The 66,050-nt window shown below is 41.6% G+C and overlaps 2 protein-coding genes and 2 long non-coding RNA genes across 8 annotated transcripts in view; 3 read left to right on the top strand and 1 right to left on the bottom strand.

The window, feature by feature from the left end:
- The window catches only part of INTS12 (integrator complex subunit 12), a 20,798-nt gene extending 8,796 nt beyond the window's left edge, over positions 1–12,002 (top strand). For 3 of the 4 annotated variants that reach the window (XM_014940784.1, XM_014940799.1, XM_014940791.1), the window contains exons 3-7: positions 2,904–3,056; positions 3,703–3,890; positions 6,757–6,916; positions 8,274–8,426; positions 11,106–12,002. In XM_014940784.1, coding sequence (XP_014796270.1) covers positions 2,904–3,056; positions 3,703–3,890; positions 6,757–6,916; positions 8,274–8,426; positions 11,106–11,687 — 1,236 coding nt within the window. In that variant the 3' untranslated portion in view covers positions 11,688–12,002. Of the gene's footprint in view, positions 1–509; positions 680–2,903; positions 3,057–3,702; positions 3,891–6,756; positions 6,917–8,273; positions 8,427–11,105 lie in introns of those variants that run through there. The other variant, XM_014940776.1, reaches the window with a different exon arrangement.
- A 7,328-nt stretch (positions 12,003–19,330) lies between these two features.
- Positions 19,331–58,349, bottom strand: ARHGEF38 (Rho guanine nucleotide exchange factor 38). The gene is made up of 14 exons (XM_014940323.1): positions 57,988–58,349; positions 46,170–46,357; positions 43,545–43,668; positions 39,081–39,228; positions 36,090–36,107; positions 31,704–31,903; positions 31,061–31,194; positions 29,248–29,352; positions 27,931–28,053; positions 25,163–25,483; positions 23,328–23,468; positions 21,967–22,165; positions 21,530–21,789; positions 19,331–20,784 (listed from the first exon to the last, which is right to left on the bottom strand). Exons 1-14 carry the CDS (start codon positions 58,181–58,183, stop codon positions 20,599–20,601), a joined length of 2,343 nt encoding a protein of 780 aa, XP_014795809.1. The 5' UTR covers positions 58,184–58,349; the 3' UTR covers positions 19,331–20,598.
- Positions 35,518–52,771, top strand: LOC106886994. 2 transcript variants are annotated; one of them, XR_001411775.1, is made up of 7 exons: positions 35,518–35,651; positions 48,668–48,850; positions 49,241–49,373; positions 50,258–50,397; positions 51,033–51,168; positions 51,332–51,470; positions 52,680–52,771. It is a non-coding gene; the product is annotated as an uncharacterized LOC106886994 (long non-coding RNA). The 2 variants fall into 2 exon arrangements; XR_001411774.1 differs by having other exon boundaries at positions 51,033–51,246.
- LOC106887003 lies at positions 55,034–57,976 on the top strand. Its single transcript, XR_001411777.1, has 3 exons — positions 55,034–55,062; positions 56,098–56,256; positions 57,906–57,976. It is a non-coding gene; the product is annotated as an uncharacterized LOC106887003 (long non-coding RNA).
- Positions 58,350–66,050: the final 7,701 nt, after the last annotated feature.

The raw sequence follows: 66,050 nt of genomic DNA, 5'->3' as shown, positions 1-66,050 counted from the left end.
TATATCTCTTATTGCATATTACAATGATATTATTTTCAAAGTTTCAAAAGTTAATTTTTCTACGAGTAGGAGGTTTTTCTTTCTTATTCTTAAATGGGCAATGAAATAGAAATCACTGTCTATGCAAATAATGTTAAGGAGAAGAGTAGTAATTGCTTTTCCTGAAGTTTATACTTACTTTGCATGTTTTTCAGTATTCTGTGTATATGGAGTAACAAGAATATGGAATATTTTTTCCATTTATGCAAGTATGATGAGTTTAGTTTCTGAACATCAAATGTTCAAAATAACAAATTTGACATCATTTCAGCAGAAAAGCCAAAGTCTGAAGTTCACAATCGGTCATCTTCTAATGACAATAATTAATTCACATCATTCTTGCTGTGTTTTAATATAATTTCATTTAAAAAAAAAAAAAAATTCTTCTGTGGGTTAGTGAGCCACATGTTGTTTGAGAGATGCTCCATATGTATGAAGTTGTGATTGTTCTTTTTTTTTTTTTTCTTCCTCCGAAGACACCATTATGGCTGCTACAGTGAACTTGGAGCTTGATCCCATTTTTTTGAAGGCCCTGGGCTTCTTGCATTCAAAGAGTAAGGACTCTGCTGAGAAGCTGAAAGCACTTCTTGATGAGTCTTTGGCCAGAGGGACTGACTCAAGCTATCGTCCATCTCAAAAGGTATTGGTATTAGAAAACATGGGTCATTTTTGTATGCCTTTCTAAAGCTTGTGCTATTCCTAATTCATCTTTTATAGCTGAAAAGCTAAAAGAATCAGAAATTGAGGAAAAAGAATAAGTAATTTGTGAGTGTTCATATTTATGCAAGATAATCCTTTTGATTAATTAAAGTTAATGAAAAAAAATTGCATCTTTTATAGCTGAAAAGCTAAAAGATAATCAGAAATTGAGGAAAAAGAATAAGTAATTTTGGAGTGTTCGTATTCATTGTTCTTCTTTTATGCAGCGTAATATGTTTGATTAATTAAAGCTAATGAAAAAAAAAATCACTTTATCTTGTTGATGTACCAAGACCTGTAAAAGAAATGTTCAGTACTATATTGCAAGTGTCATGACTTTGTAATAGTTCTTTTTGTATTGGTTTTGGCATTTTTGTTAGTAAGCATTCATACGTGATATTTAAGATAAATCCAAAATTATAGATTTACCCAGTTACAATCAGAGCTGAAAGGTTTTTAAAATGCATGTTATTTTTGTCACAGATAAATATGAAACGAAACTAGCTATTTACTCACAAATCTGGATCTCTTTTCTTGAAATTCTGTTGATGAAGTCATATGAGAATGAAAATTACCATAATGGTTCAAAGCAGAAATGATTTGTGGGCTGAAACTATCACCATCCAATGGACAAACATTATTTTTCATCTACTGAAGATCGCTAAACACCTGCTAGAGAGGATATATGAATCTGAGATTAGTGTATGGAAATAACCAAGTGGGGACATCTTCATATTGCCATATGGATAATGAGGTAGTTCTCCCCTAGGATGCTTAGAAGTCAGCCTGGTGTGTTCTGATGATGGTCCATATGCTGATATAGTACTAATGTTTCATTTTTACATGGACGTGGTTCTGAATAACTAAAAGGCACCATTTGCTGCTGCCTTATACATGATGCTTGTAGTGTGCTTTCTATTCAAATTATTAACTCCAAAACCTGCAGTTCCCTCTAACACAGGTCTCAAACCCCTCAGGAGCCCTCTGTGTCAGAGCTCAAAGAAGCATTGGTTTGTAGTTTGAAGAGGAAGCAGAGAGCTTAAATACAATGATAGTACAAAGGGGCCTGGGAGGCCAATTCTAGTAACAGCTCTGCTGGTAGTCACCTGCCCTCAGGTGAGACTGAGGCTCAGGCCAGAGGAAAAAAATCTTTTGTTCCCCTCTTTTTAGTGTGTCTCCAAGTATCAGCTGGACTGCAAAGCTCAAAATGGAAAAAGTACAATTCCTTTACTTGCATTCTAAATCTTTTGTTCCCCTCTTTTTAGTGTGTCTCCAAGTATCAGCTGGACTGCAAAGCTCAAAATGGAAAAGTACAAGAATTCCTTTACTTGCATTCGCAGGCTGCAGGATTAATTTGTGGTTGATCATGAAATCCAAGAACAGAGTAAGGAGCACAGGATTACTGTAGTCAGGCAGATGAGGAAATCCATTTCTGACTCTGGATGAACAGGAATTTGACAGACTTGGGGAGGGATGAAGCTCAGGGCTCAGTATCTGTCCCAGTAAACAGCAGAGAATTACTCTTTTCTTACCAAGCTTGGTGGGGTGGAAGAGGGTGGGGGCAGTACCTTGATCATGCACATTGCTGTGATTAATCACTCATTTTCAGACTTGCTTGCTTATTATCCATTGCTGACACCAGGGCATCATTAATAAGAACTATTGATTTCTGTTGACATCTAAATTTATTAATCTGGTAGGTCAATATGGACTGAGATTAGGCGGAGGCCAATGTTTTCCTCAATGAGGGAATGAAGTATTGATGTCTGGTGACATCAGATGTCGACTTATGTTTTCAGCTTCTATTGAATTTTGTCCTCAGAACTATCTGAAAATTTGTGTTTGTTATCTCTTTGAATCTCTTTGAAAGCAGAAAAGTTTTCCTTTTTAATTAGCGTTCCAAAGAGGATGTGTCTTTGGAAAAAGAGCACCCTTTCCTCTGGAAGGTCAGTGATAAGTGGAGGTTTTAATAATTGGCTTCAGCTTAAACACACTAGTTTGTCAATGAAAATACTTAAGAAATATTTTTTAAAAGTGCCTATATAGGTGATCAATGCTGTATGACATGTTGGTTTCCTAACCTGTTACCTAACTAATTGCAAACTAGGAAGTAACTGAAGTGTAGGGTTACAGGGTTTGCCTTCAATTTTTGTTTCTCCTTTTAGGAAGTAGAACAACCAAAAGTATCTGTTACCAAACCTATTTCCAGTAAGCAAGAGCCTAAAGCTTCTTCTAGTTTGCCTTCTGGCAACAATAATGGCAAGCCTACTGCATCAGAAAAGGTGAAAAAAGAAACAGAAAAGAGATCTGCTGATAAAGTAAGTTATATTTGTTCTCTGATGAAATAACTTGGCTAATAGACTTGACTCCTTTTATTGTGTGTAAGTTAACTCATCTAGATCTGCTGATAAAGTAAGTTATATTTGTTCTTTGATGAAATAACTTGGCTAATAGACTTGAAGATGTTTTAGACAAAGCTCTCCTTTTATCATGTGTAAGTTAACTCATCTAATTGGGCATAGCCTGTGAGCTGCATTATCCAATCATGTTGCCATTTAGGCAATAAACAAAAGGTTTGTTATAACTGATCTGTGCATGTTTTCTTTGCTCATTGCAGAGGGATTGAACTAGATGACCTTTAAAGGTGCCTTGCAACCCAAACCGTTCTATGATTCTATGTTTTAAGTATGTTTATAATAAGAGGTTACTAAAATGTAGCAAGTTGAAATATGGGGTTCCCAAACCTTTTTCCAAGGTTTTGAGGTGAAGTACCACAAGTGGAATTGAGCTTCTAATTCATAAATATTTTTGAAGAAAATATGTGTCTAAGGAAAATAAGTTGTGTGTATGCTATGTAAAGTAGATCATCTTATACGGCTAACCTAATTGTCCTGGTCATTTTCTCATTTGAATAAGATGCATTAGCTTTTGCCTTTTCCCATTCTGTGTGTGTGTGTGTAACAGATAAAAGGGGATACTGTTGAAGGAGCTGATGCACCAAAGAAGCCCAGGCTAGAGAAGCAAGAAGCACGTTCCTCTCCTATTACAGTTCAGACAAGCAAGGATTTGTCCATGCCTGATTTATCTAGCTTTGAGGAAACCAGTGCTGATGACTTTGCTATGGAAATGGGATTAGCCTGTGTTGTTTGCAGGTGAGTCAACATTGCTTCATTGCAATTGTGTAGTTACTTTTCGTTCTTTCTGTGTACTATTGAGTTACTGCTTCCTGTAGTTTTTATTCTGGAAATCACTTTAGCACATATCCAAAATAAAGAATAAATTTAATGATATTTCATGAATAAGAATAAGTTCTTGAAAATTGAACCTTTAATGAGACAACCAACATTTCTTCAGGAAGGGTCAGGTGAAAAATGAGACTAGATAGTGTGCAAAACCTTTCTCCAAAAGCCTGGAGAAGAGAAGGCTCCGGGGAGACCTTCTAGCGGCTTTCCAGTACTTAGAGGGTGCCTACAAGAAAGCTGGAGAGGGATTTTTTACAAGGGCATGCAGTGATAGGACTAGGGGTAACACTTTTAAACTGGAAGAGGGTAGATTCCAGGATAGATTAGATATGAGGAAGAAAATTTTCACTCTGTTGGTGAGACACTGGAACAGGTTGCCCAGGGAAGTTGGAGACACCTCATCCCTGGAATTGTTGAAGGCCAGGTTGAATGAGGCTTTGAGCATCCTGATCTAATGGCAGGTGCCCCTGTCCATGGCAGAGGGAGTTTGGAACTAGGTGATCTTTAAGGTCCATTCCAACCTAAACCATTCTATGATTCTGTAACTGAAATAGCTGTCATTAAGCTGATGTCAGAGTGAGAGCGAAGCACAGTGAGGAAATAGACAACCCATGAGAGAGGGGATGGCAACAGTCACCCAATGCTCAGGATTTGTTTTCATTTTACATGAAACCTGCTGGAACTGATGCTGTGTAGTTCTCCAGCTCAAGCTGGACAAGGTGTTTTTCAGAGTACTCAGGCTTCTGACTTTCTGAATCCAACACAATATTCCACCATTTACTGCGCAGCTTTCAATATGTGGGCCCTTTTGGGGGTTGGCCATCTTGAGCTGAAATAACAACATATGAAATATAAAAGCACTGCCTACTTTTTAAAATAATCCAAGTATGAATAGCTTTTAGAAAGTGACATCTCTTGATAACTTAATTAGTCAATCAATTATGAATGAAAACATCATGTCCAATTGCAGAGTAGGTGGGGCTCATAGCCAAAGGGTTTATGTTGATATTGCTTAAGAAAACAAGTTAACAAGAATCCAGCATGGGTTCAAAATGCAAAAGAGTGCATTTGAATATTAACTATTGCTTTTTTATAGATGTAAAAACTAGAGACATTAAGTTCCTTCAAGGTTTGCCAAGAGTCAAATGTATTTTCATAGTGATTAGGAGTATTGAACATTGATGCCTGTGGTGTTTTTCTTCTTGTTCTTTTGTATCAAGTTAGGCATAGGGAGAGGGGGGGTATTAAAGTAACTTCACCCTCTCCAATACCTGCAGATCTTAGAAAAAACAAAACTCACCAGTTATATGGCTTCTCGGTTATATGAAGAAGAAATTCTACATGCAGTATGCAGGTGATAGTAAGCTCTGTCTCTCAAAAGAAACCCAAAAATATGTCTTTTAAAAAACCCTGTTTTTGAAAGGACAGCCTTCTTTTTTATGAGTACTTTTTTGTTTGTTTGTTTTCTGAAGGTAAAAAATCATTGTTTGTTTCTTGCTTATTGTATCATTTTAAAGTAACTCTGGTTTAACTTGTTTCGGGGCATGAAGAGTTCATGTTTTTTTAATCAGTCTGGGAATGTTCTTTGTAATTTTAAAATAGGGTAACTCTCCTCCCTTGAGACATGAGGTTAAAACATCACTGCTTTGTACTGACCCAGTTTATTTAGGACTAACAATCAAAACGGGTTTTGAAATATCCTGCACCTAAAATAACGGGCCCTGGAATTTCAGAAAGATTTCCCACTCTGTTCTTAAATAGCCCATTTAAAAGAGAAATATTTCTTAGGATATGTTCTAGTATCCATATGGACAATACCTTCAGACTTCATTTTCCTGTTATATAAAGAAATAAGGTATTACCTTTCCCCACCTATCTACAAATAGAGTTTCCATGGTTACCTGGGTACCTGCTCCTTGGGGATATGAGCAAAAGCAGCTTAGCAATTAAATAGCCTGATTTGTCATCTGAAAGAAGAAATCATTAGGAAAATGGTATTTGGCTAATTCACAGACATACTCCCAGTCATGTGTATATCACTAATTTGTCATTTATATAGCGTGATTATTTCACCAGAGGCCCACGTAAAATTAAGTCCTCATCACCAGCTTACATGTTTGCTTCCAGGCAGGACTGCACAGTTAATCCTTTCTATTCCATCTTTCCATGATTCTGGTATTATCTCAAATTCCAAGTGTCTGTTTGTTTAGTAGGGACCAAAAGGATGGCTAATAAAACATCGTTAAATAGTATACAGCTTGGATGATTTAAATCCTGTAGCAGAAAGCACTCTTATAGGCTTGTCACTGAGAAACTATCTGTTCTGGAACTGTATTGCTCTACAGTTTACAGCAAAATTAGCCAAATGTGGACTAGGCCTTCATATGCTAATATAATGAGGAAGTCATAATTGGTATACAGTGAGGCATCCATAAATGTTGAGGTGAAGCAAAGCAGGTGATGCATTTCTAATATAAAAATCAAACAAGGAAATCAAAAGTGTCATATACACATATTTAATAGTTCTAGAATTTCTAGATAAACTTTAGCCTTTCTTGAAAGAAATTACCTTTAAAAAATGCAAAATTTCTGTAATATTTTGTAGGAAGAACTCCTACAGGAAGAAAAGGAATACATTTCATTTGCCCCAGGTAGAAAATACACGTGAAAGCAAAAATATTTTTAGTTTTTATCTTAAGCCTTGCAAAATTTCCAAGAATTGATAATCCTTTAAGTGCTTTCTCTCATAATCTGTTCTCAACTATTTGCTCTGCAGGCAAATGACAGTTACTTCTGGGAATCAGCTAGTGGAGTGTCAGGAGTGCCATAATCTGTACCACCAGGATTGCCATAAACCTCAGGTGACAGACAAGGAAGTGAATGATCCTCGACTTGTGTGGTATTGTGCCCGCTGTACCAGGCAGATGAAGAGAATGGTAGGAGTCAGTTTTTTGTCTTGTATGAGCACTATTTAAATGCACCAGGCTATTTCTAATGCATGAGAGTATTTTATGGGTTATAGAAGTCTTTGGAAGCATGTTGGAGAACCACTTTTCTCAGCACTGCTTCCCTTGCTGCAGCTGTGTTTTTTTTAATGTAGCATCTCAAGGAGTACCTAACGTAATGTAATGTGCTTCTTAAACAAAGCTTTTTAAAAAGCAGAAGTTTAGTCAATAAGAATGAAAAAGGATTATTTCCTATGTGGTAAGCAGCAGTTGAAAACTTCTGTTATTTCAGGTGATACTCAGTTTTTAGTACAAGCCTACCAAATTGCCCTACAGTTTTAGTTTTCTTCTCAGCTTATGACATGAATGGATGTTTTTCTGTAAGACAAGACTGCAAATTTTGGTCCAGATCTTAAGTGTTGAATGTTCTCAGGCTCAACAATAAGCTGAGGTTAGCACATTCCAGGAAACAAAATCCCTGTATTTTGATTGATCTGCATGTTAATTTCTTGACTTAGCTGACTAATTATTCCTGATCTCACAGGAATTCCACTTATCTCATTATGAGAAGCAAACATCAGAGTAAGAAAGCATCTTTGGGTGCATGAAACATTAACCATTAGTTCACATGACTTTATTTCTGATGTTTTAAAATCAAACCCTTTTATACAGCAGAAGATGTGTTCTGTTTTGGAACTGTTCTGTGATAACTTAATAAATTTTTATCTGTTGAAACAGCTCCACCAAGACATAAGAGAAGGTGGCAATGTAAGATCCAGGTCTAGGAGTTGTCATCTCTGACTGAAATACATTATTATTATTATGATGATTTAGCAGGCTTTTGAACTCAGAGGGGTGTTTGCCTGAAGTCTGTTTTTGCACAGGATAGCAATTGCACTCGTTCAATATTTGCCTTCAATATGCCTTTTCCTTTTTTTGTTTCAGCATAAATTCTAGCATTTTACCTGCCACTTTTTAGCAGACTCTTGCAGCCTGCATCCCAGTACTGCTGGATTGTGTCCCTGTCTTCCTCAAGTTCACCTGTCTTTGCCTTTTTTTCTGTGAAGGTCCAGGGCTTTCCTGTTCCCTAAGTGTCAACACTTTCACTCTTTCCAAGCTGAGACAAAGTCCTACTGAGTGTGCTTTTTGGCTGGACTCTGTCTCCCGTACCATGCTCAGCACTACCTCCACATCTCCTATTAAATTATTTCTCAGGCACCATTCAGTTTCAAATTGTAAAGGCTGGATTGCAGTCTGATAATATTCATGCATTTTGTTAACAGTCAAAACAATCAATGTTATGGGGCCCATAACTAATTTGGGTTTTTTTTTCCTACCACTTATACAGGCTCAGAAGACACAAAAGCCACCTCAAAAACCAGCTCCTGCAGTGGTTTCAGTTGCACCAGCTGTGAAGGACCCATTGGTCAAGAAGCCAGAAATTAAGTTAAAACCTGAGACCCCACCAACTTTTCTAGCGTTCAAGAGAACAGAAGTCAAGGTAATGTAGTTGAGATTTTCCAGACAAAGAGTTTACATTTTACTGCACAGATCATCATTTTTTTCAATCAGACCAATCTTTTCTCACAAGAATCGTGCATGCAAATAGTCTGCTATACTGTGTGTACTGAGTAATGGCATAATGGTTTTGCACTGAAAGAGTGGGGAGAAAGCCTTCAATTCAACTAAGTCCCTAAAGCATCCAGCTCTTGACTTTTTTTTTTTTATATTACAAGGGAGGAAACAGAATTTGCTTTATGGATTTTTTTTTTAAATGATATTTTATACAAGTAGAAATTGTTGTAAATGTGTGCTAGCAGCATTTTTTTTTTTTTATATTAAAGGGAGAAAACAGAATTTTCTTTATGGATTTTTTTTATATTATATTTTATACAAGTAGAAATTGTTGTAAGCAGCCCAGTAGTTGTAGCAGCCCAGAAAGCAAACTGTATCCTGGGCTGCATCAAAAGAAGTGTCCAGCAGGCTGAGGGAGGTGATTCTGCCCTTCTACTCCGCTCTCATGAGACTCCAGCTGTATGCCCCTCTACTCCACTCTCATGAGACTCCAGCTGTAGTACTGTGTCAGCTCTGGGGCCCCCAGGTGTACTGAGTAATGGCATAATGGTTTTGCATTAACACTGAAAGAGTGGGGAGAAAACCTTCAATTCAACTAAGTCCCTAAAGCATCCAGCTCTTGACTTTTTTTTTTTTATATTACAAGGGAGGAAACAGAATTTGCTTTATGGATTTTTTTTTTAAATGATATTTTATACAAGTAGAAATTGTTGTAAATGTGTGCTAGCAGCCCAGAAAGCAAACTGTGTCCTGGGCTGCATCAAAAGAAATGTCTGTCAGGCTGAGGGAGGTGATTCTGCCCCTCTACTCCACTCTCATGAGACTCCAGCTGTAGTACTGTGTCAGCTCTGGGGCCCCCAGCATAAGAAATACATGAACCTGCTTGAGCGTGTCCAGAGGAGGGTCACAAAGATGATCCAAGGGCTGGAGCAACTCTCCTATGAAGACAGGCTGAGAGAGTTGGGGTTTTTAGAGAAGAGAAGGCTCCAGGGAGACCTTATAGCATCCTTTCAGTACCTAAAGCATCTACTGGAGAGATGAGGAGGGACTCTCTATCGGAGACTGTAGTGATAAGGCATGGGGTAATGGTCTTACATTGAAAGAGGGTAGATTTAGATTAGATATTTGGAAGAAATTCTTTACTGTGAGAGTGGTGAGACACTGGAACAGGTTGCCCAGGGAAGTCGGAGATGCCTCATCCCTGTAATTGTTGAAGGCCAGGTTGAATGAGGCTTTGAGCATCCTGATCTAATGGCAGGTGTCCCTGTCCGTGGCAGGGAGGTTTGGAACTAGGTGAACCCAAATCATTCTATGATTCCATGGAGTGTATAAAAGATACAATTTGCTCTTTGTGGTAAAGTAACATGCATATTTTGATAGTTAGAAGGCTTCTCTTGATTATCATAGGGAAACTCTAGCTGACTTTGTGAGACCTAATTTAGGAAGTGGCTGCTTTTTGTATATTTTGCTTCGTGTTTCTGTTTCTCCAAGTTATTTAATAAATATTGTCACAAGTCGGTCAAAGGTGCTAAACCAGAAGCAGCATTAGTAGTTTAACAAAGCATGACCCTTTCCTAGGAAAACACACCTTTAACTCAGAATCAAAGCTGTTATCCATGTGTTCAAAGTTATGTTTGCCATTTCTCTGCCTGGATGCAAACCATTGGGAATAATATGATGGTTATTGCTCAAGCATTTATACCCGTGAATAACTGTATTCACCTCAGCAGTTATTTTATGTGCCTCAACAGGTTCTAAGAGTGAGGTCTGATTTCATCAGTCATCCTTACTGTTTAGAAACCGTCTAGATGTATTATAGAAGGACTATTACTTGAACAGGAGGGTTTAATTTGCATTTGACTCTGCTGTTTGGTATAACTCTGGTTTAATAATTCAATGTGTGTATTGTCCTCATCTGAAAACTGGGGGATTATAGGGTTTGAGGTATGGGAACTGCAGTTAATGTGTATAGCGCTTTGCAGACAAGAAAAACTGTTTGCAGGAAGTTTGGTTTTTGCAGTACCTGCATGGGAAGACTGCAAGAAAAAAGTTAAATGACTTTTTTTTTTTAAATTTTATGTATGGTACAGGCTGCTAAGAACCAAGAGGAGAGAAGGAAGGGAAAAGTTTAGACACTGCTAGTTTGACCAGAGGACAGTAATAAATGCAATACTTAATTGCTCACTGTCTGATTTTTGCCTGAGCAACTGTCATCTTGTTAAAAAGTGACAGTGGGTAACAACAGTAAGCAATAAAAGCTGGTGGCTTGCTTTCCTTTTTTATACTTCACAAATTTGGGCTTTTTGTAGCACTTCAGTTAAACCATCTTTTGGGGGATCACAATGCCATATGGTAGCCTGCTAGCTGTATAGAAGAAAGGGAAGAAAAGGTAATATTGGTTTTATGTGGCTGGGAAATTAAAAGTTGGCTGCACCTGGCATCCTTTCCTTTTCTTGTTAATACTTTTCATCACTGGTCACTACAGTTAAATACTGTCCACCGGGTGTTCCTTGGAAAAGAACTGAAACAGAGGCTCGACCTGTTCCTGCTGTGATGTGTTACACAAATAGATGCTACTATAATAAGAATGCTTTATTTATTTTAGACTTCAGCAGCAACTTCGGGGAACTCAGCCAGTACAAGTGTTTCCTCTTCAGCAACCAGTGGCCTTACAGGATGGGCTGCTTTTGCAGCCAAAACCTCCTCTGCCAACCCATCAACTGCCAAACTGGGATCAACAGCACAGAGTACCAGCGGGAAACCTGCAGCTTCTTCAAATAACCAAAAACCTGTGGGTTTGTCAGGGTTGGCAACTTCCAAAACAGGACTAGGGTCGAAAATAGCTTCTGCCAACAACAGCACAAGCCCTGTTCAGCTGAAACCTCCTCCACCTCTGACACTGGGGAAAACCACTCTGAGCCGTTCGGTGAGCAGTGATAATGTCAGCAAAGTAGGTCTTCCTAGTCCCAGCAGCGCTGCACCCAGCACCAGCAGTCAGGTAAGCAGCGGGAACGGCAACAGTGGGACTGCAGGTAACAGTGGGGGCAGCACAAGCAAAACCACAACAGATACTGGTAACCAGTCAACCTCCCTAAAAGGCCCGACCTCTCAGGAATCCCAGCTCAATGCTATGAAAAGGTTACAAATGGTCAAGAAGAAGGCTGCTCAAAAGAAACTCAAGAAGTAGTGTGGCTGCTTGCTGATTTTTTTGTTGGTTGTGTTCTGTGAAACAGCTGCATTGGTGTTTTTCTTAAAGAAAATCCCCTGGTTACTGGACTGAAACAGTTAAATCAGGGAAGCCCAAAACCTACGTTATACGGGAGGTCAAACTATGTGCTCCTGTTTTTTAGCTCAAAGCACTGAAACTTGAAATTGTAAAAGTTGGGTATTTTGGAGTATTGAAAAAAAAATCAAACGGATTTATGTGGACACTGAATAAATTGAACTTATTGAAGCTGTCATTCTTAAATGTTATTAATAAAAGTATTATTAATCTGGGAAATCATCGCTGCTTTTCTTTTACCCCATTTTCCAATACTTAAAATGGTTCAGCTGTTCAGAGTTGTCTATATTGTGCAGACTTAATGAAGTTTATCCCAAATTATACAGTTCCTTAGGGAAAGAAAATGTGTTTTCTTTTAAACAATTTCAAAAATTAACTGTTAAGCAACATATTCTATTTAAAGTGAGAATTTTGAGTGGCCTATTTTTGGTTTATACAGTGAGAAACGTCATGGATCGTTTTGTTGTTGTAACTCTCTGAAGGAGGATAAAAGAGTTTTGGCAGAACATAAATGTTCCCTAAATGGTATAAAGAGCAGAAGAGAGCCAAAACAGTGTGTTCAAGCTTTCTTAATGTGTAGAGAACCTTAATATCGTCCTGTATTCAATATTGTCGTGTTGAATATGAATGGAAAATAAGTGGTAGGCAGTGTTTATTTTCATTAAAACACAGTCTAGTTGAACACCATAATTCTGACGATGTGCGAGAAGGAAAAATAGAAGAAAATGAAGGGAATTGTCTTAAGTGTCAATAAGTTAGCGTCCTTTCTGGCATACCTGAAGCACAGAAGACTTTTGATTACTTAAGTATTCCTATAAAATTCACAAGTCTTGCATGTGTCAAAGTAGTATTGCCTGCCAACCTATCTTGGAAAATGAAGCCTCTAGTCTCTTAACTGTTCTGCCATAGCCTGTATGATTATTATCTAAAATTACTGCTTTCTTATACATGGAAGTACCAAAGGCAGAAATCTCTTTAGTAGTTTGTGACAGTGTTGGTCACTGTTCAACACTTCAGATAGATAAAAACCCTTTTCTAGCCCTGTCAGCTAGTTTTGAAAGGGAGAGAGTAGTTTGTTGCTTTTTTTAAAATATGTCTATTACAGGGTTTTGAAATCAGTTGGAAAACCTTTTCTGGCAATTTCTGCAGGAGATAGAAACAGAAGTAGATACATACAAGTGCATGTCTTCCTTTGTGGTACTCTATCATCTATTGATTCTGCATATTCTGAAAGTTCAGTTTCTTTCCCCTTCCCCTGAGTGATTTGTATTTTAGAGGGAGCACTGCTTATGGATGCTTTCACTTATCTGCTGGAAGACCCTGTTTTTGAATTTACCAGCAAGTGTTGCAGGACTTCTTCTAACTGGATATTGGCATTGGATCTTTTAAAAGCTTGCATGTAGGTGGGTTTAAGCCTGGGGAGAAAGGTTGGATTTCCAGATGAGAACGGCCAGGACATGTTAGAGATTTATGAGTGTTAAGCTTTAGGAGGTTCATTCCAATCTCCTGGTTGCAAAAACATATTCACAAAGAAATGCTAGCACACAGATGTTACCCAGCTGTTTTACGGTTCTTGTTTTATTCCTTGGGTTGCAATTATAGGAAAAACTACCCCACCAGTTGTGATGTTGCAGTGTCAGATTCATGTTAATTGAAGACCTGTGGCAAGCTCCCTACTTGGCTTTCAGGTTGTGTAGCCTGCCAACAGTGTCTGAAGGTGCAAGGGCCAGGGTCTGGAACTTGGTAGGCCAGGTATTAGGAGCCATGTAACCCAGAATCGGGATCCCAATACGCCATTGTCCCTCCCATAGCATTGATGGGACAAAGGTTTATTTGATTTGGGCAGACGCAGATTCTCTTCAACTCAGGCTTCCTATTTGGGCAGATTCTTGTCAACTCAGGCTTCCTTTCTTCCCCTCTACTAGTTCCTTTGTGAATTTGCAAGTGTCTGAAATAGTGATATAAGGTATGGTAGCTGTTAAAATAGGTCAAAAAAATTTGTAATAGCATAGATTTTTCAAATTTAAAAGATTGCTCAGAGATCTGAATATATTCTTTTCACTATTTATGAAAATGAGGGTTCATATTTTGCTTAAATAAAGAATAATGGGGGGGAACAAGGGGTTTTTTAACCCTGCATAGGAAAAGTCTTCTTGTTATACTGAGTGATGTATTCCACAATTTTGATGGGAACTGTCATGTCTGTGGTTACATATCTGTGTTTCATTGTTACTTGGTGTCTCAGTTCCAGGAGCAAATGAAGCAAGGATTATTGCAATAGAGAAGCTGTGCCAGGGCAGAGTTGCATCCAGACATCACTAGTGTCCAAGGTGACTTGTATCCTACCAGCATCTAGGGTCCTCTGCCTAACTGCTAATAATACTACAAATTTGAAGGGGGGGACGGAGGAGAAGGAAGAGGAATCTGTGGGGGTGTATTTTTCAAGCTGAATAAGTTAAATTCCCACTTCTGGGACTTTGGGTGATGGAATCAACTTTGTCTCTCTTCATTTAGCCAAACATTAGCTTCCTCCATCCCCCAGCTCCAGCACAGTCTTGTCCTTAGTCCAGGTGCTATTGCAAAGGAGGTGTGTAGGCACTGTGACTGCCTCTCGGGGGCTTTCTGTGCAGGCTTTCGTGGCTTTTTCCTAACTAGACCTAGCTCAGCTGTTTCATGTGTCCTCATGGATTCTGTTACTCTCCTTCAAACCTGTCCCAGCCACGTGTGGGTTACACTTAATGCTTTACCACCGCAACTAAGACAGGTAGTTGAGAAAATACTGGGTCTTCCAGCTCTCCACTCGCACCCCTGAGCTGTTCTTCACAGCTTGTGCCCCCTCTCTGTCCCAGCTGCTCCAGGCTTCGTTCGGCTCTCAGGAACCAGCTCAGGCTCAGCACTGGAAAAGGATCTCGGGTCTCGCTGTCTGTGACCAGCACTCAGCAATCCTCTCTCCATTCCTGCTGTGATGAGGGGAGCATCTCAGACTTTCATAGGTAGGTGAAAGCTACAGCTTTTCTTAGCCATCCTGTATTTTAATGATGTGTAAAGCTGATACATGCGACTATTTCCCATACCTGTTTTCTCCGCGATTAAGATTGAGTCTAGGGTTCCTTAAACATCCACAGGAATGGTTTCATTTGCTCAGGATTGCCTTAGCTACCTAGAGAATTTACACACTTTTTCAACTATTATTTCCTGTGGAGGTAAAAAGAAAGGCTCTGCCTTTGTAGTGCCTGCGGCTTCCAGGGCGATTTAAAAATAACAAGAGGAGGAAGAATCCAGAACTTTTATTGCTTTTCGAGCAGCCCATCTTTCCTTTCTAGCATGTTTTTAATGGTGGTATAGTAGGAAAAGACACTGAAGCAGTTTCCATTAGCAAACAGAAGGCAAATTTTCTTCCTAAATGTTAATCAGAAGAATGTTGCCTATGCCATGAAGTGGAAAGACAGATTCTTTTAACGGCTGGTGTGCTTCTATGCAAAGTGTTTAGCAGCAAAACCTGCTTCCACAGGAAGGCTCAAGGTGCTAGCTGCCTCTGTCTTGCCTCTGAATATACATATAATTTTGCTTGCAAGAGTTCACAACCTTATATCTGAACTATGCAGGTTACTTTTGGTACCACATACAGGGTGAACATAGGCAGAAAAAAACTGTTTTTTGTTTTTAAATTGTGGTGGCTAGTGCCATTAAAAATACCTCTTGAGACCTGATTCAAGTGTATCCTGCTATTTTCCCATCTGTAACTCCGGCATGGGTTGACTGTGGGCTATCTCCTATTAATTTAGAATAAAATAAGTGATGCTATACCTTTTATACATACCTGTCTTTTCCCTCTAATAAGACCAAGTCTAACTGGACTTGCTGATATCGCTGTATTAGCAAGATCTGCAATAGAGCTGCAATTTGTATCAGCAGAATACTTTCTTCCGCTGTGACTTCCCCAGCTTTCTAAATGAAATATAAAGTCTCTTTCTGCTGGTATAAAAATGTCAGTTAGGATTGTGATTCTTTGAAGTATTATATCAAGAAGGATTTGTAGCATAGACCTGGTCTTTTAAATCAAGTGTTTAGCTTGAATATGTAAGATAGGCACTGCCAAAAAATAGAGTAGATTGAAGGGAACAGTTGCTTTCTGCTTTGAAGTTATAGTTAGGATGGAATTAACAACTGTATTTTCAGGAAAGGAGTCTGTTCTACAGGATTGTTTGACTGAATTTGCACGTCAGGTTGAGGAATTTAGTGTAGGGCAGAAAGAAGGAAGGCCCTTCTGAATTCTGAAAAGCATACCTCATATTTAGAAAAAAAAATCACCGTAAAATAGTCCTGTGGTTCTTCTATCCCCAAACCAAATTGCTCTGTGATTTACTAGAAAAATAGTTATTTATTTTTATTCTGATATCCTTTGTAATGTGAAACAATAAGTTACTTTACTTCCATGAGTGCTCCTTCTGGCTGGACTAGGGGATGCTGGTGATATCTGAGTCTAAGAGGAACGATCTAACAGAAAGTTCTGTAATTTATTTTAGTAACACAAGCTTTTATCTATTACTACTCGTGACAGACCTCTGGCTGGATATAGCAGTAAATAATGGTCACAACCTCAGGAGCAGCTAGAAAAGAACAGAACTAACTGACGTTTGGAAACTTGAAGTGTGTTTTGAAACTTGCTTGGTATTTTGATAGTGTTTGACAAGTCCTAATATATTGATAGATAAGCTAGGATGTATGCTAGAAATGCAGCATTTTATATTATAAATGCAGCATATTATAAAATGCAGCATTTTCTCTCAGGCAATTCTGTTTGCTCTACCCTGCTAATTTTGCGGTGATGCTTTAGTAGTTCACAACAGAAGGCAGATCTTGGATAGTATATAAGGCTCTTTGCTTATGGAAACATCTTGTTTAAAAAAAAAAAAAAGAAACATATCTTTACAAAAATAGATTTTTATTATTACAATAATTTAAAAGAAGATTTTTTTCACCATTTCTGAACAAACAATATCGTAAGAGGAATTATCAGTGATAGATCTACAGGCACAAGGATCATCATGGCTGTGTTTCCTATTGCATGTGTTAGGTCCGCTTCACATATCTGTATTTTTACAAGCTATCTTAAAATGACAGCAAAAATATACTTTAGTGTTTAAAGGATGTAATTATTCAGTGAAGCTTCCTAAGGTGAAAGATCAGAAGGAATAATTCTTCAATCTGTGTTTGTTTGCATTGGAAAGGTGAATTCTTACTTAAGGTTCACAAGCACCATCCAAGCAGAGGGAAGATGGTGAAGCACAGGGGTGCCAGAGGTCAGAGCCACAGACTCTCTGCTGTTCTGGTTTTTTCTGGGTTCCAGGTTATCAGTGGCAACACTTAAAAATATTCCCTGAATGGAGAAACACTTCAGTTTGAATGGACTCAATCTTGAAAGTACTTTTGCATGCTTATTGTCACAATGGTTCAAGTAAGTAAAACTCACATTAGAATAAATGCAAGATCAGTCCATTAAACTGCAGCCTGTCCCTGCTTCAATCAAAATAAATTCGTTTTGTCATTAATCAGGTTAAGAGAACTCTTAGAATACTGTAACCTTTCTATGTTAAAAAAACAGATGCAGAAACACTGCATATTCTTAGGAATTTCTGGAGCCCTAACACAGCTCATTTCTAGTGTTTAAAGCACTACCTTAACAAAAATGTGTTTGATCAAGTCTAATATTAATTGTTGTAAATATCCTTAAGGTAGGAAGGCTTTAGATTCAAAGGGCATCTCTTAATTTTTTGCAGTTGTAGTTTGCATTTATATGTTTTCAAAATAAAAGTTTGCAATATATCTGGAATATCAAATAACAGCTTAAACTTTGATGAAATGAAGTAAATTAGTAAAATACTAATAAAGTACTTTTTCTGAATCCCAGTTTAAGAGGCCATAAAAGTAATATAAATTATCCTACAATATAAAATTAGTACAGGTCCTAACCATATACTGGCATTTCATATGGCCTACTAGGAATTCCAAAGTCCCACAGAAGTTCAATGAAATCTAGGTGGCCAGCTCCAGTATATTTCATCCTTCATTTCTTGTTACTTCAGGATACCTAGTGAATATTTCAGAGAGCAGCATTTGAGAACTCTTTGAGACACCTTCACAGAGCTTGATTTTTCACAAGAAATGTACCTAACACTCAAAATCAAAGCTCTCCCTATGACTCACGCTGAGTTCTCAGAGCTAAGACTTCAGAAATCTTTTTTTTTCCTGACTCTTGGCCTTAATTAATTTCACTGTTGGAAATACAAAACTTCATCATTGTGCTTACATGACTGCTTTAAGCCTATTAAGCACAATTCAGTCATTTCTAAAACTGTTTCAACTATTGCAAAGTATAGATCATCTCCAAATAAAATATCCTAAATTGTAAGACATACTGAAAAGCTTCTTGTGTGCATCTTCCCCATAATCTTAAAATACAAAATCCAAAGCAGTGCAAGCTTAGTAGGGGAGAGTCTTTCAGTCCATTCTTCCAAGCAGATTTAACTAAAGGCAAAGTTTTCCATAAAAACAGCTACATCTATTAATAAAATGAATGAGCCCCTTTTTTGCTTGCTATGGAAAAAGCAAGGTTTAAGTGCATCAGGTCACGTACAATTAGGCAAAATGATGCGATACCGATTCTTACTGCTCACTGGATTGCAGTAGTTCAGAGTTTCATGTACCAGTTTCTGGATGTACATCTCAGAGAACTTGAAAAGTTTCTCTATCTTATAATTTAATCCAGCACAAATTTCAGGTTCTCATCTCTATAATCCACTGCATTCATCTTCTGAGCAAGATTAAGAACTTTCTTTACCTTTGTAGGAAAATAATATGAAAATTTGGGACACTAAAGAAAGGGAAACTAGGTTCATTAGTGTAGCAAAAGCTATTGTTTATATCAACTGGCCTAACTTTTCTCATCCTTTCTTTGCTGACAGGCTATTTCCTGTTACATCTCAATAACGATTTTGAGTCGTTTCATCTTCATACCCCACACTTCAATTGTAGGAAGTAGAAACTTACACAAAAGCTTTAGGACAGCTTCTGCATACTCTTGATCAGCAATACCACTCCCTCTCCTAAATTTTAAGTGTTGTCTTTTTAATGGTCAGTCAGTAATAAGCAATTATGCAACAATACAGAAAACACCTGTCAGGAGTTTGCCTTCAATTACACTACCTGCTGCAGGCAGAGTCACTTTTTTTGTTTCCTTTTTGCAGTATTTAGCACAAGAAGGTCCTCGCTTGTCACTAGAGGACCTAGGCATTGCTGTATTGAAATAAAATACTTAAAGGGTGGGTGTCGAGAGGATGGGGCCAGTCTTTTTTCAGTGATGCCCAGTGACAGGACAAGAGGTCACAGGCACACACTTAACGTAAGAAGTTCCATCTAAACATGAGGAGGAACTTCTTTACTTTAAAGGTGGCAGAGCCCTGGAACGGGCTGCCCAGAGAGGTGGTGGAGTCTCCTTCTCTGGAGACATTCAAAACCCACCTGGACACGTTCCTGTGCAACCTGCTCTGGATTGGACCTGCTCTGGCGGGGGGGTTGGACTAGATGATCTCCAGAGGTCCCTTCCAACCCCATATCATTCTGTGGATTAATGGTAATAGCAACAAGATAATGCTCTATCACTATTCAGTCTAGTTCCAGTGTAGGGCACCAGCCTGACCTAAGGATTGCTGTAGTCAGTGAACCTAAAGAAGTACTACTTGACATTAGATCCTTTCTTGGGATTTTTTGTTTTCTATGCTTATTGAGGATGCAATGTTGAACTATATTAACTTGTTATAATAGCTTTGACCATTTTGAAGATAATTTAGCAAAATACCAGCCTTTGAGTCTGAATTCTGCAAACAGTTAATCAGCTCCTCGATACATTCTTCACAGTTCAATCTAAGATCAGACACTTTGAGAATTATGAAGTCTAATAACACAGGTTTCATTTCACTACACAGATCTTGCACAACAAAGTAGTTAGTGTGGAGACACACGTGGAACGTCAAACCTGGAGCACTTTCATATTGCAACAGTTTCCTACCAAATGAAGTAGTTGTGTAATTCTTTTGAAAATTATAACTACTTTATTTCACAGCACCTGTTTCTTGTGCCCTCTCTTTTCCTTCCCCCATTTCCATATTTAACTAAACATTCCTTCTTTCCTGGGACCAGCTGCTGGTACCACCCCATTTGGTATGTTTTAATTTGAAACGTTTCTTACAAAAATGAAAGCCTTTTTCTTTTCCCGCTCCAATAATCTCCACTGAGAAAAAGTTCATTATAAAAATGGCTGAGGGTAAAAACAGACAGCAAAAAGCTCAAGTTTTAAGATGTGTCTATGTTCATTGAGATGGCGGTTCAGGAACAATTCAGCCTGAACTACACCATCCCTGAAGACTGAATTTGTCCTTTTTCAAGGCTAATTCTCTTCATCTTGAATATTATTTGCTAAATATCATGGAAGAAAAACATAATTTTAGCTGTGATTTATAGTTGTAGGTTGACTTTTGACATAGGATGCTTTGACAAAAGAGAAAATTATGGGGTAATAGAAAGCAAGCTCTTCAGGATGTTAATCAGAATCAGTCTTCCTGTTAAATGTTTCTTCCCTCAGGTCTTGACAAGGTGATGGCTTTTAGAGGATGGAAGTTCTCAATATCATCAGTGTGCTGTACCAGATACCATGGCTTCTGTCAATCACTTGTGAGTTTGCCTTGCTTGCTGCAAACTGTAATAGATGATTATTCTGTTTACTGCAGAGAAACTGGCTCAATGGGCCTTTCTCTTCTTAAGCGTATGTCATCTTCCCGAGATAATTAGATGGTACATATCCTTTCTGACCTTTTGCTTCTGCTAGCCACCATTCTTTATTGCCACTCAGGTCAGAAAACCGAAGTATCCTAACCTTCTGATACTCCTCAAGACTGAGTTCTTGATCATTTCTTGCTTGAAATGCGTAAACGGCATAGAAGGTCTGAAAAAGGAGAGCCACAAAAACTAAAATCTGAATTCAGAAATGTAGCTACATCTTACCCTGTCATTGTGGGTATACATTCTGCATACAGAAAATGTGCAGTAAGGTATACAAACCAGTACACAACTATATGGTCTGCAAATGCTAGACAGATTACAGTGAACGGGGCCAAAATAAAAAGTAAAATTGAAGGATCTAGGGAATTCTGCACGGGGAGGAACAAACCAAGCTCCAAGACCTCATCACCTTACTAAACTAGTAAGGTTTTCAGCTCACTGTTTCTGTCACACCAAGTGGCCTTGGATTGGACGGAGAATTTTCCAGCAAGGTTTCCTCAGGGAGAATAACCTTTCCTAAAGCTCCTATACTCCAGTGTGGCACAGAGATCACTTCTGTGCCTTACTGATTTTGCCACAGCTTTCTTGTCAATGCCAAGTGGACAAATCACCCAAACTGAGCTGTTTTGCAGGTTTCTGCTCCGCAGGAGAACCTTGAGACATTGTATGCGGGGTGAGGTAATGCAGTGGTGTGTTTTCTGAGAGACAGGACTGTGATTCGTGGCTTAACTGATCATCTTTTCCTACATTGTAGCTATTTAAGAAATGCAAAGAACAGAGGACAAGAGTTTCCCATCTCATACTGACAGATTAGTGCCCATCTTTTTGGGTGTAAGAGAAAACCATTTCATTTATAAGCAGTATAAGTTGGAATAACAAGAGGACAGGCAGGTGTGTATCGTACTTACATGCTGATCATCCATATCCTGAAAAGCATTGGTGCCTGTGCCGTTAATTGTGGGATTTTCACAGAACTGAAGAGAAGAGCTGCTGTCACTCTTCTTGTGCCCCGAATTTCTTGTGCTGCCGTCAGCAGAGGGCCGTGAAGAGACAAAGAGGCTGATGTTATCAAAATCATCATCACCGAAGCTGTTTTCTGCTGCATCCTTTTGCACTTTGGCTGGATTGTAAGGCCTCAGGAAGGAGGAATACACATACCCTTTAAGGACTAGACACCAGAGTAAAAAGAGAGTTTTAGTAGTATTTTGCTGTTTATTTTCTATTTCAAAACCCACCATTTTACACAGCTGTCAGTATGACAGAGGCAAACAGATGGGGCCAGAATGAAAAGAAATCAATATCCCAAAGGGAAGCTGTTATTGGGATGTTTGTGCAAAGAACTTACTTCCTGTGTCAACAAGCCATCTGCTCGTACTTCCGAAGGGGTCCTTTTGCTCCACCACAGCCACCAGTTCTCCTTCATGTAAATCAATATCCAATTCCTGCGTGGCGTTGCACTTGCGCTTGGCTTGGTACAGCAGTTCTGTTCTGTACGTCGTCAACAGCTTGGACCTGTGGCCTTCTGTTTGACGTGGGGATTCGAGCTGAAAAGCAAAACAATTATTTAAGGGGAAATAATGCTGAGGCCAGTTCTGGAGAATCACAGATGCATCAAAAACAGTGTATGCTGCATGTGGCAAGTGACCCTACATTTTTACACGCAGGTCAAGGAGTTACTTACACAGCTATGTGTAACCAAATCCCCTCTGTGTATGCAGCAAGGACCTGTCCAATTGCTAAATTAACAGGTGAGCAATAAAGGGCAGATTTTAAAGAAATGTAGGAATTTCACTAATTAAAGACCTTTTAGTCTGTTCTCTGCTCTCCAAGAGCTGTTGTTCTGTATGTGGACTGTCACTTGCCTAATTGTTTTTCTGTAGCAACGATCTTTGAATTCCTATGTAGTATCATAAAAAAGCATAATCCAAAAATCAGCTGAGGTGTGCTAAGGTCACATAACAACTTGCCTGATAAGGCAAGGTAAGTGGTACCCAAACAGACTGCTTTTTGTGTGAAATTGCCTTGCTAAATAAGGGCAAGATGCTATTAGCTGCTGGAAGGATATTCACCCAGAGTTTGGTTAGAGGGCAGGGAGGGAGGTGCTGCACATCAATGTGATCTTAACGTATCACAGAAGGAAAAGCATACGTGCCTTACTGATGCTAAAAGGAATCCTATGGCTTCCTCAGCTTCTCCTGTAAATCTACACTTGAGTTTTTATTTTTACTGTGAGCTAGACTCCTAAAAGCTCTGGAAATGTCTGATAAGGTTGGGACCCAGGGGGACACAGATTTCCTGGTGGATTTTCTGAATCTTCTGCTATGTGGGCGTGTATGTGTGTGCATGTGTGTAAACACCAGTACAAGCAACCACAGTGGAGGATGAGGAAAATAAATGTTCTGAATTAGAAGACTGAGACACACTGTAAGTGTATTTAACAAAAGAAGTAATCAAAGTTTACATATGCAAGCTTAGACTTAACATGTGCAGAGATAATTTCAAGTGGATTTTCAAGAGAATAACATGAAAACAGAGTGAAAAATCTTCAGAAGTTACTGGTCAATGGAACATCTTCATTCCAGCAAACTGAGTCAGAGTACCAGTGAAGAGACCAAGTCCAAACCTCTAGGTGGCATAAAAATGGGTTTGTTTCAAAAGCAATCCAAAGAGGATGCTTCATACACAATTCAGGTGTATGGTACTCACTGGAGAAGGGATGGGTTTCTTTTTTTCCAAGCTCCATTTTCTCTCAATAAAGGTTGCACCGCTGTTTTCTTTTACAAAATTCAGCTTGTGAACCTCCTCCATCAACTGATTCTGCACTTCGCAGATGCTTGAGGAAGACAGCTACAAACACAAAGGTACGTTAGATCTCAGGAACAAAATGTTAAGGAGACTTGAGAGAGCAGATTTGGTTTAATGGGTTGAATGCTAGGAATCAGGAAATCTGACAAATCACTGCTGTTTTCTGCAGAGCCCATAATGTGCTAAGTACGAGATGGAAAGAAAACAAAGGTCCTTGCTTAAAGAGAGTTTGTAATGATTGCTATTAGATTTAAAAGACATACTAATTTAAGTGAAATCATTAAAAAATATTCTGAACAGTGATGAAAATGAACAGCCTTGCAGTTATACTACTGAACCACTTGTTTTCAGATGCAAATGTGCATCTCAGCAGCTATGGGAGTGGTCAGTGTGCTGTAAGACTTGGTAGTAGTTTACCCTACAGCTTTGTGTTTGTGTAACCTGGTGCTGCCACCAGGTTAAAAATTGTTGGGTAACCTGAAGCTCTGTCTGTGTTGCTTTAGGTCTATGTCTAACCCCAAATGTATTTGCTGATGTAAACAGAAAAAAGAAAAAGAAGGTCAAACCTGTCAAAAGACAGGTTGAGGTAGTGCTGGGATGTATGGTTTAGTGATGGTGATGCTTCTTGTTTGTTGTGCGGGTGTCTATTTTTGTCAGTTAGGTTGACGGTTGGACAAGATGGTCTTTAAGGTCCCTTCCAATCTAGAAGATTCTGTGATTCTGTAATTTTGTTGGCAGAGCCTCACAGAAAACAATGCTCTCAATACAACAGCTTTCAAAACATGAAATGGTCAAATTACAGGGATGCAATTTCTTCATGTGGGAAAAGCCTTCATTTTCCCATTAAACAGCACAGCTCTATGTTTTGATCCTGACCTTGGGTTTTTAATTTTTCAGCTGTCCCTGACTATAAAGTGCTGTGTTCAAGCCTTGATGGAAAGGCATACTCCAGAATTGCCTCACTGCAATGTGTTTCCCATCTAGAGTCTTGCTCCAGTTCAGGTGAGTGGATTTGGATGTGTGGAAGGCATTGTTGCAGCTGTGTTCTTGGTGGGGTTCAAGTCCTCTAGGCAAAAGTACAACAAAACCGAAACATTGTAGGATTTTCACACAAATTAAGAACAATTTCTCAACTTCAATCTTCAGGTAATGATCATAGTGTCCAGAAAGAGTAGGGTGGGCTGGAGGAACTGATGCCCTTCTGTGTAGCTAAGACAGGCATCTTTGCTACTTTTTGGCTACGTCAGTTAAATTATTTGAACTTTCTAAAAATGCCAATGTAGACAAAGTTATCCCTTACTGCCTAGAGATGTCTTCAGGAGCTTCTGCAGCATATTTGTGTTTAACACTTCGTGTATACTTTCTTACAATTTATCTTCCTCTGTTTTCTGGCCTCCTCTGGGTAGATGCTAAGAAACACAGACTAAAATGCTGGCAGCTGTCTCCCTTTTTGCCTTCCTGTAATGTTCTTGCCATTACTATGGCTGTAGCAGCTGGAACAGCTGCGTTAGAATCATTCTCTATGAAAAGTCCAGGTCTGACAAAACTTAAGCTGAAAACTTAACATTTGCTGAGCTTGCAAGGAAAAAAAAACAAACCCAAACCTGACTGTGCTTAGCAGAACAAACAAAATCAGTGTAGCTTGTAGGTGTGTGTCCTGCATAACTCTAGCCAAATCATACAGAAAGAAAAAAGCCAAAAAAAGGCAGAACTACACCAGTTTCTAATGTACTTACCGGAACGGGCACCACCACAGCAGAATTTGACTGAAGTGCTGCAGACATAATATTCCTGAGGAGGGTGATAAAGCAATGCAGGCAGTTCAACACGATCTTTTTGGCTGCTCTGTTGAATACCTGAAGTTCTTCCACTAGCTGCGCATTTAGAGCCTCGTAGTCTTTCTTTGCCAGCTCCAGCTCTTCTCCTGTTGACCTCTGAAGGTAGCTGTTGTAGTCCAACAACTTGTCATAGCGCTTCTGGATGAGCTTCTGTGGGCCTGAAAACAAGGCTTGTAGCGCTGAGAGAGGAGACAAAACAAGCTTGTCCAGCTGAGCCATCTGGAAGAGTATAAAACAGATGTACTTATTACTTTATTTATGCTGTTCTTCAGACCCAGTGACAGGTTAAGCCTGATGGCAGCCTATCAAGCAATCTGTTAATTACTCTTCACAAAGCATTGCTGTCAGAGGCAGCATCAAGCAGGGTTTAGAATGAGTTAGAATCTCTTCCATAACATTGCAAAGGAGAAGTAACAGTTTTCCAATGTATGATGTCTGGTAATGGTCTCTTGGAACATGCAGCCTGTGGTACTGCCCTTAGTCTGTTACCAGTGAGGAAAAACTGGGCAGGGATTGGTGAAGTGGTCCAACGAAACTGGGATTTCCATAACTGGAAGGCCCATGCCAATATACAAAGTCTAGAGGCAATGAGGTCTAGTTAAATGGCAGTCTTGCAGTCTTTGCAGTCTTACATGCCATCAAAGCTTTTGCTTTTTCTTTTTTTTTTTTTTTTTCCTGGAAACAGCTGTAACTCAATTCCTGTTTAAGCAAACACAAACAATCACTTGATTTGATTAAATTATGTTATGCCTGTTGGTTTTATCTCCAGTAATCAACAAAATTAGACACCTGGTAAAAAAAACAAGTCTTTCTCAGACTTTTCCATTAGTCTCTAATTGTCTCAAGGGATTAATATTGCATGAAATAAAATTTATTTTTGTAAGTCAGTCACTTGTTCAAATACAGCATAGGCTTGTAGTGAGTGAAACACATCATCATCTTAAAGCTCTTGGACGTTCTATGTGAATTAAGTTGTTGTGCTGAGTGTGAGAATGAAAGAACAGCTGTCTTTCTACCCTCTGTAACACACCACAGTTGAGGACAGATCCATTTTAGCACCAGAATTGCTCTCCCAAGGCCAAGATGATGTTTGCTGCCTGGATAGCTCCTACTTTATTTCCACCTGGAAAACTGGGCTGTTTAGCAAACCAATTTTTGATGTATTAAGAAAACAATTCTTCTAAACTGCTGGACCTGATTTCTGGGAGAGAAGAGGCTATTATGGGTTTCTGCCCTAAAATTTTCCTTAAAACATAATGAGGGAGGAAAGTATTCATTATTGACAAATGCGCAAGGGGAAAAAAAAAAAAGAACCTGAGCCCATTGCTGAGATCTCCATTGATAATACCCTTTAGGAAAACACATGAAAAACAGTGTTTACTGAGAATATCTACTCATCGTGCAATATCAGGACAAAAGCTTTTTTTAAAAAAAGCCTTATACATACAATAGAGAGTCCTTTTAATCTTATAAATCCAGTACACAGAATTAAATAGATAATGCGTAGAAATTAACATGGTTAATAACAATGTCCACAATTAACACAAATAAGATTAAGGTATATCTTTTTTTTTAGTTACATAGACCTTTAGAATAGCTGGGTCATGAGCCAATAGGAGTTACAAATTTTTTTTCTGAAAAAAAGTTTTCTGCTTCATCAATTGTAGAATTGCTTCTGCTTTTCTTTGATGTTTCTGAATATGGAGGCATCTTGCATACTGGACACACCACTGCAATGATAGAGGAGGGCACTCTTTTGCACTTTATGCACTCATTCATTGTGAAGACATTGAAAGTATCTTTCTGATTATTGAGATTAATTTTTGAGATTCCTTTCAAATGCGGGAACTTCAAAGGAAAGGAAATACAACATCTTAGTTCCCTGTCATTATCTGGGAGGATGTGGTCTGTCAAAGATCCTTCTGTTTCTTGGAAGACTTTGTTTTCAGTGTTTTGGAAAGGATTGAATGGCTATATTTTAGTGGGCACAAACCTAGGAAAGTATAAGAAAACCTCCACCCCTGAATTTTTCCAGCTTTAGTAGCTGTTTGAAAAAGGAGCCTGCCTCATTTTGAAGTGACATTTTAGTCTATTTTTGTAGAGCCAGGCATTAGAGTTCATTTAGACCCTGAAAGCAAGAGACTACTTGAAAAATTATTACCTTTTTTTTCTGAAGTTGCCTTTTAATTTCTATGGGCTATATTCAGATTTTGCATGGTTTCCCTGTATGAAGGATAGTAACTTCAGAAAGGTAACAAAGCTGAGAGTTTCACAGATGGATGATACCAGGAGGCAATAGTTCATGAGCACAACAAAGATGACAAAAGTCACTCTAAAACTGCAAGTGCTGGTAACAAAAGTAGCAAAGCAAAGATCTGCTGCTTTTGTCTGAAGCTCAGATGAAAAGCGCAAATTTAGCACAAAGATTTTACTTTAAACCCAGGAATTTAGCTTGAGAAATTTTCTTCAGCTCTTCTAGGGAAAACACAGTGCACTTTCACTGAATTTTATCTTATTTCTTTCGGAACCTCAACCAAAAAACCTGCTCATCTTTTCCAATGGATTCCTAAGGTTTTTCGGGTGTTTTCTGTCCTAGTCTTCCTCACATACACCTCTTTCTCACACATACAGATAGCTGTGTAACAGTGGACATTGCCTAAACTTACAAGGTCTTCACAGAGATTTGTAGTGCTGTTCTGTTTTTCTGGACAGTCGTTGACTTCGTTGTCTTTGTCTTGCAAGATTTCCTGAAGCCCAATTATATTCTGTGCAGCCAGATGTATAGAATCCTAAATGAGAAGATGGTAGGAAGATGAAACTGTATTAGGATCTGTTTTAATATACTGCATTCACTCATGCAGATACTGCAATAATACTGATGGAATCAGAAATATTTTCCATCTCAGACAGGTGTGTTGTTTCTGTGCAGTTTCCAGCCATTGTGGGGCTGTTTACTTTGATAATATTTTCCTGTGTTTTGTCTATTTTCTATGTAAATATTTAAGAATCAAGTGGTTAATGTTCAACTGAAAAAATTATGCCCCCACCTAATGAATGTCCCACTGGAAGTTAGCTACTCCTCAGCAAGAAGCCAGCTCAAGACCCAAAACTCAAAGGCCTCTTTTGGAGGAACTAAGTTAGGACTACAGCGATGTATTATTTCACTTACTCTGAATTTTAATCTTAATGAAGTGTGCATCCGTTTGCATAAGGAACTGTCAACACCATTCTGGGCAACAAACCTTGTGGGCTGAGCTCACTGGCCTTCCCCTGTTTGCTGAACCAAACAAGGTGTGTTTGTGATAAGCTCTGGCCAGCTGGCCATCAATCTTGCCTACCTCTTAAACAACCTTCGTGTCCAGTTTGGGCACACTTACACTTTGAAGGGCCTCATGCCATCTACAAAGTTGGCAAGTTGTCCAGGAGAGGGGAAAGTTGATAAGTTACAAGCCAACCCACGTCTTCAGAGAGGAGGATTAAAGCAAAGACATTTACAGCAGTTGAGCATTCTGTGCATCTAATGCTAGCCTTCAACACAACCTAGCAACAGGAGAAAGGAAGGAGTCCTTACGTCCAAAATATGTATTTTAGAACATTTTCATTCATGTGGCTGCAACTTCTTACTTCCATTTTTAATGAGAAACCATTGGTGCTCCACTGTGGCAAGTGTGCAAGACCCACATGGTGGCTTAACACAGTGATTGAAAGTCTAAACTGTGCTACCTGACAGCACCTTCTTTTCCACGCTGCACCCAGGCTCTGTGGAGCCTGCTTGTGTAAGGGGAAAAACACAGAAGCACGGGCTTCAGAACTTCTTTGCCACGGGCTCAGTAATGCAGCAACAGCACAACTCATTTATTTAATATTGCGATGTAGACAGGCCTGCCTATAATTTAGTGTTGCCTAACCAGTGGCAGAAATGTGTGTTAAACTGGTTGTGGGCATGGTTTGTGGCCACAGATTTCCAAAAGGCCTGTACCCACCCGTAGATGTTGCGAGGAGAATGAAATGTTCTTCACGCACAATTTCACGGTCTTCTCTAAACTTCGAAACAACTTCTCTTCCTTATTAAAAGTTTGATCTTTCACCTAAAATAGATGTTAGCGCTGTTATTTTGGCAGCCCAAAAGAGTCTGGCTAATGAAAGAAATGTCCAGAGCGCTGCTGGAAAGATCCCAAACCTTCCCTGAACTCCTCCCTTTGAAAATAGAACAGATCAGCCCCTAATTCTCCCAAGCTCCAGTTTTAAACCAAGAAAAGTCAAAGGCACGGGGCAACATGAACAGAGAATTTATATTTTAATCCTTGTGAAAGCAGAGAGTTGCTTTATTACAAGCTCACCTAAGTGTGGCAATAAAACTCTTCGGTTTTTAGTTGCTTTATTACAAGCTCACCTAAGTGTGCCAATAAAACTCTTCATTTTTTTTGTGTGTATTGTTGCTCCATTGGGGGAACAATAGCGAAAATTTAAAGATATTTTTATGTCATGGCATTGCTTATTTCTGGGTGATGGCTGTAGGTGGAGCTGTTACCTCTAGAGCGATGCCAGCTCTTCCTGCTGGAAACCTCAGCAGCTGGAAAGAGGCTTGTACTACTTTTACATGCTAGCTGAAAAAAAACCCCTGAAAATATGTTTATTTCTGCCTACCTTTTACTTGAGGAATTTGAGAACTCTCAAGTCTCGTTTTCAGTGGTTTTGCTGTAAGGGTCACAGCGTGTTTCAGAGATGTGAATTAGAATATTTTCTTAGTCTAATTAAGCAGGAGAGAGGGCTGAATCCTTAACAGATGTATCCTGATTCTAAAATGATTCTCTAATGTTTTAAGCTTAATTAAAAAACAAACCAAAAAAAACCACCACACATAAACCAGAAGCTTTTAAAGAAAAAAAAGAAAAATCGCATCTCCTGTTAATCAAATTTAATTCCCTGTTTTTCTCTGATTTTATAGCCTTGCTGGTGTCCCATTCTGAATACAAAAATTTCCACTGTATGAATAAATGAACAGAAAAAAGAAATGTGGGTAGTTTGCGTCAGAGAAAGGGGGAAACCACTGATAAAAAACAAAATAGGAAAAAACGGCACGTATCTTGTAAAGTCACATCTAGAATGGCAAGTGACCTTGTCTAATCAACCATCTCATGCAGTGAGGTGCACTGGATATAATTTTCAAGGTCAGTTGTAATTGATTTTCTTGAGATTTAGATTTAAGCTTTCCTGGAAATGTTTATTTTGCTAGGTTTTGAATTACAACCTCAAAAATTATGAAAGTGTGTTTTATTTTTGGCCATCCAACACCCATTGATTTATCACAGGGTTCTTTGCCTCTGGTAATTTTGACTACTAATGTTCCCGGTCCCCTACACGTGTAGTGGCAAACCCCATGGCCTTTCCTAATCAGAAGTATTGCTCATCTTCCTTGGTGGGTTCAGAACCTGAATGTTACGAAGCAGAGCAAGAACATGTTCTCAGCACCAACAATAACTACTGCCAGTCTATCCACAAAGCATTAATCTCAGGCTGAGTTTCACAAAACTACCAATCCCTTCCTCTCTGCCGTCGATCAGGAGTTTGAGAAACTCTTAGATAAAAAAGGAAAAGGTGGAGAACGCATTACGTTATTTTCTATTTCAATCACAGAGATCTTTCCTGTCTTCTGTGACAGTCAGAAAATGACTTTATAAATGATGCAGAAAAAAAGCAACACCACAAACCCAATTTCCAACGTTTTTAAAAATGCCCGGTGCAAAAGCAGAACTGAAGCTGTCAATGCAAATCTGCAGTGGGATGAGTAAGTACCTGAGGTTCTCCCCCTGTCAGTATTTTCAGATGGCTGGTGACCCTCTTGGATTTCTTGCTAATGGAGTGGATGTTCAGTCGGGAAAACTTTTCTTTAAGGGACTCATCATCATCATTCCTCTTATACTTCAGCACTGCAGACAGAGAATTTCATGACACTAATAATCTGTATTCGCAGGGCTTTTCACAGGGACAGGCACACAAATATGAAACCATTTGAGAGAAGACACTTTGATGTCACTTGCTGTAATCTTGTGTGAAAATGCTCGAGATGATGAAAACCCTGTTATCAACACTAGCCTTGGGAGGAGTTAGGGCTTCAATGTGGCAAGTCTGTGAGAAATATTGCTATCGCTGCATCTTAATTATTCAGTGTTTGCAACTGCATTACAGGCAATGAACATGGATAGAACATGAATTCTTTCATCATTTTCAAGTTTCTGGAGTTACCAGTCAGATAACATAGCTGGCTGAGGACAAGTGACATTAAGGCATCTGTTAGCTTCTCGAAACCCAGCATATTGCACAGCTTGGGTAGCAGCAGCCAAAACTGTTGTAGAGATATGACTGGACTTGAAACCTCTTTTGTAACTGCCAGCCCAAGCTTACAAAGACAGATGAATTTACTGTGCCTTTTTCTTACCTAAATCTTTCCTCCTTTTAAGTTCATTGATGTTCACGTTAATGTTTTTCATAGCAAAAAGGGCGTCTTGTAGCACCTTGTGGTCAGGGTGAGAAGCAGGAGTTGAATTCAAGAGTTCACAGAGTAGCAAGGGATATTTCATCACCCGTTGCACTGGTTTGATCATCAGGGATCCCATGTCCATTAGATTTGGCTTTCCTCTACAATTTATACAAAAAAAGTTGTCACATAAGGAGGAACTCCTTGAAGACGAAAAGTTCTTATTATTTTTGTCTAGTCATTGAAGCTGCTGCCTTTTATATCCTTCAGTTGAACTTTCAGCTACAGAAAATACCAAAACCAGAGCAGTGCTTTGCACTGAGTCATAGAAGTGCAATTACCGGTTAAGTCAAAAAATAAGATACATCAGTCAGGGAACATGGGCCATTGTAAATGAAACCCTCCTCTCGCCCCCTCAATGAGAAATACTCACTGGGTCTGAGTTTTCTGTATTTTCAGCAGTTTGCCAGACTATTGCTTAGGCATTACCTCTGAAACGGTCCCACTCAGTCTGAGGGTGCATGTGGTACAACTGACACAGCACAACACCCAGGAAGGGAGATGTAGGTGGAAGAACAAATAACAGGAAGTTTGAGAAATGCATGTAAGTGGGGTTATTACATCCTGCTCTAGCCCCTCAGGCTTAAAATTGCAATATCTCCCTGCTGTGAGTAACCGGGATGCCTGTTTATGGCTGCATCCCTTTTCTCAACATCTCTCAACTCACCACAATGACCCTTAAGCTTTACTGTTTTTCACCTGTGTTTTTTCTTTGCTGGGTGACAGTAGGTTATTTCTAACGATGCTTGAGCTTCCAAAGGGTACCAGATCCAGCCTGGGGAAACACCGAACGTGCAGGATGTTCACCCAGGCTTGATCCAACCTGCTGGAAGTCACCTTACGCAAAGGCCAAGCAGGCAGATGTTTGGGCAGAAGGATGAAGGTAGAAAAGTCACAGCTTCCAGCACGGGCACAGAGATGCTCTGCAGCTCCAGGCTCAATCCCTGTTGGCTCAGCAGGGGCAGCAGAGAAGCTTCCCCAGGCACCCGAGTGGCTCAGGCCACGTGGCTGGTAGAAACCTGGGGTTTCCATGGGGTAGGTAACACCAGGTGGCCAAGCTCTAGGGCCAGGGCCAGCCATTAGTGAGGCTCCAGCAGCAGGACAGACATGTCCATTGTCTCTCCTTGTTCAAGCATGGTCCTGAGCAGAGCAGGCAACCCTCTAGCACCAGTGCTGGTATGGACTGCCTGTGACTCCCAGACCTCCCCTTTGAAACTCAGCATGAGCTGTTGGTAACAGAGTTAAGGGCAGTAAAGCAGAGCAAACTTGCCATTTGCATGCCCAAAAAGGCTGCTTTGGAGGGCAAAAGGTTGTTCAACGTGAACTATGCAAGAGTTAACGTTAGGCAGAGAAGGATTTGTGCATATGGAAGGGTGGAATAACACAATGTAGAAGGAAAGTACAGAAAACAGGGAACAGTCGCTTGGTTTTGCAGGCTGACATCTATTGTTTTGTGCAGCAGGAAGAGTAAAAGAGAAAAAAAAAAGCTTTCATTCCCACTTTTATATGTATAAAAAGTACAAGAGCCAATCCTTACTGCTGACTAATTAACTAACAATTTGAATGCCTTTGAGAAGAGACATCTGCATATTTAAACCATCTCTCTCACACAGGCATTATCTGTAAAAAAGTTCTGCATGAAAAAAAATTAACAGTAGATGCCTTTTAAGGCTTCTTGATGTCCCCAAACCTTCTCATCATTTCAATCCCCCTCATTTCCCCTGTATCCTATATTAAATATACAGAGCTATTTTCCCTTCTTTCAGCTTCTGGCAGCAATAATGAAAAAAAAAAAAATCTTAAATTGTTATTGTTTTCTCTGAAAAGCCCCATGAATGCACATCTATAAAAGCTGCCTCATGAATGGAAAAATCTTCAAGTGTCTTCTCTTTACATAGCTGCACTTTGGACAGCTGCCCAAGTGATAAACAGCCCTCTGTTCGCATATCTGCATGACACAGTCTGGCAATATGGTTGGAGAGATAGTAGGTTTGTTATAAGATAATGACTCCCCGGGGCACTAAATGCCACGAAGTTCAACTCATCTAATTCTCCCCAGCAAGATGAGCTGATGATAGCCACTCTCCCTGGACGAGCCCCGTTTGCAGCGTGCCCCGTTAGGACGCACCCGGCCGCCGGGCAGGACGTGGCCTTGCCACGCCACCCAAACAGGCGAGTAACAGCTTGTGACATCTATTGTGCAGAAAATTAAGTTGATAATTCATTTGCGATGCTACCTCAGCCTTCCCTCCCAATGTTATTGTGAATTTAGCAAGAATTCTAGGTCATGTGTAGCTATACTAATCTCGTCACGATTTATTACCATAGTTCTGCCGTAAATGCAGCTGGCTTAACTGTAGTCAGTTTCACATCATACCCTCCCTCCCTCCTCCCAACAGAACAAAGTCACAAACGCAGAAGGATTTCCACCTGTTCAAAAAACACATGGTGGTGAGCTATGCAAAAACAGGTGATTTGGGATTTAATTCCATTTGCTCTCATTACCCAGCAACTAGGTCCAGTGGCAAACATGATAACCAGTATGGTACAGCAGGAATGGGGCTGGTGTGACATTCACCTCGGCAGTTTTGGAATGGTGTGTGGGCATCATAGGCTGGAGCACGACTTAAACTCTCAGGCTTCATGGTTTACCATCCCCGAGTTCATTTTACTACAAGACATGCAGGGCAAATAATTCACTGTGTCCCAAGACTCTCGTGCAAACCCATGGAATTCACCGAGGCTGCACAGTTGTTAAGCCAAGCAGAATTTAACCTATTGAGCTTCCAGCAAAGGGCAGCACTGTCTGGTATTTATGTAATTGTTTTCTTGATCATGCTTGAATGGAAAGCAATCTGGGAGCAGCAAGATCACAGACCGTTTGGGGTGAGTTAGGCTGTATTTTCCAGTTCAATGTTAACCAGATTTTTGGGCACGGTCCTGCCCCGGGGCAGCTGAGATTCTGCAACCTGTAAACTGAGTTGCAGGTGATGGCATTTCTGAGTGCCCTGCTGGTCAGTAAGGAAGAGATAACCAAGCCCAAGAGGGTCCCACAGCTAAACTTGCCTCATTGCACCCTTCACAGCTTTATAAGAGCAAGTTTAAACTCTGAAAGTGAGTTGTATCCTGCGCTCCACGGCAAATTGTTTGAAGGAGAAAACTAGGCATTCATTTCTAACAGGGTTACACATGGCAGAGCAGTAGCAGCCAGTCTGGTGCTATTTCTATAGGTGTTGCTGACTCACATGATCGTGCTGTGACTCTTGGGGTATTTTGTTCCTCTTGGAGCCCCACTCCTTGGGAGACAGGAGTATACAAGAATGTCCCTTATCAAAACAAAAAGCAGAAAAACTATTTCCTGTCATAGACTAAAGCTTAAAAACCCCAGCTGTAGGATTTCGACATGCAAGTCCTTCAAAATCTATTTTGCTCTGATCTTATTTGACATGCAATTGACTTATTAACAAGTTCCTAAAGCTTAAAAACCCCAGCTGTAGGATTTTGGCATGCAAGTCCTTCAAAATCTATTTTACTCTGATCTTATTTATGACATGCAATTGACTTATTAACAAGTTATCTGACTTTACAGGTGTTCATCTCCTACCAATATAGAGCATGCTTGATCCACTTGTCTCAACATTTCTGTCTGGGATTGTAATAATTTTCTTCAGTTCAGCTAACCCCTCCTCTGACCTCTCCCTGCAGGTAACTTTAGGAGATGCTGCATTTCAATGATCCCAACCCGCTGGATGTCCAGAAACTGCAGCTGTGATAAACTCTCATTTATGGCTTTTCAAAGATGTCACATTTGGCACAGAAGTCCCTCAACCACAAGTTATCAGTGACTGGGTGAGTATTCTGGCAAAGTGTTGCAATGAGCTTGTTCTTTTCTGATGTTCTTCCAGCCATTGTCGGAGGGAAGATCCTAAGTTGGACTTCTTATATAGGGCTCCTCCTGGGGACCTCAATGTTCTCTAGTCACATTTATAAGACAGAAGGGTGATAATATAGGGCTCCAAATGAACTGCAACCAAATTAAGTGGCTTCATAAAGCATGTTTTGAAAGATACTGCAAAGGTAGTACAGTGGTAATCAGAAAACTAGACAGGCTTAGGGAAATTAAAACTGAGAGTCTTTGTCATATATGTCCTGGAAAAATCTATGGGTTATACTGACACAAAAAGCTTGTGTTCTTAAAATTTCGACATGTACAGTTTTAAGCATACTGAAGATAAATTACAGATATTTTAAAGATTACTTTACATGTAAGAAAAGCATAGTACTTACTCTTCCTCATATATCTTTCTGCAAAAGAGAAGAAAACAAAACATGTATTAGATTCCTCCTAAAAGGATTTATACAGATCAGGGGCCAGATTCTCAGATACACTTCAGTGACACAGAGCAGCCGTAACTGGCCAGTTAACTTAGGTTTATGGCTGCTGTGTGTCAGCTGAACTGCAAGAAAACAGCCAGAGGGTACCGCTGAATCTTGCCCTATATCTTTTTGAAAGGACAGCCCCGAATGAGAAAGGATTGTCAGTAACCTGGCTTTGGCTACAAGACCCAGCCTTGTCTTAACACTTAGAGAAGGAAGTTTAGGTCACTGTGCTAACGACGGTAAGTAAGATCAAGTCCTTAACACAAAAAGTAAAATTAGACATGTCATTCTTACACTTTACATACATTCCCATCTACTCTCTTTAAATGGAAATGTATTTCTGAATGAGAAAGAATCCATTTCAGCCTTTTAGGATATAGAATCAATGAAACTGTTAAGTTTTTTGTAGGCTGCACATCAACTGAAACCTCTTCAGAGTAGGATGGTGTTGATACAAATACCGAAAGCAGCAGGGGCATGTAGTTTGGAAACACGCAAACACGTAAATAGGATATTTTCCTTATGGTATGAATTCACTCAAATGCATGGGAACCAAGATGTCGCTGCATCTCTGTGTTAGGCTTTCCTGACATCACATCATCAGCCACTGCTTTTTGACTGCCTACACTCTTATCTCCTTGCCCACCGGTGCCTGACTGAGCATCTGGGAGCTGGTGCTTTCATTGCTTCTGCACTGTCAGCACTCTGCGTGCTTATGACGTCCCTCTGCCCCTTGTAATAGTTGACCAAGCTACTTCAGGCTGAAAGCAGAGCAGGTAGTTGCCAGCAGCCTTTCATTTTCACCAGCTGCATTTCTTTGGCTAAGCTAGCAAACAGCATCCCCAGTTTGCATAATCGCTGCTGAAACACGAGGCTCTACAGAATCTGGATTCACACATGTCTCCAAGGCAGACACCTACATTTTGGGATGGAATTTCTCCTCTTCAGTCAATGGGAGGAATAGGGATCTCAGCATGCCTAATTAAATCTGATTTGTCTGTACAGATGTGCAGAGTGCCACTCTCAAATTGCTCTTGATATAGAAGTTGTTTTTCACATGGCAGATATTACTCAACTGAGGAACACAAGCCCTTACCAACGTTAGCCCATTTTAATTTAAAAAAAAAAAAATTAAAAATGGAACAATATGTTTCCAAGGAAAAAAAGATTATTTAAGAAGTAAACATTTTTCAAGAATAGTTGTCACCAGCCCCTGCACTTATTATGTCTCACAATGAAAAACAGCCTATAACTTATTTGGTAAAAATGCTGCATAATTTTCTTCCTAGGACAAGTATTCTTCAATCAGAAGTAACAGGCTTAGGTGACCACAGCTCTGCATTTGTGTGTGCACTTTCAGGTCTTCGTATTTGAATTGGCTGCAATCTTGAGGCACTGGGAAAAACACAATGTAGTATACATGCACCAGTGCTTTTTTCATTGGTTCCTGTTTAAAGGCTAATCAGGAAAGAACAAGACAAAACAAGGCTTCATTGTGAGGAAGGCTTTGTCACTTCCTGCTAGCAAAGGCTACAATGGCTCAGCAGAAAATATCCTTTCTCTTCACAAATCCCAGCTGTGATGTTGGAACAGGAGCTCCTCTTGCTGGCTCTGGAATTCAAGTGGCAGCATCCACCCTAGCATGGGGACGCTATCTTTTGTCTTTATTTCCTTCCAGGTCCCTTTGTCTCAGCAGCAGGGATGACTGAATGACAGTAGCAGCTTCTCTTGATTAGCCAGAAAAGAATATTGTAGGCATCAGCAACTAAAACACCCCCTTAGGGGAGATACCTGGCCATCCATTAGCCTGAGAGCCTGAGTATATATGAAAATCTATTTCTTTCAACTTCCAGGGTAGCTAAAGCCTAAGTACCCTACACATATACTTTGTTATGTATTTAATAACTGGAGATGTTGAACAAAATAAGCCTTATTTTCAACATAATCTGTCTTCAAAGCGAACGTTTATCTTTTCATGTTTTTAATATTTTCCTCCACCGCTCTTTCTAGATTTCACTTGGACATACTTCCCGTCTCCTAAGTCTTAACGCGTCTCTGCACACTGATCACTAACTGGGGTGTGGTTGAAATATCTGTTGCTGATGTTACACTCCATTATTTGTGGTAGCTTTACATCTCTCCTACCAGCATACAGCATGGGCCTTTTCCTGGGGCTGGAGCTAGACCTCTGATCTCAAAGACTGTGGTGTGTTCCCTCCTGTGATGCTTTTGGGAAAGTGAGGGGGCAAGGGGATTTATGGGTGGGAAGAGAAGCACTCTCCATGGAGGGGATGAGGTGGTTCCTGCAACTGGCTGCAGGAGGAAGCCACGCTGGAGGAAAGGTGGATCCATAATTCTGCAGCATCTTAACTCATTTTCCTGAGGGGCTGGCACTGCATCTTCCATTGGTGGGACCTGCCAGCTTGTTCCAACACTGATTGCTCTCAAACCCCCATCACGAGGGGTCCAGCACCACACAGCCGCTCCAGATACCTGTGACCTTGCAACAGGGGCCCAGAAACACCAGTGCATGTGAGTAGCTCTGTTACAGGCTATTTTAATTCAAGCCATAGAATTGCTGAAGATGAGGGCAGCGTGTTTCCTGGGAGCTGGGCAAGGGGTTCCCAATAGCCCCTGATATGATCCAACATTTTTTTGCCAGTACAGGGCTAAGGGAAGAGCAACCTTTCTTGCGCTATTTTTTGCCATCTTAGAGAGAAAGAAATCTAATCATGGCCCCTGGCTTGTCATCTTTTCATGAAAGCAGCATAAGCCAGAGCTCCCAGCAAGCCTCATAAAACTCCGGATTTACAGGGGACCTTTCATCTACATCCATTTAAAATGTTCCCTGCCAGGCAACTGACTATGGACGGAAATCATCATTTGAAAAGATCTTACTTTAAGGACTGTACACAGTGTCTTAAATGCTGCTTCAGTTCTTCATCCTTTTCATAGGATTCCAGTATGGTGTGTGCATCATCATGGCGATAGCAGTAGATTTTATACGTGTCTTCTAGTGGGCCTTTAATCTGCAAGAACACTTCCCCTGTTAAGGAGAAAAACAAAGCGTGTCAAGCCAGACAACAGCATCTCAGAAGGAGTTTTATTATTCCACCACATTAGCCGTGAGCTAAAAAGGCTGGCTTCCACTTTACTTCCCTTAGAAACGATCTTGCGTGTTTATGTGCATTATTTATTACATGTATTTCTCAGCTGCTCATCTTTGTCATAGCCAGGCACCATTATATCGGCGTTAATGCACAAAAATTCCCTCAGGAAAAGGCATGAAATCTCTACACCCTGCTCCCCTTCATACACAACCCCCTAATTCCCTGCCCCACCTTAATGCCCCTTTGGTGGAAACCACACAGGAGAGCTTAACTGTTAAGGGGAGACCTTTTCTGTGTTGTGGGTTGGCAGGAGGGAGGAATGTAAGCCTGTTAATTTTCCTTTTGACTTTTTTTTTCATCTGAATATGAACTTAAATGGGTTATAACAGGAATAATGACTTCATCTCCCATTAGCCATTTCACTTTTATCTGTTTTGCAAAATCCTGAAATGGCAATTGTTATGGCCTAGAATAGAGATTTTCCTTCACATGACAGAGGAACCACTTCCACCCCTCTCCTAACTAAATAAAACCACTGTGGATTACAGCCATTTTTATATAGTATTTAGGTTTACATACAATTGAAAGGGGAAAACATTTCCATTTCCAGTCCTCTACACCACCATTTCCCCCCAAAAGAACAGTTGGGAATTTTAGAGGCACTAAAGTAATCCATCGCCCATTTCCCATTTAATTCTGGTGCCTAATTCTCTCAGCCAAGAACTCCTGTAAGAAATACCCGAGCGGAGACATCTTCTACTGAGATATTCATTCAGCTCTCACACTCTTACGTTGCAGTGCCCTGATCAGCACCCCTGGAAATGCAAATAATAAATAACAGCAATGGTGAAAACTCCCATCTCGGGCATTTACTGAAAATTACATCTATGTGGCAACGGGTCCAATGTTTTATAAACATTCCCGTTGAGTTATAGCGATGATTATTAAAGTTAAAAGCCGAACACCACATTAATTGGGAGCTCTCTATTCATTCACAGAGCGAGCTCCAAGCTGTCAGGCATACTGCATGTTTCATCCTGACCGGAGTGGGCTGTTTCATAATACATTGCATTGAACTGCTCCGTCTTAAAGTGAAAAATGATTCAGTTACCACAGTAACACAGCTCTGGGTTTTTTCCCCTAGCAGCGAAGGTTAACTGGGCTGTCTTAATGCACGTTGGTTTCAAGGTGCAAATAAGGGAACAACAATGACGGAGCCAAGACCACACGAGTTCATTTCAGTTACTGTAAGGGCACAGTCAGAAAAGCACCGGCATCTCATAGTTAAATGCTCTTCAGCCATCTGTCTTCTGCTTAATGCTAATGCTGATGGCTACCGATGCACATTGCATCCTGACTCTCCCATCAACTCTCTGTACAGGCCTTTATTAACCAATGGTGTAAAGGGAACCCTTAACAAGCTTTGTCTTTATCCTTCTCCCTTCTCAGAGATGCTGAGCTCTCACAATGTTCACTAACTTTAAGCAGAGCTCCAAGTGCTTGGTACGGCCCATACTATGCTAAGCCCTCAAGAGAGGTTATGTTTTCAGTAGCAAAAATGCAAGCTAGAGGCTTACAGCTTATTTTAGCATATGCTAGAGTCTGGATATCATCATTCTCTTCTCCAGAATGAAGGAGATGAGCAAGATCCACTCACTGATGTATTGTGCCACAATGACAGATACTTTCATTGATGCTCAATGACAAGAAAAATTATGTGCTGATTTCACAGATAGGGCCTTTTAAAAGTAGATGGATTTCTTAAGCCTAAAGTCCTTCTTGGTTCTGAGCCATATAGACTGAATCAGATTAGCTTCAGGCATATCACTGTGGGAGCTTGGTTTATGGACCAAAACCACATTGTATTTGGGCCCAGATTTAAAAATGCAGAGTCTTTTGTGCACTCTGACAGATGCAAATCTGCCTCATGCCTCTTCTTAAGTGTGGTGGTCGCCAGCCTCAAAGGGAAAATCCTAGGAGCAAGGCTTGAGCAACAGAAATGGTTTCTCCCTGTGGCTTTCAGTGGTATTTCCTGTGTCAACATGACTGGGAGAGAGAGGAAGAAGGGGTCTAATAGCTAAAGCAAGGGTGAGGGTACCAAGGCTTCATATTCCTCTGAATACAGCATCCAGAACAGAGAGGATGAAAAATACAGGAGAGAACTAGAAAAGGTATTTAACCTCGGTGGCACCAAGCACCACAAAAACTCTGTCTAGCATTTTAGCTCAGATTAAGAGAGGGCTTTTGAAGTCAATCTCTCAGTAGTCCTCATCTCCCATGCCTTGGCTGTGTGGTGGAGCAGACACAGACACACAAACTGGACTCCTTTGAGGAAGGTAATTATCAGAAGACACATTCCAAGGGCACATCTTATGCAATCCAACTATAAAGGGCATCTCTTAAACCACAGGAGCAGGCTACAGCCAATCTGAAGTAAAACCTCTTGAAATGCGTATTATGGGTACCAGGTCCTCAGCAGCAACTGTTTCACTCTGCAAGTCTGCTTCTATTGGACATTACTATTTGTCAATGTGGACATAGCATAAGGTGTGGAAAAGAAGACATGAATACAAGCGACCACATTGGTTTGGTTTCAGACCAGTGAGATAGCAGTGCTCCTCAACCTCACCATGACTGGGTTGCCTTCCAAAGTCAGATATTTCAATGGAAGATGTTTAAATACCATAAACCTGATAGAATATGACAGGTATGTTAAATATTCTCAGCCTGCTTTTTCTATAGACTGGCTTTAACAACTTTTAGACTGATTATGAAGATCTTTAAATCAAAATTATCACCTTGATGTACTTTTACAGGATGACAAACTTACTAACTTATTGCTTAGAGTTATGCAATTATTCTCCCTGCTTTTGTCTCAGCCTTGGGAAGAACATCTCATGCCTTACTTGCCATTTTTTCTCTGCCATAAGTTAGCCAACTCTGTGATCCACAATCCCATACATTTTCATGGTTCTTTGGCTGATTCTGGACAAATACACCCTAGTAGATGGATGAAATTGTTTGCCTTTACTTCTGGATGTGGCAGGGAACTAAAAGGATGATTCTCTTGGCTGTGAGAAAGGCACTTCCTGCTAGAATAGAACATTGCTTATTAAGGGTATGACTCATCATGATGCACTTTTATTGAAATACCGCCAAACAACACAATCGCATCAAACTATGTTAAGCTGTTGCCTTGGCAAACCAGATTGAGACGTGCTAGGATTAATTCTTTTTCCCAAGCCTCACATGTTTTAATACCATGTTTCTTAATCAAATGGCAACCAATAATTTTTTACCCCAGTATTTGTGAGAGGAGGGGTCCTTTCTCTAAGATGTTACCTGTGGTTTGTGGTCAGTTCAGGGAAGAACGAACCTCTCTGATCTCTGAATCATGGCTGGAAGTTTTTTAAACTAAACTGGCTGACTTTGCACTGAAGTAAGTTAAGCATTCTCACCTGATCCCTTAAGGTGGGTGACCTACTGTCTCTGAACTGAAGAAGCAGTTATGGGAGAGCTGATGAGCGGTAACTTCTTAAATCTCTCCAGCTGTGCCAGAATGTCAAGTGAACAGATCACAACCTTAACATTCATGGCCTGATCTGCAGCACATGTGACTGTTGTGGCAGATCCAGGCCCAACCTGTTTGCTGAAAATATCCATGATCCCTACAGACATTCCTGCACAGATGCCCACAAACTTCCTATCAATTACTGCTTTCTTGCCTCTAATGACCATGGCCCTGTTAACCACATTTAACCACCTCTTACATTAATTGTATTGCCAGTAGATACTTTTGCAATGTTTGGGGGGAGGTGGAGGGTGGGGTTGTGACATGGTTATTCCAATAATTTTTAACGTTTTTCTTGAATGGGACACTTATGAGCATGCAATATAAGAGTTGGTGAGCAAAGTTAAGTAGGCAATATCAAACTAGATGAGAAGGATTATAATCAGTATGTGGCATAACTCAGTGCTGCAGTTTTTACTCACGCTAAACTCACTCTCTCCTTCCTTCCTTCCTTCCCCTCAACATCCAGATGGATGGAAAAAGAGCATCATGATCATACAAGTACAGTAGAGCAACTGGACAGGTTTCACATGTCATTTTTCCTGTGTCTTTATGGACAGCTTTTAGCATGTCAGCCTCTGGGGGTGGTACTAGTTAAGTCTGATGAGGGTAGAGAACAGGAGAGTGTTATGTTTATTCTTTCACGTAGCTTTGTAGAACTCAAGAGGACAGTAAACATACCGATTATTTGCATGGGTGGTTCCACATCTGTCGTGGCTTCTTCCAACAATGACAGCAGTTTGGCTGATACTTGATGGACCAATTCAATGTTGCTAAACAAGCCATCCACGTCAAAGCGAGCAATCTAATGGAATACAAATATTAAGCAGCTACCCACGAAGGATAAAGAAGGACATTGTGTATTACAGACCTCCTCTTGCTATGCCCCGAGTGTTCAACACTCCAGGAAGCACCACTTCTGCAAAACCTCATATAAACATCCTCCTGTGACTTCAAGGACACATACACAGTTTTCAGATTAGTAAAATACGGTTGACGCAGTTAACAAAGGGCATTTTATCAAGTGCTTTTAACCTTATTTTGAACCATTCCTAATCTGAAAGTGTTTACCTAGGAAGGAAATAAATATTATCATCTCAATAAAGAAAAGATCCTCAGCTGGCTTTACAATGTTTGTTTACTTTCCCACCGAGGAAAAGAATAGCTGACAGTGGGTTTGATTCCCTAATTATCAGTTGCTAACAGAGGCTACATAAACTGAGACCTTGGCACTTTGGTGCCAGCTACCAGGTATAAAGACTTCCAGCTGGTAGTACTATTTTAAGTTAGTTGTCCTTATAGATCCAAAAATACAGTCAAGATCATATACTTTCCACTAAAACAAACACATTTACAATTCTGGGTATTAATATAGCCTTAAGAGCTTCCTACAAAGCCTGGGCGCACAACATTGACTTCAGTGAACTGCATCAACTTACACCAACAGAAAATTTGGTTCTGTGTCCCTACTCATTTTAGAGCAAGTAAAAAATTTCCAGGACACATACTTTTAATGCAGTAGTTATGTATTTCCTTGCACAGCAGGGCAATAGTTAATACTCAGGGACAATTGGAGATAGCCAGTGGTAACGTGGTAATACCCAGAACAAAGGCAAGGCTCATTTTGACATCCATCTCTCCATTAGAAACAGAATTGCTGACTTACATAGCAGCTTACCAGTTGCCAGGAGGATCAAATTGCATGCTAATGCAGTTAATTTCTTTATAACTATTATAGGGGCTAAAACATGTTTTATCCATTTGGAAATATGAAACAGATTCATTGCTAGGTCAATTTTCTAAATGCTATCCTTCTCTAAACATATTACAATTTTTCAATACGGTAGTTTATCCGAGAACTAGCCTTAAAACCATATAACATTCTTGAAAGCCTTTCAAAAATGCAGAGGTTATTACATTAGGATAGTTATAATCGCTAAATTACTTTTCCTGTATACATCTAGCACAAGACGTCTGACCTCAGCTCCAGCACAATGCCTACTTAGGATTTGGAACTACGCTGTGCATGGACACTTAACACAGGTTAATACAGTGCCAAAGGACAAAGAATCAAAGCATATGTTCTCTGTTGGCTGGAAAAGAGCAAAGGAATACAATACGTTTGTCAAAAACCACAGTGAGTTCAACCAGGGAGTACTCTTACTCGGTGCTGGCAAAGCTGGGGAGGGAGTCAAGTGGAAATGACTTCTAAGTGGATGAACAAGTGAGGAGGAAGAAGTCAAGAACTTCTTAAAGTTATGCCAGCAGATGCCAGCTCTTCTGAAAATGGATTGGAACAAACTCTGACAGAGTTTTAAGAAAGAAAAAAGGTCCTGCAGGAGCTTAAACAGCACAGGCTTCAACTGGCCGCAGCTTTTCCCAAAGAGGCAGTGCCAATGCCATCTGAAGACACTTTGGAACCTGTACTTTGTCACCAATTTAATGAGAAATGCTACATACAGAACACTTGGTTTAAGGTCTGTTTAAAATGATTTTTATTCTGTATTAGCAGCAGAAACCATTTGTGCAGCCTCTGTGAACACTATGTTGCAGGCCCCATAAATACAAATCTTTCTCTGGACAAAGCTCTTCTATTCCCAGCTTTTGGCTGCACAATTTTTCTACAAATTGAAATATTGTTCAGGAAAAGGTGCTCTTTGAAGTCTCAGCTGAAAAAGAAAATGGGTCTCATTGGCCAAATAAGATCTTTTGCCTGAAAGATAGTTTATGAGCCTTCCTTCTTAAATGTACCTTTTCTGTGTAGAATGCAAATTTCTGAAGTGCTCACTGGTCTGTCAGGCATGGTGTTTTCCACCAGAGCTGTCTGAAAGGCTGGATAAAGTTATCTTTATGACTGAATTTAACCTTGATGGGGAGGTTCATGCTGTTTGAGGTTGTCATCATGGAAAATACTCGGTTTTATTGGCTTTTACTGCTTTTGGAGGTGCCGGTAAAGGTCTGCCAGGGCATGTACCAGGGGTTATAATTACAGAGGAGTACAGAGAGGTGGAAGCTACTATTGCAGCCTACGAGCAGGGATACAGCATCCAAGCAGCCCTCTGGGGCAAGTACCTTGATGCAGGCTTTATGCAAGGGCAGCACAAGTGTCAGGAATGTATCTGAGTTCCCACTCTCCTCGCTAGAGCCCTGGCACATCCCTTTCCAGAAAGCTAGCTTTGGACCTGCTCCCGGCACCGTGTCGCTCTCGTGCTGACACTTGTGCTTGCATTAACATCATCTGCAAGCAGAACGTGGGTGAGTTGAGACCTTGACGTCACTGCTTCGTCCTCCGCCCCCGGCACTCACCTGCTTGTTTCTCAGGGGCTGAATCACTTCCTTGATGCAGAGATCCAGGTCGCTGATATAGTCTTTCTCTGTCTGCATGAGTTCTGTGATGATTTTCGCCCTCTTGGCCATCATGCGTCTGGTAACTTCTTCTTTGTCCTCCGGCAGAGTGGCAGGAGTTGAAGACCCTGTCTGCGGGGCCATTTTTTCTGTTTAAAAGAAGGAGATTTGTGAGGAGCATCATAATACAGCATGCTCACCCGGCTTGTCCCGCGTGACCGTGGTGGAATGTAACCGATGCCCATTGGAAACTCCCAAATCACCATGGGGAGCAGGAAAAGAATCATAAGAAATGGCAATTCCTAATCAGACTGAGTGTCGTCCCATCTCCCTCCTTTAAAAGTGGACACAGATTTGGGAAAGGAAACCATCCGTTTGGCGGTAAGAGGATAACCCATCACCGGCTCCCCTGGCTTTGATGTCATGCATGTGGGCAGAAGTTTTCCATGGAGCACAGGAGGGTCTGATCCTTGTCACTCTGAAATTCAAGGATAGCTGATGCCCTTCTACTCCTTTGAAAACACAGTCTTTGTTTGACATCTATTATGATTTGGAGGGTGGGAGAAAACGTTCCTGTGGAAGAAAAAGGCTGTGTTTACCATAAATAAACTTCACTGGAATAACCTTTGCTCTATACGGTTAATGTTGAATCTATCCATTATCCATGAATCTATCCATTGAATCCTCTCCAGGGAGGCTGAGGGCTGTAGGTACTGGAAGACAAACTTTCAAATGAAGACAGTGTTACTAATGATGATGATGATACCTGCAATTCTGTTTAAAAAGATTTCTTTGAAAGAAGCAAAGGAATTACAGGAGAATATGGGAAAACCTTTAATGATCAAGAAGAAACATTTCTTGGAACAACAGAGATAATTTTTAATGGGGACATGATCAAGAAGAAACATTTCTTGGAACAACAAAGATAATTTGTAATGGGGACATTCTTAACTGTTTTTCTATACTTAAGACGTGGGATATCTGATTTGTTCCAAATGCATGGAAATGCAAGTGAGTCTTCTACAGATAAGTAATATATACATATGTTACAGGATGTGCACACAACCTACTTATCTGTAATTATGGTCTTCTCCTTACTTCTACTTACTTCTCCCTACTACTACTACTCCAGCCTGCAGACACCCATGTCAGCTGTACAAAGGGCACCAAATTTCATCTGTGTACACTGAGAAGCTGTATTTTTCATGAGGGAAAACACACACACACAAAAAAAAAACCCTCAAAAGACAAGTGAAAGATTTCAGAGGTTATGCTGGTGTTTTCCTGCTAGCCACAAGATGGTGCAGAGCACCAACAAAGATGGACATATCATTGCCTCATCTCCGCATTACCCAGGTCATGCTTTGACAGCACGGGCTTTTATTGCCCATGGGTAAAGGACAGGAATCTCTGCGGGGGATCAGAGTGCTACGTCTTTGTGTCACCTTCTTGTGGGGAGCCTGCTGTATAATGAGGCAATAGGAAGCAGTATCTGAAGATTTGCTCGCTGATAGACAATATTGAATATATTGCAATTGTTTGAACTGATTGTCAAGGGCGAGGTCCTGAGTGCTCAAGTGACCACCAACCAGCGTGCAGCTCACCAGTACACCACTGGCCAAGGCTGCAGGTGACAACCTGGAGCTGGACTTGTGGGAAAAGCAAGCAGCTTTCAGCAGGGAGGGCTTTGAGCCATCTCCCCCTAAGAGCTGTACAATGTTCTAAATCCAAGGTATAATCATCCCCAACACTTTCTACAATTACGCTGACCACTGACACCCAGGAAGGACAGTTTTTTTATTAATTCTTCTCCCACCGGGTTTTCTAGTAATGCTGATGTGACCGTAGTTATTGATTTAAGTAGCTGCTTTTGGGACTGCACCTCTGCCTCTCTACTGACAGTTTAAACAGCGAGGACAAGGAACCCAAACAAACCGGGGAGGAGGGGCTGTTTTTTCTGACTTTTTCCTATTTAGATGTACTTTTTACCTTTGAATTTTTAGCCTTGAAGTCTCTGTATAACACAGGCATGAACAATCTGCCCTCAAGTTTGTACACAGCCAATAAAACAGAACCATGATGAGGATGTCTCCTCTTTTGGGCTCTCTTTGGGCTCCTAAAAGAATTTTCAACTGAATCTTGCCCTAGTGAGTCCGTGCCTATGTGAGTGCACGGACTGCACAGGAGCTCACCCTGCTGCAGAGCTCATCCACCAAAGGTTCTGTGTGCTGGAAGAAACAGACTCTGCCCTTACTTTAGTGAGGAGGACAGTAAAATTGGTGCCAGCATCACTCCACAGCTCCCTCTGAACGATCTTTTGCTGGGGTTGCAGAATGAGACCACTTTGCCTGCTGCTTACGTGCTAAAATGGCAGGTGCTTTTCCCTCTAAAAACTTACTATATGTAACTACGCTTATAAATTCAAAAGGAAGGACATGAACCATCCATTTCTGTTCCAGTTCTGCACCAAAATCGGCGTTTTTCTTGAGATATTGGCTGTGAAAAAATTTGCGTGTGTGGGACTGTGTGTGAGAGTTCAGGGCGACTCCTGAGAAAGCGCAGAGAGGACCAGACATCCTGGAAGATCTCAGAAGTAGCCATCTCAGATGCAGCACTGCTATGATATCAGATGGAATTTGAAGGTAAACACAAGATGCCGTGCAAAAGAACTTCCTAATCTTTTATACTGGTGGCAGGGGAGGGCATTATATGAGCAAAATAAAGCCACCGTATCCCACTTCAGGCTTCAAGTCACAATCCCTCAAGAAGCTGTTCTTTCAGTTTATGTCATTAGATCACCCTGATCAAATTTAATTCTTGAATTATGTCAGGGCTCATCTATTATCCTTATTGCATGATAGATAATAATGCCAGGAAAGAAAAAACTATTCTCAACAGGAAGAAATAACCGTGAGAAATATCAGGTAGATGCTGTTTCCTTATAGAAAACATGTTTTTTAATAAATGTATCCTTTTGTTAAAAGTAACACAATTTTCCATTTTCACTCAATACATTCACTTTTTCATTTCAGGCATGTCTGTCTCTATAGAATGCAACAGCAAGATCCTGAAGTGATGATTACAGCCAAAACCTGTGATTTCATGTTCAGCTGATTGCTTTTGACCCGTTTGAGAACATTAGTAGCTTGCTGAAATCCTTGTGGAGTAAGTGAAACTTTAATGAATGCACAAACAGCAAGTGCCTATCTGAAATATAAGCAGACTCGTTTCTACCTGGTAACATGTATTAGCCCCAAAATGGTTTGAGAGAGAGGACTAGCGGCAAGAGACATCGCTGAGCGTTAACTGTTACAGTAAAAATTTGGCTCTTTTGTCCTCAGAGATGCCAGAAAAAAAGAAAAAAAAGTCTCTTGAATGGTTTGTTAGACAGCTACGTCTTAAGACCAGCTCACAAAAAAAGTAATTGAGACTTTTAGTAGGCATAAAAATGTGAAGTAGAAGGTAGTGTTTGCAACTGTTGCTTTGCAATGTAAGTTATCTGCAGGAGTCGCCTTTCTGGAGGACTTTGCTTTGGAGAGGAAGGCTATGGCTTTGGTTTTCCAGCTGTGTACTGAAGTACATATTGAAGTACACAACCCTAGTTGTGTGAAACAAAAGTTTAGCTGTATGTTGACGTGGATAAAGCAGCCACATGTCTTACACAGTTTCTTGCAAGTGTGGAGTCTAAAAATATCCCCCAGATGGAGACATCCAGCAATATAGTGACAGCATGGAGGAGCAGAGCCTGCAAATGTGGAAATCAGCAGCTCTCTTCTAGGTCCAGGGGAGGTATTGGGGGATCCCACAGCAGCCAACCCAAGGAGCAGCCAGAGCAGGTCTGCGTCCAAATTTCCCTGGTTTTTCCACCTAGAGAGTGAGCAGCTCCCAGAGGTCTATTCTCTCCATCCTTCGTCCCAGGTAAAATGCACACATTTGCCCTTAGGGCCAGGACCCAGGTTTCTCCCCATCTGGAACTGAATACTGGCACAGAATATAGCAACGAGTGGTGTTGGTGCATGGAGTGATTAACAGGTCTTTCTGTTACTCAGGCAGCATTTGGAGGACACCAAGCAGCGTTTGGAGGACACCAAGCAGCGTTTGGAGGACACCAAAGGAACGCAGGTTCCACACGCACGCTGACAGAGGTTTTGCCTGGCACAGGGGAGCAGCGAAGGCGTAAGTTATCAAGGTATAACAAACAAATGACAGCAGTGCTGTGTTTTCACCTGTGAAACCTAAGTCACACACCACCCTAGATAAAATCATTCCTCTGTGAAAGCAAGTCCTCAGATAGCCTGTACCCTCAGATAACCTAAGCGATCCCACACGGGAATGTACACCCGCTTTTATCAGCTGGATTTGGGAATGAAACACAGGCAGCCAAGTTCAGAGACTGCTGCTCTGGTAGCTTTCCTCTCCCCTCTAGCATCTCCCCTCGCACCGCAGCCCCAGCTCTGCCTCTTACACCTCTGCTTCCACTGTGGGTGCTGGGAAAGCTGCTGGGGCACAGGGACACTGGGATCCTTGGAAGTGAGGGAGTCTGAAATGGGACAAGCAGTGGGAAAGGATGGAGTGTCCCGCTGCATGTGGGAGAAGTGCATCACATGAGCTAACACAGAAGGGGTTTTACTCCAGATCCTCCTCCCCTTGTGAGGAACCACTTCGTGGGGGTGTCCTTATAGTTTTGCACCGGAGTCATTACAGTTCAACTACATGGTGTAAACATGGTGTGAATTAGATCCGCTGAACTCCAAGTTGGGCATTGAAATGCAAAAGGATTGGGAAAGGGTTGTGGAAAATATCTTTTTTTTCTTTTACTCCTAGACGAAGGTAAGAGCAGCATTGCTCATTGCTCTGCACACAGACTGTGAGTCACACATGTGAGAAGCCCCGCTTCTGAACACCACAGGAGAACACGGCAGGACCAGAATGACCTTGCACCAGTCTTCCTGGGCAACAGGTTCGCTCATAAAATCTGCATCAGAGACTTCCTTGCAATTGGGTCATTCAATCTTTGATCATTTTTCTGTTCCATAAGGTAGAGGAAATATTTACATTCAACACGCAAGTTCTTTTTTCAGTTCCTTGACAGCGGACTGCTTTAATTATATGTGTGCTGACAGGACTACAGAGAGATCCCATGTGACCACGGTGGAAGGGAAGAAAGCTTATCATCGGGTGACAGAAGAATGCCCTTATTGTTCGAGCCAATACTTACAAATAACCCTTTCCAGTGTGTCATACAGGAGTATAAGCATACAGGTATAAGCATACCACTCCTGCAGCGTGGGGCTAATATGTTAATAAAGTTAGAACCAAGGAAGGGCTGCACCTGAACTGCTTCCCCGAGGACATGTGTGTAAAAAAGATATTGAGGTGCTGGAGCAGGTCCAGAGAAGGGCGACAAAGATGGTGAGGGGTCTGGAGAATAAGTCTTACAAGGAGAGGCTGAGGGAACTGGGGTTTTTCAGCCTGGAGAAGAGGAGGCTGAGGGGAGACCTTATTGCTCTCTCCAACTCCCTGAAAGGAGGGTGTAGAGAGATGGGGGTCGGTCTCTTCTCTCAAGTCACAGGGGACAGGACAAGTGGAAATGGCCTCAAGTTACGCCAGGGGAGGTTCAGGCTGGATATTAGGAAAAAATTTTTCACCAAAAGGGTTATCAGGCATTGGAATGGGCTGCCCAGGGAGGTGGTTGAGGCACCATCCCTGGAGGTGTTCAAAAGACGGGATGATGAAGTGCTGGGAGATATGGTTTAGTGATGATGCTCCTTGTTTGTTGTGTGGGTGTCTATTTTTGTCAGTTAGGTTGACGGTTGGACAAGATGATCTTTAAGGTCCCTTCCAACCTAGAAGATTCTGTGATTCTGTGTGCCTCAAGATCTGGCGTGGATTAGCTGTACAGACTGTGAGCTGGGCAACCCACAGCACGAAGTATCCCCATAAAATGTTTGCTAATACACTTAGCAAAGGATCCATAAACTTCCTTGGGCCCTAGACTTCACTCCTTCACCCTGGTTGCTGTGACTGGTTCTGCTGCAGTAGCTCCTAAGTGTCCTGAGCCACACGGCAGGATGTGATTGTGCAAAGTGCTGTGCAAACACAGCAGCACAAAATGGATTCTGCTCTGTAAAAGAGGAGCTCGCTTCCCAGCCTGGCTGCCACTGCAACAATTTCAAGGAATAACGCCGGCTTTTGTGCAAACACAGCAGCACAAAATGGATTCTGCTCTGTAAAAGAGGAGCTCGCTTCCCAGCCTGGCTGCCACTGCAACGATTTCGAGGAATAACGCCGGCTTTATTGCAGTGCAAGTTAACAGAATTAGATAATCCAAGCTTAAATTTGCATGGGAGAAAATAAAAGTATTTGTTAGATTGTGATTTCTCATCACAGGGCAGGGTGGGGGTATTTTCATCAAGCCATCTCCTCCACTTCAGGAAATAATCCCGACTTTTACTCCTTACTGTATTTCAGCAAACCTTACTGTATTTCAGCTCCAAAGATCAATACATTTTGCAGTGAAATAGGATATGACCTGCATTGTAGTCCATGGAAAGTTAATCAGTAAGTACAGTGCAAAGCAAATAAGGAACCGGGGAGAGGCGTGGAGGATCTTTGCTCCTGGCAGGAGGTGCGGGGAGGAAGAAGCAGTGTGCTCTGCAGGCGGGGAGGAGGATGGGATGGAGGAAGGTGCCCTGCTTGGGATGGAGTGAAGGGGGATGAGTTGCCTCTCTGATTGGGCTTTGGTATATCAAGGGGTAGCAGCCGGCCAGGAATTTGTCTAATTTTGCAGGTTGTTGCGTCATTTCTGGTCTCAAGTTGTTTTTCCTAACTACATCAGACACTACATCAGATCCTCTCTTCACCGGTGACACGTGAAACTTGGGGTTCAGAGATGAGCTCTGAGGCAACATATTGTGGTAGCTGTGTGATTTGAATGCCTGTATCTATGACAGGTACGTCACTGATATATTTTAAATGGAACCATATGCAAATCATTGAACAGTGCAGTTGGCCCATTCACAGCTGAAGGTGTAAGGGATAGAATATATAATAGATCTGTAAGTCAAGTATTTTCAAAACGATTTCTCCTGACTACATCAGACACAGGTGAAACGTGAAACTTGGGGTTCAGAGATGAGCTCTGAGGCAACATATTGTGGCTGAAGCTGTACGGGATAGAATATATAATAGATCTGTAAGACAAGTATTTTCAAAACGTGTATTTTGTCACTGAACACTGCAAATGCAATATCTGATTCCTTCTTGGAAACCCACCATTTTCTGTAGCTCAGATTTGACACCAAGCACAAGTTTGGTATATGATTATTAACAAAACCCAACAATCTGTCCAAACCCTAACAGGCAGTGAACAATGTTTTAATTTCCTTTTCATGGTCTACCTTTTTTGGTTGATAGTGTCTATCCCCATGATACAGTGTGTCTTAATCTGCCCTGATCTTGCAAATTTTCACGTGCCAATAACTACATAATCTCTGATTCCTTCTTGGAAACCCACCATTTTCTATAGCTCAGATTTGACACCAAGCACAAGTTTGGTATACGATTATTAACAAAACCCAACAATCTGTCCAAACCCTAACAAACAGTGAACGATGTTTTAATTTCCTTTTCATGGTCTGCCCTTTTTGGTTGATAGTGTCTATCCCCACGATACAGTGTGTCTTAATCTTCCTAATCTTGCAAATTTCCATGTGCCAATAACTACATCAAGCAAACTCCTCTTACCAAAACTTGTAGATACTCACAGAATGGTAGCTTTAGGTTAATTTAAAGACGGATCCCAACATTAATGCAATACATAGATAATAATAAAGTTACTTTTACAGCTGCTATTGAAGAATTTTCTCTATAGAAAAGAGATCAACTCCTACCAGCTAAACAGGTACAGATAATACACTTGAAAACAGAGCTGCTAAATACCATGTTGTGCCATTGCTTAAGGATAGCAGCAAGTTCTTAATTTCTTTTGAAAGGACATATGTGCAGGATTTTCTAGTGAATGTAGAGCAAAGCACTACATAGAAATATAACAGCAGCTGTGTCTTAGCCCTTACAATGACCCTTGGTATTATTTCTGCATCTATCACAAATGCTAGTGAATATGTCTTCCTTAACCCCATTCTTCCTTCTTTAGAAAAGTGATGCTTCTGTCCAGTTGATGGAGAACTATGGAAGAAAAAAAAATATATATATGGCTTGATCAAGGTATTTCTGGAGTCATCCAAGAATGCAGCTACCACCTGAGCTCTGGATGACTGCATGGTTGTGTCACAAACCTGACCTTTGACAGCAACCAACGTATTTTCCACCAACTACAATGGAGCTGCAGCCATTTGATTCTATGATTCTATGTCTTCCTTAACCCCATTCTTCCTTCTTTAGAAAAGTGATGCTTCTGTCCAGTTGATGGAGAACTATGGAAGAAGAAAAAAAATATATATGGCTTGATCGAGGTATTTCTGGAGTCATCCAAGAATGCAACTACAACCTGAGCTCTGGATGACTGCATGGTTGTGTCATGAACCTGACCTTTGATAGCAACCAACGTATTTTCCACCAACTAAAATGGAGCTGCAGCCATTTGGATGTCTTCCTTAACCCCATTCTTCCTTCTTTAGAAAAGTGATGCTTCTGTCCAGTTGATGGAGAACTATGGAAGAAGAAAAAAAATATATATGGCTTGATCGAGGTATTTCTGGAGTCATCCAAGAATGCAACTACAACCTGAGCTCTGGATGACTGCATGGTTGTGTCATGAACCTGACCTTTGATAGCAACCAACGTATTTTCCACCAACTACAAGGGAGCGGCAGCCATTTGATTACCTCACAGGGTGAGTTGAAATAGATGCACTAGCGCCTTCCAGGCTCTTTGAGAACATAATGGTTACTTTGCATCCTGTTTCCTTTTCTGAGAGTAAACCCGGGAGGTGTTGCACAGCCATTCACACCAGATAAGGTACTGAATAGATGTATCTAGTATAATAATTAACAATCAAAATGCTTTGTTGTTGTTTCAATGTATCCTTAATTTTAAAGTGAAGAACACCTGCAGAGGTTTGCACCTTTGACAATGCTATTGTGCTCATGTTTGTAGACCTGCAACAGAGCAAACCACCTCGATTACCCTGAAGATCTGGGTGGTAGGCTCCCTTCTCACTCACTCCCTCTCTATAGCAAACATTTTGGATTCTGTATAAAACAGCAAACCTTAAGAGAAATCCAAGAGCAGAAACTGAATTCTCAGGAGCTTCTTGCTGCTGGCTCACTTGTTTTGGGGTTCGGGTTTTGTTTGTTTGTTTATTTATGGACTTTTATTTGGGGACCTATGTGTCTAGCACACCAAGCTGCACTTTGAGCGTATACTTCAGAGCTGCTGGAAATGGCTGGGGAGGCAACAGCCTGGTTTCTACTCAGGGAACTGTATAAAGCACGCAGAGGACTGGAAAGGCCCTTGAGAGATGTCTTGCCCATGCCTCACCTTGTGCCAGCATAAAGACAGGCTGGTCCCCACGCTCTGCTGAGGCTGCCTGCCACGAGCAGAGATGGAGATCCTCCAGCCTCTGGCTCTCGGTTTCCCAGCCCTGCTCACAGGGAATTCCCTTCTGCAGGGTTTGCTCCTGTCTTACATGTCCTTGTCTGTGCTAATACCAACCACAGTTCTGCAGACTGTCTGTTAGCAACCATACTAACAGAGGACTATAGAAGGGAGGGGCAAACAAACACAGAGCTTTTCCTCCGATTCATAAGAGAAACAAGTGCAAGTTATTACTATTTCTATCTTTTTGCAAAGCATTTACCGTTCTAGGGTGATTGGAGAGTCCCGACCTGGTGATACACAACAGACTTTTTGTTTATGTCCCCAACAGATCTGCTGGGTTTTCTTGCCAAGAATGGAGAACACACAAGCTTTGTGCCAACAAAACCACTTCCCTCACCTTGGAGTAAGCTGCTTCACATCCAAGTGCTAGTGAGAAAAATGAAGAACACAGAGGCATCCAATCACTGCATATCATCGGTGCTGGCAGGTAACACATGAGGTCTGGGATCCATGATCATTATTATCAGATCCAGGCACATCTAGCTCAGCAAAATTTGATCCAGATCAGGCCTTGGCACACAAGCACATTTCTTCCTACTGGGACTGTAAATGTACTTCATAGGAATTTCTACCGACTTTGTATTTTCACTGTGAGGACAGGCAGCTTCTAATCCAATCTAGAGCCTGCAGGTGCCTTGTTAACCCATCACTGTTTTTCTTGAAGAAAGGCGAGCAAGCAGAGTGAGCCGATACCGGGCCGGTGCTTTGCAATAGGTGGCCGTGGCAGTCTCAGCTGGTGGCAGGAGCCGTAAAGCTGGATTTACTGTTTCCTTGGACTGCTGCCATAAACATAACCTCATGCTCTGCCACGACTACCTAGGCGTCCCTGCCTCCCACGGTCCTCATTTTAAACAGGAGACGTTGATGGCATGAATACACCTGACGTGGAACAGAGAGATCTCACGCTTTTTGCTGGGTACCGCTCCGATAACCTTGGCCTCACCTGGGTAACCCCCTTCATAAGTCAAAAACTGCTCTTTTGGTGGGATGCATGCTAGGAGCTTGCCTGCCCAGCCCTAGTGTTTGTACCTGAAATACCCCTGCCAGATCCCTGCAGCCCGTGCCTGACTTAAATGACAATTTTTCATCTTCTCATTGATTAGCTATCACCAGGAGGGAACAGCATAATCAATGACTGCTCTGTTGTTTTCAGCCCATGCAGCTCCCGTAGAAATCCTATTATTTTCAGGTTTATTATTTTATTTTCTGCTTTTATTGTCTCTCTGAAGGAATGCTACTTCCTAATTAAGTGCATGAAAACCGTAATACAGCAACCCAAAGTATTTTCCTGTTTTATTTCCCCATAAAGGATTATTACCATAAGAGTGACTGTCATTAGGCAGGTATATCACTATTAGTAATAGACATTTATATTATAATCATACTCAAACCCCAGATTTGTGATGGGACCCTGTTGTTCAAGACCCTGGAAACCCACAGAAATTTATCAGTTTGTGTTCCAGAGCACTCCCAGATATAGCCATACACATTCTTCATGCTTTTCTTCAATTTGTGGCAACCCATTGAATTTTTGATTGACAGGCCCAATACTGACATAATTTGCCTATTTCTGGTCCAGATGCAATTTAGTTATTTGAAAAGAAACCCTCTCCATAGTTGTAGAATTTGAATCAGTGTATCCATCAAAACATGGACTTGGACGTACTTCAGTTCAGGCTTGTACAATCTGAGCAACAGATAAACACATTTTAGATCCTGGTATTTTTAACTGAAAGAAAAAACTGCCCTTGATGCTTCTAATTAGTTAGCACGTACCCCACTTCGTACAAGACCCCAGCCAAGGACAGACAGGATGGAGCCATTGTATTTTCACATCACTGTTTGCATTGCAAATGCGTTCTGATGACGAACAAGACAGACCCTAGTGGCACATGGATTTTGCAGGAACGCACCAAACCCTTTGATTTTGCATCCTGTCTACAGGACACTATTTAGAAAAATCAGAGGAAATGTTTCACACTCTGGAAGTGGGGGGCAAGGGTGAGAGGGGGCAATTGCTCCCTCCAACTGTGAGCGTGCGGGGACAGAGACTGCTTTTCCCTTCTTTATCTCCAGGCTGCAGCCTGCAGGGTGTCAAGATCCCACCCCACCCCAGAGCATCCCTCGGAGCAGAGCACCAAGTAAGCTTCCCCAGTACCTTGTAATTTCTGGCTGTACTCTGTCCTGTCGGACTGACTCCTCCTCAAGGTGCCATGGTCCCCGGCGGTGGCGGTGCTCTCCACCACAGGTTCCGTCCTCCTCCTCTCCCCCATGTACAGCTTGTTCCTCAGTAGGGTCAAATTCCTCCTCCTGCTCCCCACGCCTTCCTTCCCCGCACAGTCCATGCTCGCCATGGCCAGCCTTGTTCGGCGGTAGCGCTGGCAGGCGGCGTGGGGGCAATAGCTTGGTTTTTAGGGAGGTGAATTCTCTGCCCAGCTGAAAGCTGGTGGCTTTGGGCTTGGAGCAGGGCTCCGCAAGGGCCCAGGCTCAGCCCTGCCACCTGTACCGGAGCAGCTCCACCCCCGGGAAGCTGACGCCCCAGGCAGTGTTTGCATTCACCTGCCTTGTGTGCAAGCACGCCTGGCGGGGCCGGTTCCAGAGCCAGCCCCAAACCGCAGCCACGCACCGGCCCTTTCCCCCCTGCAGGGTACACTCCTTGCCCCGCCGTGGGGTCCACGGGTGCCAGCACCCCCCGGAGCACAGTCGCATCCTCCCAGCTTTGCCTGGGCCACCCCTGCTGCCCGCTAGCAGGGAGATGCCCAAGTGCAGCAGGGCATGGCCACCCTTTCATCGGATGCCCTCCCTTTCATCGGATGCCCTCCCTTTCATCGGATGCCCTCCCTCTCCGTGCTGCTGAAGGCAAGGCACATGGGAAGGGGAGGCCAGCCACCCCCTTGACCCATGCTCCTTCTCCTTCCCCGGAGCCAGCACCCAACCTGCAGCCCGGTCAGGACCTCACCTCCTACCCTATCTAATTGCAGCTGCCAAGCTCCCAACCCCACCGGGGTGCGCAAGCCTTTAGACTGGAAACTCCTGATCTACAGGTTTGGAGGGAGACCGATCCCCCAGGAGGAGGAAGAAAAGAGGTGGGAGGGAGATGAAAACCCCTCTGGGGAGGTGGGAAGCAGTGCGGAGTCCATGCTGGTCTCAAACCAGGCTGTGTCCTGCTTTACACTACGCACAGAGAAGCGACGTGAAAGCCTGCCAAGAACCTCTGGAGGCCGTCGTAACAAATCACCGTGCTCCAATGGGCGAGGAAGAGGACAGCACAACACCTGCTCATAATACCTCTGGATCGGCCCCTGGAAGAGACCTCATTACCCTGTCTGTTAGCAACGGCCTCTGGCACGCAGGCACTGCCTGGTGATTCTCCGTAGCGCCAGTCTAATCAAGCTCATGTTAAAACAGCAGGAGCTGCTGGCATCTAAGCTTGGACCGGACTTTTCCTGGGAAGAGCCCCAACAGCCATCAGTAGCAATCAGCGCCGCTGCTGTGATAGCCGCCCCCCGCGGCCCTCCCTGCCCTCGGAAACGCCTGCTGGGAGCCCCGTGGTGCAGCCTAATCGGTGTCAGTCGCACGCACGCTCGTTGCCACAGCATCTGCCGGGGGACACAACTAACGTCCCTCTGACAAAGGCTGGCATGGATATTGCTTTAGCATCGCCAGGCTGCCTCCCCCAAAGGACGGCGTAGCGGAGAACAACAAGCAGGGATGCGACGTAGTAGCGTAACCTCCTTTCCAACTTTTATTTTTCTTTAAGAATCCGGTCTGTGATGCAACATCCCGATCAGAGCTCCTCGTTTCTACCCAGCAGTGAAAGGAAAAGGGTTATGAAACTGTTAAGCAATTGACGACGTCAAGTGGCAGCACCGTGCCAGTGCTGCACAAAGTGTCCAGCCCAAACACACAGCCTGGCAGAGGAAGAAAGCAGTGAGGGGGATACTGGGAAGACTTTGTGCTCGCGCAGAGAAGTCACGCGTTACGTAGGCAATTCATGGGTTGGTCTCGCCTCCTCTTTGATATTCCCTAAGAAACTCTTAACTGTTTTGCAAGTCAGACCACGAAAGTTCCTTGAAAGGCAGAGCAGTGGTGACAGCGGGGAGAGGCATACGCAGGGACTGACCCAGTGGCACCCTTGTGACAAGCATCGAAGCCCCAGCAACAAGTAAACAGATTAAGGTAGGAGTTGAGGGAAATCAACCATCCCATTTCCTTGCACTGGGGACTTCCTGAGGGCTTTTTTTTTTTTTTTCTGAAGCAATGGCTTGGCATTCAGTGAGGGTGGCAAAACTGGTTTAAACAGTCACCATCCAGAACGCCCCCCTCCCCCAGATAATTTTGTTCCCACTATTGCTGCAAGGTGTAAAACACTCACATTTGAGATGAGATGGAGGAACTGATCTGGCTGAAAGCTCCCTCCCTTCCCCCTTTCCCCTGGGCTATTTTCCATCTGGATCTGTGCTCCTGTTTAGTCCAGCACCCAGCTACGCCAGCAGTTGTGGCAGCATGAGGCAGGGGGTGAGGCAGGGGCACGTGTGGGCAGCTGAGGGTAGGGCTGATGGTGGCTTAAGCCAGCATTGCCCAGAGAAGGTATTGCCCCCAGGTAGGATTTTATGGTGCCATGCTTTTCAGAAGACACAGGCCCCATCATTTATATGAGATTTCATTATATCTATTTAAACTAAGATGGTTTGGGGGAGAACCGGGGAATATATTTTGGCTGGGTGGAGGTGGAAGAACAAACTTTATAAAATTCTTGGCTTTATAGCCTCTCTGCCACATAGGCAGAGTTAGAGCCAAGATAGGATACAGTAAAGTTTGTTCAGGTGCTTATTACGACAGCAATCTACCCACATGCAGAAGTTGTCTTCCTCTTCCTCCTCAACTCAGTGGCAGGGTGTGAAGAGGTATGTGTTCGTTCAGCAAGGGAGCAGTGGCGGGGAAAGCTGGCTGTGGTTTGCAATGGTTTTGTGCTTGCAATGGTTTATGTGGCTTCAGCCAGCAGCACTATTTCTGAGGCAGCCAGGAGCCCAGGGCTAGCTTACACCGCAGTCTGGAAATGTAGATGAGTACCTTCTGCAGCCCCAAAATATCTCCTCTCTGCCGCTTAGCATGGAAAAGGCTGAAAATAGCATGTCTTCTGTGATACTTCCAGTGAGGGGGACACGTTCAGGACCAGTAGCTTCCCTACCCCCTCTAGAGGGAGGGAAGTTTGAGACACATCCTGGTTTATCCATCATCATGTTAAATCCAATGATTATTTTACACTAGTGGGCTGTGCCGGTGCAGTCAGTAGGAGGAATACGTAAAAACAATCAGAAGTGGATTGTAAGCAAGAAACTCTATAAACTCTTATTACTTTTTACTGTACTTTACCTGGAGTATAACAAAATGCCACAGAAAGCACGGTCAGAAGTGCATGTGGAGCACTCCACGTCAGCTGCCACAAGCAATAGTATGAGCAACCAGCTCTCCATTTCCCAATTATTCCTGCTCCATTCTGGCCGCAGTAACAACTGATGGCCAAGCAGTATCAAAGCCACTAATCCGCACGACAAGGGGGAATATTTGGCATCTACGTGGACAAAACGCTCTTTTGACAATTAGCAGGAAAATCTCTCTAACTGCTGTTTGTTGCGCTCATTTAATTCTCCTAAGCGAACTGGAATCCAGTTGATGCGAACGCTCACATAGGAGTTATGTGCAGGGAAGCCACCCTGCTTAAGAGGCAGAACAGGTGCTGGTGTCAACACAGACAATATTGGCATTGTGTTCCCAAGCAACTGTATTAGATGCATATAAGAGCTTATTGTTGTACGGTCAATGCTAACCTTTATCTCGGTATAAATGAGCCGGGAGCGCCATCAAGACTGATGGCCATTAAGTAAGCAAACAGTTATTTGTTTTCTTGCAATACCTCACAGCTGTTACAGAAGATTTCTTTATAACTTAGTATCCTGGAGCATAGATGAAAAATGGTGGTGCGGGGTGACCGCTGTGCCTGTTCCCTTTGATGGGAGGTAGGGACCACTGCTGGAGTCCTGTGGCAGTGACACCGGACTGCCATTTTCAGGTTTGCTCACTGCCATGGCCAGCACGGCCAGCCAGGGGAAAGAGAGTCGCAATATGCAGCCGTGGAGTGAAGTGACATCACCAGCCAGCACAAATTTTGCCCGTGTAAAGCGATTCCACCTGACAGGCAGTGGAGAAGCAGAAAGGTACCATGGTTCTGCTGCAGAAAGCTGACCGACCCTCCTCACAGGTGGAACATGGCAGCAAAAAGAGAAGATGTTTCTACAGCTCCCTGCACCCGTACGAGGAAGCCGAGGTGGCTGTAAAAGCAAGCCTGTACCTCTGGTCACTCTGCCTGTATGCACAAGCCATAGCAAAGGTGTCTTCTCAGGGATAAAAAGCTGAAGCTTTGATAAGAACACTCCCACGTAAGGCCCACTGAGGACTTTGAGCACTGGAAAGTTGCTAGTACGTCCACCCGACCCATTTGCAGATACACCAGTAAGGTAAGAACGGAGTGACGGGTGAGGATAAAAGCAATAAAAGGGGAAGGCTTAAGGACAGGCAAAACTGGAGTCTACACATCGATTTTTTCACAATGAATGAATCAAAATTACTTTGAAATATACATAGGGAAAAAAAACTTCAAACACCTTTCAATAGTACAAAAAGAGAAAAAAGCCTGTCTCAGGTGAAAAGTTACTTAGTGTGGCAGTGTCACCTTCTCTCCTGCTGTTGATCTTGTAGAGAAACAGGTCTTTAGAAGCAGGTGCACAGTGATAATTTCTTTTAGCCCTGTCTATAGTGTTTCTTGTCTAAATATTTGTAGGAGAAATTAATAAAGCATATGCCTGCCGGGGCTCAGGCAAGGCTGTGGGTATTTCTAAGAAGGGATGGCTCAACCTGTCAGGCTGCGCAATCCATCTCCTCCGACTGCTGCGATGCTTTCTTACTCCCAACAAAGACTCTGCCCTACTTTACACCAGACAAAAGGCTGATGCTTTTTTTTGCCGACAGTGAGGGACCCGGCTCTCAAACGAACCACCTGCAAGAGAGGAGAGGGGATGCTGAGAGAAGGGTCAGCAGGGCTTGAGTTGTCCTCACAAGCACCAGTAGATCCCTCACCGCCCAGCCGGGGGCTTTGTGTCAGTCTGTGGAACAGGCCAGGAGCGGGGCCAGCTCCCCAAGGCGCACATCTAAGGGCAGTGCTGCTTTGAAAGGGCTGGGAGGTGCAGAGGAGAGGGGAACCCACTAAGGAACTGAGCAGCCCTTTGATTTCTTTGGGGTTAGAGCCGTGCAGTTATTTTCTAAAGAAAATAACCTGACTCTGCTGATCAAGTAGATGGCACTGTGATATCAAAGCTAATGAGGAAAGACAAGCGAGCGCGCGAGGCACAGATAAAAGGACAGGAAGATGAATCTTCATTATTGTTATGTTTCGATGTAAAATAGGGGGGTGTAGAAATTACCAGAGATGAAAAATTTTCTGTGGGATTCTTTGAGAACCTTATGTCTGGCAATTCACAAATCAAGAGGGGAATGGAGCCTTAAAAAAGACTGTCACAAGCAATAGGTGAGATTTTCCTTCTAGGTCCCTGTTTTGAATGATTATAGATTTGCAGCTTTGCACTAAAACTTCATGTTCCCAGACAGCAGTTTTATAGCTGAACTGGAACCTTCTTTCTCTCTCTCTTTTCATGTATTTGCACTTATGTGAAAGAACGAACGAAAAAAAGAACAAGAAAGTTTTCTGTTGATTTTCTAGTGATTTCTGTTCTGTGAGGTGGTAGTTGCTTCTGAGTAACGAAGATAAGTGTCCTAAAGCAAAATTAAGTTTTAGTTCATGCTCACAAACAAGTTTTGGTGGGAGTTATGATAGGCTGAAAGTCCTTGGCTCACAGGGCTTAAAATGAACTCAGTACAGATGCCCAGCAGGGAAGAAATGGGCATATCCTACAAAGCTTGACTCAGCCCCAGTGTCCTGGCCTCTTGATAGGCAAATCAATTTCTCAGCAGAGTTCCAGAGAAGTTAACCTGGCAAGAGAATCCTAACATATATTACAGGGAGCCTAATGAAGAGCGTGGTTAAAAACAAAGCGAACAGCTCAAAGAAACAATTTATTCAGAAAAAAACCCAACAAACAGTGCATAAACTTGACAGCTTCCTATACAGGGCAGTGAATATTATGACTAAAACCAAATTTTGCATCAATACAGAGGATCGGTCTTTTTAAAGCAATAGAGTTGCTGAAGTGAGTTCACCACTACAAAAAAAAGCTCACAATCCGACCCAAGGTACTTAGTTTCTTTGGGATAGGAGCTTCTGTCTTTATTCACGTTGAGGTGGAAAGTAACATAACCTGATAAAGCTAATTCTACCCACTGAAACAAACCATTTGTTCCTTTTAGTTAGATGATGTAGCCTTTTGCTGCCACCAGGCATTTGTCATCATGTTAAAATGCAAATACATGTGCGAGTAGGCTGCACGTAGACATCCTCCTCCTAAACCCAGCAGTGACCTGTTCCACCGAGGCAGCTGGACGGGGAGGATGGCTGTCCAGGGGGCTGCTGGCCTTTTGCACACAGGTGGCAGCAATATAGAAGGCTGGCAGGAACTGATTCCTTCAGATGAATGGTTTTGTAAGCTGTGGAGACAGAAGTTACATTACAGCAAAATTTAGTGATAACGATGTAATCACCAGTCAAGAGCAAACGTACTGAAATAGCACATAGTGGTACTAATGAAATTCTTCAAAGCCTTATTAGCTGAAAAGATGAAAATGGTTTTCATTCAGGAGAAAGGGAAACTTATGATTATTTTAAAAATTCTAATATAATGTTTTCTGCAATTTGCACAGCATTTTCATGGGTAAAACATTCATATTTATACATATATGCATGTGCATATGAATGTATATAAAATAAATATCAGTGTACACTGCAGAGTACAAACTTTTAAAGTACGGATGTCCTTCAGGCTTAGGTGATTATACTGCTGCTGAGTTTTTGCTATACTCCAGTGGCATTCTGCTGGAATGAGATTCACCCCTGTGCAGAGGGCAAGCATAAAACCCAAGTACCATGTAAGTCCTACTTAAGTCTTAAGGACCTGGTTCTAATTCCATTGAAATAAATAGCAATATTTTCATTGTCTTTCACTGGGAGCCGTTTCAAGGTCAATAAATGGGATCAGTCCTATACATGCCTTTTGTTGGGCCACTTGGAATGACACTTGAAGGAGTTGGATGTAAAATGCCTGAGGAAAAAAAAAAAAGAAGTAAATAATACCTTGGTAGTAAAAGCCTTTGTAATTCTGAAGAATTTGCTAAATGTAGATACTGGAATCAAAACATTCATTTGCTTCAAAGATTCAAGACTGTTGGGTAAATTTATTCTAGCCAGGAAGCTGGTCTTACCCAAATCTGAATTGAGGAGTACTGTGCTTCCTTCTGCCATATTCTGCGTAATATAATGTGTAATACTGGGAAATACACTCAAATCTATTTAAAGCTTTATTATTATTATTATTTATGCAGTACTAGGAGAAATTTGGATACCTTAGAGTTCTAAGCTCTGGCAGCATTAACAGGGTTTCTGTGTGTTTTTCTGCTGCATCATCTACCCTGGCCAGGTAACATGATGGTATCTATTTATGCATCTAAAAAGTGCCTGCACAGAAACTCATTTATATTTCATAAATTCCAAGCGTTTCACAGTTGATTTCCCATTGCAGATGAGAAAGCTTTAGATAAGACCACGTCCACAATTCAAGGAAATGGAGAATCCTACGCCCAGACTGTGCATCTTACAGGGACTCCTGGCCACAGCAGTGTATTTCACTTCCCAGCTTGTATAGGGAAATAAATATATATTGGACTCCTTCTAGAATAATCGTACACCCAACTGTCAACTTTGCAAGTGTAAAAATACTCTGTGTGTGATCAGTGATTTTCAAAGGCTCTGACTTTCCATAAATGAAATCCAGCTTCCTCAGAACGGAGCAGAGGTGGAAGGGTAGGCCTATGGCACATGTTTGTTTTTAACCTTGCCTGTTTCAGCAGCAGGCCAACTCAAAGAAAGCACAGAATGGATTTTTTTTTATAAAAGAAACCAATTATCTACTTTTTTATTATTATTCCACATGAAAAACAGATGGTTTGCCCCTTGACAAACTTAAAATAAGGAACTTCAAACAGAGACCGTATACA

Source organism: Calidris pugnax, unplaced genomic scaffold (assembly GCF_001431845.1).
Source record: "Calidris pugnax isolate Ruff unplaced genomic scaffold, ASM143184v1 scaffold34, whole genome shotgun sequence".
Lineage (NCBI taxonomy): Eukaryota > Metazoa > Chordata > Aves > Charadriiformes > Scolopacidae > Calidris > Calidris pugnax.
This window is presented reverse-complemented; position numbering and strand designations above follow the sequence as displayed.

What these genes read in the sequence shown, in the direction of transcription:
- ARHGEF38 (XM_014940323.1), bottom strand. Translation starts at nt 58,183, where the DNA reads ATGGCGAGCATGGACTGTGCGGGGAAGGAAGGCGTGGGGAGCAGGAGG. An exon ending in TCTCCTCGCAACATCTACGG is followed by an intron (nt 28,054 to 29,247) that starts GTGGGTACAGGC and finishes CTTCTCATTTAG; the next exon opens with GATTCTATACATCTGGCTGC. An exon ending in ATGGCTTGTTGACACAGGAA is followed by an intron (nt 21,790 to 21,966) that starts GTAAGTTCTTTG and finishes TCTGGTGTCTAG; the next exon opens with TCCTTAAAGGGTATGTGTAT.